General features: G+C 44.3%; 1 protein-coding gene across 2 annotated transcripts; it reads left to right on the forward strand.

Annotated features, from left to right (window-relative positions):
* The first annotated feature begins 11,237 nt into the window (after positions 1-11,237).
* On the forward strand, positions 11,238-36,397 carry LOC146808967 (putative G protein-coupled receptor 33). 2 transcript variants are annotated; one of them, XM_085615770.1, is made up of 2 exons: positions 11,238-11,288; positions 32,184-36,397. In XM_085615770.1, exon 2 carries the CDS (start codon positions 32,237-32,239, stop codon positions 33,314-33,316), a length of 1,080 nt encoding a protein of 359 aa, XP_085471896.1. In that variant the 5' UTR covers positions 11,238-11,288; positions 32,184-32,236; the 3' UTR covers positions 33,317-36,397. The 2 variants fall into 2 exon arrangements, with proteins under 2 accessions (XP_085471896.1, XP_085471895.1); XM_085615769.1 differs by lacking the exon at positions 11,238-11,288 and adding an exon at positions 12,313-12,431.
* Positions 36,398-72,089: the final 35,692 nt, after the last annotated feature.

A 72,089-nucleotide genomic window follows, 5' to 3' on the forward strand; every position in this document is an offset into this window, starting at 1 on the left:
TACGGTGCTTACAGGTACGGGGCTGGGGTACGCGCCTGGGGTGCGGCGCGTACAGGTGCGGGGCTGGGGTACGGTCCTGGGGTACGGTGCGTACAGGTACGGGGCTGGGGTACGCGCCTGGGGTGCGGCGCGTACAGGTGCGGGGCTGGGGTACGGGCCTGGGGTATGGTGCGTACAGGTACGGGGCTGGGGCTGGGGTACGGGCCTGGGGTACGGTGCGTACAGGTGCGGGGCTGGGGTACGGTCCTGGGGTACGGTGCGTACAGGTACGGGGCTGGGAGACGGGCCTGTGGTGCAGCGCGTACAGGTGCAGGGCTGGGGTACGGTCCTGGGGTACGGTGCGTACAGGTACGGGGCTGGGATACGCGCCTGGGGTGCGGCGCGTACAGGTGGGGGGCTGGGGTATGGGCCTGGGGTACGGTGCGTACAGGCACGGGGCTGGGAGACGGGCCTGGGGTGCGGCGCGTACAGGTGCGGGGCTGGGGTACGGTCCTGGGGTACGGTCCTGGGGCACGGTGCGTACAGGTACAGTGCTTTGGTACGCGCCTGGGGTGCGGCGCGTACAGGTGCGGGGCTGGGTTACGGGCCAGGGGTACGGTGCGTACAGGCACGGGGCTGGGGTACGCGCCTGGGGTGCAGTGCGTACAGGTGTGGGCCTGGGGTACGGGCCTGGGTACGGTGCGTACCGGTATGGGGCTGGGGTACAGTGCAGACGGGGGGGACGGTGCTGACATACGGGGGTACGGTGCTGACATATGCGGGTGGAGGGGGGGCTGTACGACTCGTATCCAGGCACAAGTTTACCCGTGTACATGTGTGCTACTGCGTTCGCTCCGTACGGGGCCTTTTACATGCGGTTGTGTATTCGGACGGGCCGTGCGGATCGTACTTGCACGCTCGGACTTCTGTTTTACGATTTGCACGTAAAAATGTCCGGCTCCCTCTCGTACACTTTTCCCGACGCTATTCGTATGTATTTTTAACGTACGAATTGTACTTCGCCGGTTGTAGGGCACTTGTACGAATCGTACGTAAAAATATACGGATACGAGTCGTACGCAAATTTTTTTTAACAGATCGGAATCGGCACCATAATTTTAAAAACAACTTCAGGGCATGACCTACCTTTTACATACAATGCACCCTGCCCTAGGGCCTAATTTAGGGGTGTCTGATATGTAGAAAAGGGAAGGTTTTTTTAGGGACTGGCAAGTGGGTTCACTTGCCAAATCGACATGGCAGTCACAGACCGCACACAGGCTCTGCAATGGCAGGCCTGAGACACACTTTACAAGAGGCTTCTGTGGGTGGCACAACCAGTGCTGCAAACCCACCAGCAGCATTTGATTTACAGGCCCTGGGCACACATGGTGACTATACTAAGGTCTGACAAGTAAATCATATAAGCCTATCATAGATTCACTAATCAATACATGCATTTACAATGGGGTGCACTTGCACTGTGGCAGTGAATAGCAGAAGCACAGTGCCCAAAGCATCTAAACCAGCAAAACATATAAAAAACAGAGGAGGCAATCAGTGAAAAATGGAAGGGAGACTCACACCAATGGTACCAGGTCTAACACGTGTCCCCTCCAGCTGAAATGTGGGGAGAAGTAACCTTCCCCTTGGGAGTTCTCTTCACTCAGGCGGAAAAATCTGGACAGACCATCAGCATTGGCGTATTCTGTACCAGGGGAGTGCTCCACCGTGAAGTCCATCCCCCATAGGGAAATGGACCACCTCAACATCTGCATCAACCATGTGAGGGGCCTATGGTCTGTCCCAAACAAGTATGGTCTCAACTTCTTCAGTGCCCAGACCACAGCGAATTCCTCACGCTCAATTGCACTCCACCTCTGTTCCCGTGGAAGTAAACTCCTACTGATGAAGGCTACAGGTTGGTCTAGGCCCTCCTCATTTATCTGTGAAAGAACAGCCCCCACACCATGCTCTGAAGCGTCTGTTTAGACAATGAATTCCATTGAGAAGTTGGGCACCTGAAGCACGGGTGCAGTGCACATGGCAGTCTTCATGGCGTCAAAAGCTTTCTGACAGATGTAAGCCCAGTTCACTTTCTTGGGCTCAGTCAAAGGTGCAACAATGTTGCCATACCCCTTGACGAACCTCCTGTAATACCCTGTGAGTCCTAAAAAGGCTCTCACCTGTGTCTGGGTTTTGGGGGGTTCCCATGTATCAATCTTGGGTTGTAGGGGCACCACCTGACTGCTTCCTACCTGGTGCCCCAAATACACCACAGAACCCTGCCCGATCTGGCACTTACTCGCCTTGAATACTTCCCAGAGGTGGCGCAGATGTTCTTCCCATCTGGCACTGAACCCTGCAATGTCATCCAGCTAGGTGGCACTGAAATCCTCCAGCCCAGCGAACACCTGGTTGACCAACCTCTGAAAGGTGGCAGGGGCATTCTTCATTCCAAAGGGCATAACCTGGAATTGGTAGTGCCCATCTGGTGTGGAGAATGCTGACCTCTCTTTGGCCCCATTAGTTAAGGCGATCTGCCAGTACCCAGACATCAGAGCAAACGTACTGAGGTACCGTGCAGCCCCTAGCTGATCAATTAGCTCATCAGCTCTGGGGATGGGGTGCACGTCAGTCTTGGTGACTGAATTAGATCCTCGGTAGTCCACACAGAACCGAAGTTCGGGTGTGGCACCAGGCACAGCAGGTTTTGGGACCAAGACCACTGGGCTGGCCCAAGGGCTGTTAGAGGACTCAATCACCCCTAAGGCAAACATCTTGGAGACCTCCTCCTTGATGTGAGCTCTGACCCTGTCAGTCACTCTGTAAGTCTTGTGCTTCACAGGAGGCTGTCCCCAGTGTCCACTTTATGGACGCACCACTCCGTGGCACCAGGAACCAGGGAGAACAAGTCAGAGAATTGTCCCAACAGTTGGCGACAATTTTGCTGCTGTTCAGGGGTCAGTGTGGCAGAGTGGCTGACACCATCCACTGACCCATCTTGCTCTGTTGCAGACAAGAGGTCAGGAAGAGGCTCGGTCTCCTCCTCCATTCCATCATCTGTCGCTAGGAGCATTCCCACTTCGGACCTTTCTAAGTGGGGCTTCAGGCGGTTAACATGCAGGACCCACAAAGTGTTCCTAGGAGACCTCAAGTTCACCAGGTAGGTGACATCACTCCTGCACTCTACCACCTCAAATGGTCCGGTCCACCTGTCCTGGAGCACACCTGGCTCTACAGGGGCCATGACCTAAACTTTCTGACCACTCAATCAGAGTGGCATTCTGATCGTACCACCGCTTCATCTCTTCCTGGATGGCTTCCGGATTTGCCTGAGCGAGCTGTCTGAATCGCTGAATCTGGTTCCTGAAGGCCAGCATGTAACTGTGTACATCCTGGGGAGGTTTCCTGGGAGATTGCTCCCAGCTCTTCTTGACCAGACTCAAAGGTCCTCTTACCGGGTGACCATACTGCAGCAGTTCAAAGCGGCTGAACCCTAAGGACTTCTGTGGCACCTCACGGTAAGCAAAAAGAAGGCATGGTAAGAGGACGTCCCACTTATGCCTCATGGGCTCCTCAAGGCCCATAATCATGCATTTAGGGGTCCGGTTGAAACTCTCAACCAGCCCATTACCTTGGGGGAGCTAAGGAGTGGTAAACTTGTATGTAACATCGCACTCCTGCCACAGGAACTTCATATAATTAGTTATAGAGTTGGTGCCGCGGTCTTACTCCACCTCTCTGGCGAATCCCATATGGGAGAAAATCCCCATCAGTGCCCGTAACACCACGGGGCCATCACTGTCCTGAGAGTGATGGCTACCGGGTACCAGGTAACACGGTCCACCAAGTCCAGGATAAACCTGTTGCCCAGGGCTGTCTTGGGGTCCAGTGACCCCTCAATGTCAATGCCCACCCGTTCAAAGGGGGTACTGACTACAGGAAAAGGTTGGAGAGGAGCCTTGTGCTTCCTTCCACTTTTCCCACTTGCCTGGCAAGTTTGACAAGTCCTACAATGAGTGTCTGAACTTTTCCGCATTTGGGGCCAATAAAAGTGGGTGATAAGCCTTTCAAAGTTCTTGTCCTGCCCCAGATGTCCAGCCAAACGCACATCATGAGACAAACCCAGTAGGAGGGCTCCGAAGCGCTGTGGTACCACCAGCACACGGGCTGACCCAGGCTCAGCAACCTTAGACTCGCTATATAGGAGGTCGTTCTTCCAATAGATCCTATGTGATCCATACTGATCACCTGCTACCTGGTTTGTGGCCTGTTGCCGCAAACCCACAAGAGAAGGGCACTTCTTCTGCTCCTCACAAAATTCCTCCCTGGAAGGTCCACCTTCATGCTGCCAATGGGTCAGCTCATTTGTTATAATGGAATGGGTGAGCTCAGGCAGGGCCCCAGTTCAGCCAGTTCAGCCACTTGTTCCCTTGTAGGTTCCAGGGCAACCCCCTCAAGGTCTGCCTCCTCCTGGACTGTAGGAACTATGGGGGTGGGTTTCCCGCACCCCCCCATGGCCCCTTCTCTTAAAGGCAGGGGCCATGGCCATATTTTCAGGCTACAGAACGTCTTGAACACCCTTACTGGCTGCCATAGACCGAGTGGTCACACAAGCCCACTCAGGCAAACCCAACATCTCCAAATGAGGCCTTCTCTCCACCTTAGCCCAAGAGGAGGTCTTTAAATCATTGCCCAACAGACAATCAACAGGCATGGCTGGCCTCACAGCTACTTGAAGAGTACCTGAGACTCCCCCCACTCAAAGGGTACTTGAGCCACCTCACACTGGCTCTGCGAGTTGTCCGCGGCAACTACAGGAAATAATGCATGGGGGATAACCTGCTCTTTGGACACCAGCCGGCAACTGACAGCTGTCATACTAGCCCCGGTGTCACTTAGAGCCTCTATCCTATGGCCATTGATGGTCACCCACAGCCTGTACGTCAGGCAGCTGGGTCTTAGGGACCATCTCAAAGTCTCCTAAAGAGACAAGGGACATTTCTGCGGAACCCCACCCATCTTGGTCACCCATCTCCTCCCCCCGGGCTACACTCGCCATCTGACGGGGTGGTGCACGAGGTGGTGCTTTGGAATCCTCATGGGACACTGTACATCATACCAAAGGTGGCCCACTTGACCACATGTAAAGCACTTAGAGGGGCCCCTCTGAACAGGTTTACCTGATGGGGCTTCTTGCTTTTTCTCAGGGGAAGGCTGGGAACCCTTCCCTTGGTTCCCTTGGGAATTACTTTGGGACCCTTTCTGGAACTCCCTCTGTTTACCCTTGTCCCCCCCACACTACTGCTGGGGACCTTGCCCACCTTTGGGGAAGTCTCCCACGTGACCCTTGATGACCCGGGTGCTGACCCAGCGGTCCGCCTTCTCAGCAAGCTTCCTACGGTTAGTTAACTTGCTTTCAATAAGGTGCTGGCATAGCTCTGGAAAACTATTAGCAGACAAGTGCTCCCATGCAAACAAATCATAGAGCGCTTCAAAAGTATCCACTTTGCTACCCTTCACCCAACCATCCATAGCTCTGCAAAAGAAAGACACATACTCCACCCAGGTAGTTGCCTCCAGTTTCTTGCAAATCCTGAACCTATGTCTATAGAGTTCTGGGGTCAAACCATACCTTGTCATCAGGGCTTCCTTCATCTGGGCATAAGACATCCTATTCTCACTGGGTAGGTCTAACAATGTATCCCTCCCATCACTCACAAAGCGGCCCCACAACCCCGCTCCCCAATCCTTCTCAGGGACCCGGTGGGCCAACATTGCTATCTCATAGGCTGCAAACCACTGCCCAATATCTTCCTGTCTATGAAATTCTCTGATGACGTCCTTGGGAATATAGACTCTGTCTTCTGCAGGCACAGATGGTGCGCTGCCACCAGAGGGATTGATTTCTAAGCTTTTTGCTTTGAGCTCTATTTGCCTCAACATTCTCTCATGTTCCAATCTCATGCTCTCTCTCTCCAAGGACAACTTGCTATTCTCTAGGTCTCTTTGATCTTCCATCTTGAGCATGGCCATCTCCAGCTTGTGCAACCTATTTCTCTCCCTGTCTTCCAGCTATCTTGTGGACAGTTCCTTGGAAGAGCTACTACTGCAAGGCGGGGACGGTACCCCTTCCCTGGCTGGAAACAATGGCATATCCGGCTGCCCAGCTGTATCCCCTACTGGCTCCACCACCAGTTCAGGGATATTTCTTGCTTCCACCCAGGCCCTCAGCGGATTTTTGTATTCATCCTTTTTGGAAATGCCTTGGGTAGCAACTTAACATTTTTTGCAGAAGTGCTTTAGCTGTTTCACATTGTAGGTTTCCAACCTCTCTTCCTCAAAATCTAGATCCATAGATGCAACAGAGGCTGGTTTGCTCATGGCAGTAAGAATTGGCAGCTCTCAGAAAAAACATAACAGTCCAAGGAAATAAAAATTCTACCAAAAAGGTATGTGGTTGCGTTTGGTCTGCACGCACTAGTAGTGTACACCAATTACTGTATATGAGTCACAAATGCAAGTCCAGAATCCTCACCATTGACCACCAATGTTAGAACTGGGGGTCTCTAGTTGGCAGAGGTAGGTACCTTCAACCAAATAGGGACCCTTGCTTCTAGTCAGGGAAAGGGGATTACACTCCTGGATAACTCCTGCTCACCCCCTTGGTAGCTTGGCACGAGCAGACAGGCCTATCTCAGAGGCAGTGTGTAAAGTATTTGTGAACACATACAGTAATACAGTGAAAACACTACAGATAGACACCACACAGGTTTTATGAAAATAAGTATTCTCTATATAGACTTAACACAAGACCAAAACAACAAAAATCCACAATACTGTAATCAAAAATAATACTTCAAGATAGTAGAAATAGCTCAAAAATAGGTTATTCACTTAAAAGCAGTAGGTAGCAACAGATAACCCCATCTGGAGTTATCATGACATCGAGGTCAAAGAAATCCCAAAGTACGGCGCCGACCGCGAGTTGCGCGGCATCGGGCCCGGAGTCAAAACAGACCCACACAAAACAGTGCCTTGGAAAAGCAAAAACAAAGACAGCTCACTGTGTCGGGGAGATGCGGTGTCGTTGGCGCTGTGCGACATCGGTTCCTTGCTTCGGGGGGCAATGCATTGGGTCCTCGATGCTTGCACAAAGCAGGGGAGGTGTCGGTTCCTTACCGGAGAGGAGGTGACGTCAAGATGGTGCCAAAACCACAGTTCCGTACGATGTCACGATGTCGATGGATTCTTGACCACCCACGTCGAGGATCGGCTCCACGTTGATGTCCGCTTCGGAGTCAATGCGGCACAGCAGTAGGCGTCGGGCCTACATCGCAAGTTGGAGCAGCGCTCACGGCTTATGACATGTTACGATGTTGTTCGCTGCCGTCGATGGGGCACGGCGGCAGGCATCGGGTCTACGTTGTAAGTCAGAGCAGCGCTCATGGCTTCGATGCAGAGTACGATGTCGCTCGCCGGCGTCGGTGTTGCATTTCCTTCCTGACCGTCCACCTCTCTCTGAGTGTTTTTCGCAGGATTCCTGAAAGGAATGTGTATCATTATCCTGACACCTGTAAGGAGTTTTAATATTTTCCCGGTTTCGCAAGTTAGAGCGCTTTTTAGTGGTTTCCTGTTGAGGAGACCCACCCCATGTTTTGGTCTTTTCTTTATTTTTCTGATTATCCCACTTCTTTACAGAAAAAACGGGTGCTTACTTTGAGTTATCCTTTTGAGACTTTCTATTAATCTGTGGTTTACAATGTCTAGCTCCCAAATTATCTCTACCTACTCCTGCGTTAGTTTCTTCCATCATTTTTGGTAATTCGTGCTCCTGTTGTCCCGGAGGCAAATCCCTTAGGCACTAGCATATAGCCAGTGCTGCTGCTTCCCCTCCAATGTTACTTAACATTATGGCAGACACTGCATCAAAATTGCCCATCAGTTTTATCCCCAAGTCCAGGGCAGGGGCTGCCCCATACTCATTCTGAATCTGTTTTAGCCCCACTGGCAAAACAACCAATAAGGGTGTACCATGGGTTCTGGTATATAATGGAGCAAATACTGTACCACAAGTGGTACAATCCTCCACCGGGGGAGCCATGCCCATTGGCAAGCATATTGTAAGAATCCTGTGCTTTTCCTGGGATCCCGTCTGGGTAAACACAGCTTCAAGCTGACTTGTTTTTGTGCAATCCAGAACGGGATTTCCTCTCTCCTGATGGGGATTTTACTCATGATTGCGTAATGGTTTCCGGGCAGATGCCTGTTGTAGACAACTGTGGTTGTTCAGCTTGAACAGCTCTCTCAGTACTTATGGTCGTCATTCACATTCACATAACAAACTGGGTCAGACCTCTGTATATGCTGACTAAACTGTTATATAATGTTCGCATTTGTACTGCTATTAAAAGAGCTATATTTGGATGTGGTGTGTAGCCAGGTAAGACTGGCCATGCTAATCCCTCATTGCTAAGTGGACCTAGTCTACCTTCTTCTCTAAAGTTTGGTAGGGCACCATTAAAGCAATTTTGATGTTCTTGGTATGTTAGTGGCTTTTAAAGATCTTCGTAAGCTGTGTAGTTACATGGAATGTTACTTGCAGTGTATTTGTGAAACAATCTTCTTCAATCATCTGCTGCTGGGACTTTAACTCATGAATAGTATACCTCTGTCATACATGACTCGTTGGCCTCAACCACGAAGGTAACGTCTCTACCAGTGAGTGCGATATCATGTTGTTGCAGCATCTGAGTAATTGCGCGTCTGCAGTTTTCAGGTATGTATACAGTTGCTTTTTCGGCCATTAGAGCATGTGGAAGTCAGAGAGGCTAACTCTATGGGACTAACCTTTCAAAGGTCCAAGCTTGAACAACCTACCACCAATATATAGAGGGGTTCCTACTCAGCTGAGGGGGATTTTCCTTAACACCTCGGATATCTCTGTTTAGTAGGTGAGTAGGGTTCTTTGGGTATACAAAAGACAACTACTTAGCCGATCCATATAATAAGAACCCAAGCTAAAATATTGGCGCCACCATGTCTTATCTGTATACCATTGGTAAAACTGAGCATTTGTGGGACAACATAAACATTGGGATAGTGTAAGTCTGATTCCCCACATGCTACTTGAACTAAGACTGCATTTAAAAAAAGGCACCCAGTTAATTCTAGACGAAGGCTCCTTCGATTGGATCACAGATTAGATTAAAAGACAGTAGTAAATTATTTGGTTTTAACATCATACTAAAGGAAAAGGACAAATCACATAACATGATCATAAAAAACCTGCTGGCAGTTCCACTAACATTGCTGCTCTATTTCTAGAAAAAAGTGGCTTAACGCTGCTTTGTAAATAAGGCGAGGCCCCTATCGCCACTACAACGTCACTAAAAGTGACGTTGTGGTGGCGATAGGGGCTTGTGAATATGCCCCTGAGTTTTTTTTAATTCAAGCATCCCTGTGCAAGATTATAGTTATTAACTTGCTGGCTCTCCCACTGGGTAAATCTCTTTGCCGCTCTTGTGACAAACTTGGTGAACGGGATGTTGAGCATCGGAGTCTCTGGGCTCATGGATGCGAGGATGGCTTGTCGACAGGAGCGAACACCAGGTTTTCTTTACATGATACATGTCATTTGTTTTTTGATATTCAGCTGCTCATAACACTGAAAATACATACAATGAATCACCAAAACATATACATAGTGAGAATTAGATGATCCCAGTGTACACACAAAACTTGAAATAATGAAAACATATAGGGGCATATTATCAAGAAACGACGTTAAAATTATCGCCGCTTTAGAGGCAGAAAACTGCCGCTAAAGCGGCAATAATGGGCTTGATAATATCCCGCAGAGAATTCCAATAGAAGCCCATGTTGACACCAGAACATGGGTTTCTATTGGAATTCTCTGCGGCATATTATCAAGCGCATTATCGCCGCTTTAGCAGCAGTTTTCTGCCGCTATAGCGGCAATAATTTTAACGCTGTGCTTGATAATATGCCCCATAGTGCGTGATGTCCAAAGTTTAAAGTTCAGGATATCCTTATTTCTTCATTTTATATATCATAGGATAGCTGACATAGAACATTAAGCAATGCCATTGACGTGTCAACCCTATGATCAGTATGTTAGTAAGTAAGCATCACACCGGGTCTTCCTCAGGATTAAAATGGTAACAAACCAGAGGACAGTCTGTAAGGAAATGATACCTTACATCAGTGTTGTGCAAATTATGTACAGTCGTTTTAAAAAGAATGAGGGGACCCATATATGGTCACTCACCTTTAATATCTTGTAATTGTCTGTACAACATTAATACTTAAGTGAGTACCGTAAATGAGCCCCAGGTAACCTCTGGCAGCAAGTGGTAGCTACTAGACTCCGCAGAAAGAAAAGAGGGGTGAAGCAAGAGGAGGGACAGGGAAGCAGGGGAGCAGCCATAAGTGGAGGGAAGAATACCAAGCAAAAAAAAACCCTTGATGGGTTGGGGGAAGAAATGGCCAGGCTGGATGTTGTTAGCAATATGACACATACAGGGGCGAGGGAACATGAATTTGTAGGGGAAGCAGCACATGAGGAAGAGAGAAAGAAGGCTTGTGCATCCTCATAGGGTGCTGGAAGATAGAGCAGGTCCCAAATCTGATCAGTGTGAGGACAGTAGTCATCCCTGTGAAAGGAGGGTAAAGATGCAATGCAGCAGGGGAGAGCACACTAAGGAAGCCATGATGGCAGGCAAATACAATAGAATCAAATTGGTGAGAAAGGCAACCAATGGCAGGCAATATGCTGGCCCAAAGCCCACTGTATGTTTTGGTGTTGTCCACATTAGGTCTTTTTGACACCTAAAATCTCTCTTGAAAACGCTGAGGAAAAGGAAGTTATTCTACAAAACCTTTTTGTCTGAAAATATTCCTTCGAACAGTAAGTTATTGTATTTTTATCTCTGTCATAACCTTGTTTTGGTTCATTTTTCACCTGCTTTTTAACCTTCATTCCATTTATAAAATTTGCACTCTCTTAAGAAAACAAGTAGGTTTGCCAAAGCAAAGTCCCTCCCCTTTCTGCAGAAACAAGTGTGTTTGAGTTCGTCTTTGGCTTGTAAGCTGAAAGTTTTTTAAGACAGCTAAAGCAATGAGAGTTAGTAGAGCACCGCCATTCACAGAAGTGCCAACAAGTGCTGATATAAATATGGGCAGGGGGAAGTTACTTGAGGAAATGATTCAGAGAAGTAGTTTGAACACGAAGAAGGGGTAGCACTCAGTGCCTCGACTGAAACCTGGCAGCTGACCAGCAAGACGTAAGTCATGCAAAATGATATATATGCAAGAACTCTCCGTGCATGCTTCATTATCAATGATGCCCGCTTCTATAATGTATTTAAAGCAGTTTGTTTGTCACTGTCTATGTCCAATAGCCTATATATCTCCCATCGGAGGCTTACAATAGAAATATTATTAACTGCATGCAGGCACCACACATTTGTCAAAATTAGTCTTTCACAAAACAAGATTTTTCTGCAAAAACATTTTACCATGACATTTCTCGTTTATAAAGCTTTGGGTATGTCTTCTACCTTATTTATATTCCCTTTCCTTTTGCTATCATAACTTTCACTCCTGGAGTCGGTGTCACAGAAAAAGAATGGGTGTCAAATAGAATCTCGAAAAATGATGGAAATGTAAGCAATGTGGGAATGTAAGAGAAGAAGGCTTAGGTAGAGAAAAAGGTGGGACAGGGCAGTATCGGATTGTATTGGAGAATAGAGGTAACGTGGTAGCACAAAGAGAGGCGGAAACAAGCTTTGGCAAAGCCAATAGAACTTGCTAATTTTAAAGACTCTGCGGTATTAACACCTATAATCGTCAGACTAGTTGGAGATAACATATATATACCAAGAAGCCACGGGGGAAAGTTAATCTCCCAGATCACCCCATTGTCGAGGGTTGCACCCCCTACCCCCGAGTGTGATCTTTGTTTTTGAGTGACTGAGATCTTTGGCACCTCCTGGCTGTCAGCTGCCTCCTTGTCATTGAACATTGCTGACAAGTAGCCCCATGTCAGGTATGACATCTTGGGCCAGGTCTGAGCTTTTAGGCCACTGACCGTGGTATGTTCTGATGATTCTTTAGACCTTCCTAGAATGTTAAACACTCCAGAGGACTCTTGCCAGGGCATGCCTCGCCAGGGTTACTCAAAGGAACCGAGGAAGCGTGCAAGCTGTACCACTGTTTCTCGCTGACAGCCTCCGAATAGGGCGCATCACTGTTGGTTTACTCAGCCTGGACCAAGGTGCACCCTTTTGTGTCGAATTATATTTTTCTGTTTGCAGATTGTGCCTTGAAAAGAAGGAGGAAATGAATGTGGGACTCGGTGCTGAACCCAGAGCAGGGGCTTGTATCCGCCGTTGACTGGGTGCGACCAGAAAGCATCTTGTTTACAGGTAAGTCATTGCTGCTTGTCAGAAATAACATCACCAGCTATTTAGAAGATACCAGCATCACTACACACAAGGGACGAGGCCCCAGACTTGCAAAGATGTTGTGTCTGGTTTGCATCACTCATTGACTCGACAGAAAATACATGTTGGTATTTAGGCTTTGTTAAAAATCGAAACAAGAGGTGCCTTTGCGGCCCCCTTACCGAAACTAAAGCCCAAAGCCTTCCACAGAGCTTCCTTCAGGGTCAGGATGGCCAACAGCCTCTTGAGGGTTGCCCTCAGGCGACTTTCAAAAAATATAAAAACTAAAGAGTTTGTGCCTCAGTCTGTGCTCTTCAACTGTCCCCACGGGGCGGAAGTGTGATCAAGGGTCTCAGGATCATTGGGGACCGGTGGAAGCAGCGCATTGTGGGGGAGACACAACCTGGCTGACCTGACCAAGGAGATGGCGTCCGTTTAAATCCCCCGGAAGCAGGCCCGTCTCACAGGCTGCGCCCTCTGAAGGAGTGTCTCAGTCTGATGGTTGCATCGCACCAACTGTCCAAGGACCAGGCTGTCAAAACTCATCGAGTTATGTTGCATCCATCGCACACCTCTCTGGGTGATTGCATAGGCCAGCTGAGTGAATGATCTCATCCAGGACCAGCAGGGCAGCCTAGATTCCCTGTCCAAGCCCCCCAAGTTCAGTCCCAGGGCCATCTGTCCAATCTCTCCTTCTAAGCCTTTTTGAATGGATGCAGAAGTGCACAATCCCCTGCTGTCGAATCCATCCGAGGAGGCAGACATTTCGGAAGGTGATGGCCCTTCGCAAAAAACATAAAAAACGATTCAGCTCGCCTATTGTTTCTAATTATGGGATCAGCAGGAATTTGAAGTACCAGAAAGTTAATACAATGTTACACATTTTCTGTAAATCACATGAGACAGCCAGCAAAAGAATGTGTGGCCATAGTGGCACCGCACATTGATACCAGCAACCGTGGATACCCAGACCTCAAAGGAGGAATTTTATTTCAGCAGCTGAACAAGGATACTTCACCCTGGAAAATGAAGAGAGGACGGTATTCATTTACGATGCCTCCTGACAGGTGAACAAAGGAATGAGCCGAGCTCAGGGCTCTGTGAGATGTGGTGCCCTGACCAGACAGAGGCTGTGGCAGGCACCGGGAACAATGGCGCTGGGAGAACAAGGGATATGAGCCAAGCTCAGGCCCCTGTGGGTTCTGGCGCCCTGACCAGACCAGGGATGTGGCAGGCCCCTGGGAACAATGGCGCTGGGAGAACAACATATATGAAACAAGCTCAGGCCCCTGTGGGTTCTGGTGCCCTGACCAGACAGAGGCTGTGGCATGCACCCGGCAGCAATGGTGCTGGGAGAACAAGGGATATGAGTCAAGCTCAGGCCCCTGTGGGTTCTGGAGCCCTGACCAGACCAGGGATGTGGCAGACCCCTGGGAACAATGGCGCTGGGAGAACAACATATATGAAACAAGCTCAGGCCCCTGTGGGTTCTGGTGCCCTGACCAGACCAGGGATGTGGCATGCACCCGGCAGCAATGGTGCTGGGAGAACAAGGGATATGAGCCAAGCTCAGGCCCCTGTGGGTTCTGGTGCCCTGACCAGACAGAGGCTGTGGCATGCACCCGGCAGCAATGGTGCTGGGAGAACAAGGGATATGAGTCAAGCTCAGGCCCCTGTGGGTTCTGGAGCCCTGACCAAACCAGGGATGTGGCAGGCACCCAGCAGCAATGGTGCTGGGAGAACAAGGGATATGAGCCAAGCTCAGGCCCCTGTGTGTTCTGGCGCCCTGACCAGACCAGGAATGTGGCAGGCACCTGGGAACAATGGTGCTAAGAGAACAAAATACAAGAACCAGACAGAGGCCTCTCTGTGTTGTGGTGCCTTGGCCAGACAGAGGCCTCTCTGTGTTGTGGTGCCTTGGCCAGACAGAGGCTGTGGCAGGCACCTGGGAACAATGGTGCTAAGAGAACAAAATACATGAACCAGACAGAGGCCTCTGTGTGTTGTGGTGCCTTGGCCAGACAGAGGCTGTGGCAGGCACCCGGCAGCAATGACCCGAGCTCAGGTCCCAGTGGGTTGTGGTGCCTTGGCCAGACAGAGGCGGTGGCAGGCACTGGGGAACAATGGTGCTGGGAGATTAATGGTAACTGTGGAGACTTTTCAGGGCCGCTTTATCCACAAACTGAGCAGACCTGGTGATTCTCATCTTCCACCCCAAGAGTCCACTAGCCTGCGGCAAAGCTTCATTTCACAGTACTCACATTTTCTGACTGTTATTTATTTATTTATGAACATGGGTTGCGACTCCATGAAACTGTGTGTTGTGCAGGGTTATTCCATACTATCGTCTGTTACATTACCATATCCTGGGCTGTGTTGTTATATGATATGCGAAATTACTCTATGCTGTAATATGTTATTTTCTTATGTTCCACTGCGATGATCCATACAAGACCATGATACACTAAGCCACCCTATGTTAAAAATTGCTTTGCTATGTTATGCATCCTATTCAAAGCCATGTTTCACTATGCTATCTTATGCTACTCTGCAATTGCCTGCATTGGAATGTTATTCCATCCTAATGCAAGCGTTATTGTTATGCTACCATAGGTCGTGCTGGGATTTGTTATATTGCGTGACTCTAAATGGTCTTGATATGCGTTGGTATGCTATTTTATGCACTGTTACCATGTGTTATGCAATGTTATGTTCTGCTACGTCAAATCACTCACATTACACATCTATGCTACAGCTATGCTACGCCATGCTGTTATCATGCTATGCTTGTTTTAATATGATAAGCTGCAAGGGAGTAACCAGAAAAATAAAATACCCCCCACTTAGAGCTACATGAAATGAATAACCTACCAAAGTGGGAGATCTCTACACTTTGTATAAGGGGCCCCTGGGAATTGTTACCCTAAGGAAAATGCTTCAAAATTGCCATTTTCCAGCATGTGTATAATAGAACTTGGCCAAAAAGTGCACATTTACCAATGTTGACTTCTTTCTTTCATTCTTTCCTATTCACTTCATCTTTTCAATTTCTTTCTTTTCTTATTTTCCATTCTCATGTCATTCCTTCTTTTCATCTTTATGTCCTTCTGTCCATTCTTCTTTCATTTCATGTGTCCTTTGTAGCATTCTGTCCTTTTTTAATTTCCTGTTTATATTTTTGCTGCTTTCCATCTTCCATTCTTAGGATTCTTCTATTATTTCTTGTTCCTTCATTCAATCTTGTCATCCTGCTGTACTTTCTTCACAAATTCTTTCCATTATTGTTTTTTTGTATTCCATCCATATATATATGTGCTGCTTTCAATTTTTCTTTGTCTCATTTCATTTTTATTTCAATTTTCCTTCTTTTTCTTCTTGTTAATCTTCTTCCCAAGCTTTGTTTTTTCATTCCTTTCTTTTCCGTTCCTTTTTCCTTTCCATCCTTCTTTGTGTTTTCCTTTTGTACCTATGTTCCATCTTGCTTCATTTTAATTGTCCTTGTTTCCTCACTTATTTGCATCTTTATTTTCTTCTCTCTCATTTAATGTGCCTCTAGCTTATATTTTCTTTGCAATTTGAAAGTGTTCTTTAAAGAGGTGCGCCTTCAACTATTTCCTAAATTGAGGCAGGGTTGAGGTTCAAAGGTATGTGGTTCCAGATCCTTGGGGTAATGATGGAGAAGACCAGTTGCCTTGTGTTTACATATTTGCACTTTTTTATCTCCTGCTTGATTGTGCTGGCAGTGCTCATCCTTTCAGTAAGTTAGGAGAACATACCAGTCCTGATCGCTTTGCTGATGATCCGGCTGGGCTTGAAAATAGTGTGGTCCAGCATAGAGAGCCAGTAGAGCACATCGGGGTCATTGTGATGTGTTAATATTTCTTCAGGACCTTGATAAGACATGCAGTGGCATGGAGGATGATCTTGAAAAGGGACAGCATGGAATCAGTGAGACTGTAGAACAGGACATTGCCACCATTAAGAAACAGGATCAAACAGTAGTTCTGAAGTGGCTTTCTAGGATGTTTGGTTTCGCTTCCTTTAGTTGAGGGAACTTGTACAAGGCCATCTTGATTTTATTAACAATGTGCTCTTTGAGGAAGTACTTCTTGGGGGTGAGGTCGGTGAATACAAGTGTCTTTGTGTTGAGTGAAAGTTGTGGTGCTGTCAGATCTGTCCAGGTCTACGTCTGAGCCAGATTAGTCTATTTGTTGTTTGCTGTTCTAAGCAAACAGTAGGACGTGTGCCTTGTACAGGGTGAGCTTCAGGTAGATGCTGGACATCCAGTTCTGGATGAGATGCAAAAAGTATTTGAGGAGCTAGATTTTTGAAGCAGAGTAGACTTTAATATCATAAATGTTACTCTTGTCAAAGTTAGTTATCTTCATCAGCTACTTGTGATACCCGAGCGAAAACAGATGCAATGCAGCCTATTCTCTCACGTACAATGGGGTGGCAAAACACACCAACAGCTAACTCATGAATCTGTCAGCAAAACCTGTACTGCATGCAAGGCTCTGGTAGGTGCCACACTGCCACATGATAATGACTACACACTGCCAAACCCCAAGCTGAAGGGGTTAAATTCAGAGGGGTGTCAAATGAGACTGAATAAAAGCGCCTTTCAGCCCTATACATATGCTCTGAATGTAAACCAAAATGACCACAACCGTGAAAACAAACTCAGCGATGTGCTTAGTTTTACCTTGGCTTTGTATAAACAATCTCCCACTAATCTTTCACAATTTGGATTCTATGGGTCTGAGTCTCAAGCGTTTTCAATGAGGCGTATTTACTTCAGACTGAGATGAGAGTGTGGAAATATCCATGCCTTGGATCCAAAGCCTTTTCAATGAGAGCACAGCAATATCCATGCCTTGGATCCAAAGCCTTTTCAATGAGAGCACAGCAATATCCATGCCTTGGATCCAAAGCTTTTTCAATGAGAGCACAGCAATGTCCATGCCTTGGATCCAAAGCCTTTTCAATGAGAGCACAGCAAAGTCCATGCGTTGGATCCAAAGCCTTTTCAATGGGAGCATAGCAATATCCATGCCTTGGATCCAAAGCCTTTTCAATGAGAGCACAGCAGTATCCATGCCTTGGATCCAAAACCTTTTCAATGAGAGCATAGCAATATCCATGCCTTGGATTCAAAGCCTTTTCAATGAGAGCATAGCAGTATCCATGCCTTGGATCCAAAGCCTTTTCAATGAGAGCACAGCAATATCCATGCCTTGGATTCAAAGCCTTTTCAATGAGAGCATAGCAGTATCCATGCCTTGGATCCAAAGCCTTTTCAATGAGCTGTGCTTTACTATAGGCTTGCGTATGAGCTAAAAAGTGTCCATGCCTCGGTCACGCAACATTTCCAATGAGCCGTGCTTTACTCCAGGCTTGGGTGTGAGTTAAACAGTATCCATGCCTTGGTCACAGAGCCTTTTCAATGAGCTGTGCTTTACTTCAGGCTAAGGTTTGAGTTAAACTTGATCACAAAGCCTATTTAGTGAGGTGAACCTTACTCCAGGCTTGGGTGTGAGTTAAACAGTATCCATGCCGTGATTACGAGGCCTTTTCAATGAGCCGTGCTTTATTCCAGGCTTGGGTATGAGTTACACTCTCCATGCTATGGTCACAAAGCCTATTTAGTGAGGTGTGCTTCACTCCAGGCTTGGGTTTGATTTAAACAGTATCCATGCCTTGGTCATGAAGCCTTTTTCAATGAGCCGTGCTTTACTCCATGCTTGGGTTCGAGTTAAAAATGAACCATGCCTTGTTCACAAAGACTTTTTTATGAATATGACAAGTTTATTTGTGGCTTTTGTGACGAAGCCTGTCTTACCCTCAAAAACTACTTAGGGGAATCAGTCTTTTTTTAATCTAAACTCAGTCCTTGCCACGCATGACAGTAATAATTTGTATTCCTACGTTGAAATTGTACACTCTGCACATTCTTCTAACAATTTTGAAACAGACATTATGTTTCAGATTTAGAAAGATTTTGCATCCGGTTTGCGACACAGTCTCCAAGTTGGTATTTACAAACCAACACAAATGATGGTTTGCATGTGGAACTAAACGCAATGCAACACAGCGCAATGCGAGGCCTGCAATACTTTGCATCGAAGAGGCAATCCATTGTTGCAGCATGGACGTTCCCGTGCACCCACCCATGGGTTGTGATGCAAATCCATATCTACAAAGAATTGTAAACAGCATTTTCCATCAAAGTCCTGCACCCCCACACCCGCTGAGGCTGGTCTAATGAGTTGAAAAATTATTATCTCTCCTCGTTTTTTCCTCTTTGCATGTGTGCTGCAGAATCTCCTTTCTATCCACCTATGGATATCCATGTATGTATCTGTCTTTCTATATATCTATGTACCTAATTCTGTCTCAATTGGTCTGTATCTACCTCTATTTATCTCTGTCTCTATATGTATCTGTCTGTGTCTACATATATATGTACCTGTCAACCCACCTCTGTGTTTCTTGTAAGTATATAATATATATCTATCTCTTATCCATTGTAATAACCTCCACAATTTACGAACTCCAATTCAGACGATAGGATAAATCCAGTATAGATTTATTATCATATGCCTATCCAATACAGCATAAATAACAGGTAACAGGAGATGTCAGAGGAACGTCTGGTAAGGATCCTGGTCAAAACATAACTGCCTCACACAACCCTACAAGCCCATGACCTAGACAGGATTCTAACATGGAATGGTCCAATTAAAGAAACAGCATATAACCCTATACAATGAATACCACATACCCCCCCCATAAACAAAACAACAAAACCCAACACGATAATAGTGATCAATACAGTACATAGTCATTGAACTTTTGTGGCATCTTACAAACACGATGATTACGTGTAGATACCTCACCCATGGAAAAGGTGGTTTGATCTGAATTGTCTATAGTAAAATCCAAATCGGGATTGGGAGTGATGTTATCCAGATTAGAGTTGTCATTCAAATCAGGACCAAAATTAAACCCATCATCTTCTTCATTATATACATCTGAATAAACTTTGTTGAAAATCTTAACTTGATCATCAGAAACCTTCACCACACTGTTTTTATTCCACCACCCTCTATTCCCTAAGAACACAGAGGATTCAGTAACTTTTACTACTTTAACCGGCAAAGTAAACTTAGATTGACCTTTACACACTTTGAAAGGTTTCTTTATGATAACCCAATCATTTACTTTGATAAAAGGAACATGATGAGTAGAGGTGCCATCATAGTTTCTCTTTTGTAGCAATTGCTTGTGAACAACCCTAGATTTCACCTCTTGCAGATTCGTCATGATGTTCCTTTTCTCAAACAACAAAGAGCCAGCTTCCAAATTCTTGAACCATTGTGGCACCAGTTTAGATCTAGCTTCCCTTCCCCTGAGTGCTTTGAAGGGTGTAATACCAGTAGTGGAATGAGGCGTCGTTAAATAAGCCCATACTTTCTTTTGTAAGAAAGCACCTACCTCAACATTTGTTGCAATGGCTGTTTGTACCCCTTCCTTAATGAACCTGTTGGCCCTCTCAACTAATCCATTAGATGATGGACTATAAAGCGCAACACAACAGTGTTTTATGTCAGCACTCTCAAGAAAATTGGTAAACTGCTGCGAGGTAAAATGTTGGCCATTGTCAGTAATGATAAAACTGGGAGTGCCTTCACTTTTGAAAATGTTTTGAAGGAATGAAATAGCATTGATAGAATTGGCTGCTTCAACGAATGAATAATACACCCATTTAGAATGATAATCTATCGCCACTATACAGTATTTTTTATCAGTGGGCAATATGTTGAACGGTCCTGAGAAATCTAATGCAATTTTATCCCAAGGTAGTTCTGGAAAAGGAACAGTGATCAAGGGTTTTACATGAACTTTCCAATGTTTATCTGATACCACACAACTTGGACAATTGTCTACAAACAATGCTACTTGCTTGTCCATGGATGGCCACCAGAATATGTTCTTAAGAATCGTACATGTTGCAGAAATCCCTAAATGACCTTCGTGCGCAATCTCTATGATCTTGTCTCTTAACGATATAGGAGGGACAAACAACCCATTCCTTACACAAACCCCGTTATCAAACGAAATTTGTTCACTGATTTGAGCAAAACTCCTTAATTCATTACTCAACCCCTTTCCAGCTGGCCATTTGCTTTTGTTGAAAATTTCCACCTTCTTAAGTGTTTCATCAAGTTCCATTGCGGCAACCCACTCCCCTTGAGAAATGCTTCCATTACATTTATCAACAGCATCTATAAGACCTACTACACAGTCTTTGTGGAAGTCATCTTCACCTTCACTACAATCAGGCAGAGGTATACGAGACAAACAGTCAGCCCGAATATTTTTACCTCCTTGAATGTACACAATGTTAAGGTTATATTCTTGCAATTTGGATAGTAATCTAACTAGTCTCGCTGAAGATTTCCCCAAACCATTGCCACACAGTAAATAGACTAGAGGTTTATGGTCTGCGAAAATCTCACAACAAGTACCCCAAATGTACGTTTTAAATTTCTGTACCGCCCAAACAATAGCAAGTGCCTCCCGCTCAATTGTGCTATAGTTGCACTCGGTAGAAGTCAAAGTGCGAGAAGCAAACGCAATAGTTTGTTCTTTCCCATTTATCCATTGACCAAAAACTGCACCAAGACCTTTCTGGCTGGCATCCACTGAAATGAAAGATTTCGCATCTGAAACAAATGGGTGTAAAGCTGGGGCATTAATAACCAACAACTTCACTTTACCAAAAACTTCATGCAAAGTGTCACTCCATTCAAATCTCATCCCTTTTTTGAGAAGATGTCTTAATGGTTGAATTAGTTGTGCATACCCTGGCACAAATCTAGCGTAGTATTCGCACAGGCCTAAAAATAATCGCAGAGCATCCTTATCTGTGGGAGGTGGTGCATCCCGTATTGCTTCCACATTGCAAAATATAGGTTTTATGCCTTCACATGAAATGTTGTGACCTAAATATTCAACATTATTAACTAATAATTTGCATTTATTAGCCTTGACTGTCATGCCTCTGTCTTGTAATATGGACAAGACTTTCTTTAGGGTTTCTATGTGTTCCTCTTCAGTCTCAGTATGTATTAATACATCATCCTGATATGCCTGTACTTGTGGGATGTCCCCAAAAAGACCATCCATCAGTTTTTGGAAGACACTTGCTGCCGATGCTAAACCAAACGGCAATCTTAGATATTTGTAGGCTCCAAAGGGAGTCACAAACGCAGTAAGAGCTTGACAGTCTGGAGTGAGTTTACTTTGATGGTAAGCAGAGTGCAAATCTATAGTGGAAAAAACCTTAGATTTCCCTATCTTTGCTAGCATCTCATGTATAAGGGGTAATGGATGACAGTCTACTAGGATATTCTGATTTAAAGACCTTAAGTCTACACATAACCTGAGATCCCCACTCTTTTTCTTCCGTAAAACCACCGGAGAAATCCATTCTGATGAATCAATCGGCGATATTATCCCTTCAGTTTCTAAATTATTGAGCAGAGCTTTTAACTCCTTCCTGACAGTAAGGGGCACTGGTCTAACCTTGTGTATTATTGGTACAGGGTTCCTTTTTAGCTTTATATTATGTTCATACCCTTTTACCTCACCTACTGTATTACTGAACACAGTGGGAAAAGACTTTGTGATGTTTTCCACATTCATATCAGTTTGAATACTTGCCACCATGCTCGAAGGAAGATCACCAAGGACAATTGGAGGGTCCTGACCAGGCCGTAATATGATGCCTAATAAAGCAAGATCCTTCCAACCTATGATGTCTCTTCCCTTGACGGCTACATATATCTTCGTCCTAACAGCCCTTCCTAAACACTCTAGCTTGTCTAGGAAATAACCCAAAAGGTCTATGTCTTGCTCTCCAAATGCTTTGGGGTTAATATCAGGGGCAGTAAGTGACATATCACTGGGCCAAAACTGATAGAATGTACAGTCTGCAAGAATAGTAATAGGTGCTCCTGAATCAGCCATTGCTGGAATTGTTTTCCCACCTATATTCATATCAACTAATGGTCCTTTGATAGGTTTACCAAGTGACTCCGGTACCTCAATAGTGACTACTATATTTTTAAATTTTGTCATACACTCTTGAACTTCTTGTTCATCCAATGCAATATTGGATACTCTGACTCTATTTAAATTAGGATTTATATTACTCCTGCAAGATCCTTGGAAGTGACCAATCTTTTGACATTTAGTGCACCTTTTACCCAAAGCAGGGCAACTGGGGTTGTTCCCGATGTGAGTCCTTGAGCCACATCGAAAGCAAACCAATTGGCCTCTCGGAGACTGATTCTTGTAGCCTCTATTTCTGCTATATGACTGTCTGTTATTGATAGCACCCACCATATTCTCAGCGGAAACCAAACTTACATTAGAGGCACACACCGGTTGTACCGATGTTTGTAAATTAGTACCTAACGTCTGATTTGACTGCCCAGACAACACTTTGGATGTAACAATCGACCTCTCTATGCTTTTCGCTATATCAATTGTTTCAGCCAAATTAGGATTATGTGAAGTAAGTAATCGTTCTTGAACTTTCTTTGAAAAGCAATGGAACACAAATTGGTCCCTAATGTAAGTGTCAGTCTCAGATCCAAATTCACACTTTTCAGCTAATACTCGCAAAGTCGCTATGTAGTCTTCAACTGATTCTTCACTGGATTGCTTGCACATTGCGAAGTTATACCTCTCGAGGAGAACGCTCGGAGTATCAGAATATTGTTTAGCCATACGTAGTTTCCCTTCAGTGTAGACGTTCCAAACTGTGTCTTCAGCCGAGGGAGCAGGATGCCCAGGTAAATTGTCAAAAACACTGCGGCCTGCTGTTCCTAGATGATTAACCAACAAATCTAACTTCCTTTTCGGCGAGTAATTATCTGCATCTATGGCTGTGAGATAATTCTCAAAGTCTCTGAGCCATTCTGCCCATTTTAAGTCAGGCTTGCCTGCTTTTGGTAAGAATGCCGCAGGTTGGATAACACCCTGACTGGATGCAATTGTAAACCAATGTCTAATATTGATATTAGCAACAGTTAAATAATGTAATTAATTTTTTTTTTTTTTTTTTTTTTTACCGAAATTCTTCAAAACTCACTGTATATCAATCCTTGGATATTGGTGTGTGAATCACCGTCACGCTGGTAAACGTAGCTCATCCGTGAGGTTTCTCTCCTGTTTACCTCTTATGTAAATTGAAATCCCTCTCGTTACGCTTAAATACGAAAAAAAAAATACTTCCCAATTCAAAATGGCCGCCGACGTGCGTATGACGTCAGCGCACCCACGTGTCTCCCAGGATGCACCGCAGCTAGGCAGAAGGAGGAAGAGCGCTGGATACGGGAGAGCGCTGGAACATGGAATCCTGAATTCTGCTTGCGATCGCCTTCCTCCGAACGGTGTCACAAGGTAAGTGCTGGTGTACTTTTGAAATTTTCCTGCTCCAACGGTTCTTTGCAGCAAGATGCGCTCGGATGCGCTCTAGGGGCCAAAAGTCCCCCAAAAAAATTGTGCCACACAGCACTCTCAACGCAGATCGTCGACACTGAAATTGGGATCCCTCGCAATGCAAGTTGCCGCAATGACAAATCCACAGGGAGTTGAACAGAAAACAGTTTCCCCAAACGTAGGCACATCCACCAGACAAAGGATGAAACACAACGAATCTGTTCGCAACTCTGTTCAAACGCACCGTGCAATGAAACTTGAGCAGTCCAGCGAAGTCCAATGAAATCCTATGGGTCAGTTCGCTGTGCGATGACTCAACCCCACTTCTGGTACCAAATTGTGATAACCTCCACAATTTACGAACTCCAATTCAGACGATAGGATAAATCCAGTATAGATTTATCATATGCATATCCAGTACAGCATAAATAACAGGTAACAGGAGATGTCAGAGGAACGTCTGGTAAGGATCCTGGTCAAAACATAACTGCCTCACAGAACCCTACAAGCCCATGACCTAGACAGGATTCTAACATGGAATGGTCCAATTAAAGAAACAGCATCTAACCCTATACAATGAATACCACATCCATCTTCATAAGTCCCTCCCTTTCTCTCTGTCCCAGTCTGAATATCTTTATGCATCTTCGTTCGTGTACATCTCCCTTTCTTGCTGTGTATGCCTCTCCTGCCTCCTTGCTCTGTCTCTCTAAATCTAAATCAGTTTAAATCATAATCTCTTCCACCTGCAGGGCCCATAATGCATCCTGGCCACAATCTTACCATGCATCTGCTTGGCTACTAGTGTATACAATGCACAGTCTCACTACATCAGCGGGGACATGTTTTCAATATAGTTTTAAGGTTGGGTCTTATATTCTCATACTGTCGAAATCCAATGAACTGACCACATACAAAGAGGAAATTGCCTTAAAGCACATTTCTGTGCAGGAAAAAAACCCTTTCAGCACAAAAAATTTGCTGACTACAACGCTGACACTCTTTCAATATGACGCAATGGCTACTGAGTTGGTGCATGGCTGCTGGAAGGGCGCCAGTGCAGGGAGAGAGCCGACCTCTTTGTATATGTGGCACCACTTCATTAAAGATATGGCACAGTTTTGCTCCTTTCCGTTAATCCAACACAGTGCTGCAACCATACATTCTGTGCTGCATTATGTAATATTTTTGCAAATCTGGCACTACATTTCAAACATATGGAAAGCAATCTTTACAGCTTGATTACAAACAGCATTCGTTGGTAGCTGCTCTTTATTTGGTATGATGTCAGTGGTACATCATTCAGTAGTACATGTTATCAGATTATCCCTGGATGCCAGAAACCCCACCATGCTCGTCTTCCTGGACCTCTCGGCAGCTTTTGATATCATCTCCCATTCCATCTTGAACAGTTTGGCATTCTGGGCCCCATCGACTGGTTCAGGGATTTCCTTAAGGACAGGACCCAAACAGTCTCTATCGGCACCTACCAATGCAACACCATCTCCATGGACAAGGGGGTCCCACAGGAATCTTCCGTGAGCTCTATGCTCTTCAATATCTATGCTGGGCCCCTAACTCAACTAGTTAAGTCCTATGGGTTTGAAACTTTCTTTTATGCAGACAAACCTCAGCTGGTTCACTCATTGGGGCAGGACATGGGGAGTGTCACAGCGTTTTGTTATCTGCATGAGAAAAATTGCCATCTGTATGTCACACAACTGTCTCCAATTGAATGGGGACAAAACAGAGATCCATCTGTTTGGAAAGGCTCAGCTCTACTGGGTGGATGACTGGTGGCTGTCCGAACTTGGCCCAGCCCCAGTGCCCAGGAGAACAGGTATACTTTTAGATGACAAGCTTTCCATGAAAGATCAAGTTACCTTCGGATGGCCGACAATCATATCTTGTCCTCGTTACTAGCAGGGTTTTGCCCAAAAATGGGAACAATTGACCAGGTCTTCCATTTCCTTCTTCCTTATTGGAAGGTGGTGATACTGGGCAAGGGAAGTGTATATATAGCGTCTATAGACCTAAAGTCAGCATTCCACCTCGTGCCCAGGAACAAGCTTTGGTTGGTGCTGAAGGAGATGGGGATGCCCCTAGAAATCTTGTTACTACTTGCATGCCTTCATGTAGACAACTACGTTGGGGTGAGATGGAGTGGCCAGGGCCAAGTCACTGATCTTGTAAAGATTAGCCAGGGGGTCTGACACGGGTGTGTTTTGACCCCAACATTATTTTCTCTATACATCAACCAAGTGGTTGATTTCTTAACCGTAATACCAGATGATGTGCCATCCCTAGGAAATGAGAAGATTGCAACCCTCCTTTTCACAGACAACACTCTCCTCGTCTCAAAAAAACACCTATGGGACTCCACACTTTATTAAACTGATTTAAGTTCTTTTGTGATGAGAGGGGCCTCGAAATAAATACCTCCAATATGAAACTGATGATGCTGAATCTACACACATCATTCAAAGGGCGCTTATCTCTAAACAACATCTCCTTATAGAGAGTGAGTTGCTTTGAATATTTGGGCATCAAATGTTCAAAGGCTTGGCCTGGCAACAACATCGAAACAAGGCCTACCTCAAGTTCAAAGAGGGAGCCAGGGCCCTAATGAAGGAACGTTGTTGCTCCTATAATAAACTGGTTGCACCAGCCCTAGATAATATATACATAAGCAATGCTGTAAGTAGCACACTTTGTGGGCCTGAGCTGTTGGGCTTTGAAAAAGCAAACGATCTAACAGCGATTGGGAATAAGTGCCTTAGGAACTTAGTGTCTCTTCCACCAAGTACACCACTCGGCCCTCTTTAATAGAATAAGGGCATTACACCTGTTAAAGATCTAGTAAAGATGCGCCCGCTGCTATTTTGGCAGAGGTTAGCATCCACCCCTGAATTGTCCCTGTACGCACCTGCTATCGAAGAAGCTTGTTCATTGGACACATCAAACAATATAGGCTGGATTAGAAATATCAGAAACCTCCTCAACAACATTGGAGTAAAGGGGAGTAGCATTAATTGCCTAGAATTTCCTACTAAGAAACAAATTAAAGCAATGCACTGGGATTGGGTAGCACAGCATGAAATCAGTGGTAGTGGGCGGGGTAGATTAATCAAGGAATTTATGGACTTCAAACTATCACGTATCCTGGAAGGATAACTTGATCTTCTCCAGGTGCCAGCTGATAGAAAGCTTTACACACAATTTAGGCACGGCGCTCTACCTCTGAATTCAATGACAAACACTTGGTTAGGTAACGCTGCCCCAACCAATGGCTGCCCTTGTTGCTCTGCTCTGATCAAATCAATTGGCCATGCTCTTTTTGGCCCTCCTGCATATTCTAGACTTAGGAAAGAATGGCTACTCCCTATTTGCAAACAGCTTGGAATTAATATATGACATTACAATGCATGTAATTACAACACATGCTTTTACAACGGAGTCTTTACATCGCAACTACCATTACAACTACCATTACATTACATGATTTTACAATGCATGCCATTACAACGCATTTTTAAAAGCTACCATTACAACGCATTCCATTACAAAACATACTATTACAATGCATACCATTACAGCGCATAATACTTTTAGGGCAAACAGTAGGGTAAGTAGTCGGAGTTCCAGCCCTCTTTCTCCACCACTCTGCATATGCCACTCCTGGTGCTTTTCTTGCTTGGGGAATGAAGTCCCCTTCAATGCTGAGGGTTGTTGAGGGCCAATAATCACTCCTGTTACCACCAGTAAATCGCACACCGTGGGGTTGCTGAGAGGTCATTGAAAGCCCCACCCCATTTCTCAAAGACTTTGTAAACATGCCTCCCTGGTGCAATATTTGTGAAGGTATGAAGTCCCCTTGGATGCTGAGAGTCACTGGTGGCCAAGAACGCCCTCCTGTTACCACAGTAAGTCCCTCACAGCAGGATTGCTGGGAGCTTTTTGGAGGCTCACCCCCTTTCTCAACCACTCTGCAAATGCCTCGCCTGGTGCACTACTGGTTGTTAGATGAAGTCCCCTTGGCTGCTGAGGGTCATTGGGGGCCAAGAACCACTCCTGGTACCACTAGTGAGTCCCACATTGCTGAGAGCTTATCAGAGTCCCTGTCTCCTTTCTCCAACACCACGCAAATGCTCCTCCTAGTGCACTACTCATTGGGGGATAAAGTCTAGGGGTGAGCATGTTGATAAAATTCATGGCACGGGCATTTAACCACGTTTTTGCGGACTCTGCTCTGCTTGGAGGGCAGATTGGCAGACTCCACAAATTTCGCAGATGGAGCGGAGTTTACTGGATGAAGCGACACAAAACCCTGTCTCTGATTCTTGGTAGATAGGGTTTTGTGTTAAAAAACAATGGTGGTTGCATGGGAACATCCAAGTAAAGTCCCCGTTAAGCTAAGTAATGCAAGGCAGCGCTTTGCGCAACTTTGCGCTACTTTTAGGCAACAAACAGCACAAAAGAAGTTTGGCGCTGGAAGCTAAATATTTGTAAAAACATTTTGTGCTGCTTTGCATTAGTTTTGTGATATAAACACTCACTATAAAGTGGTTCAGTTGCCAAAGATATATTAAAGCTTCTAAAGTTGCCCAGGCCCTTCTATTCTTTAGTATAGGCTCCTATCGATTTTAGAAGTTTATTTTCAAACATGGCGATGAATTACAGTTCAATATAATTTCATGCTGCAGCATAATGGTGAAAATTATAGGACAGCTCACATTTCAATATTTTGTACTCTGGCAGTGGTGTTGCATGTTAATTTTCCTTGTTGAGCACACTCAAAGATTGTGATGTCTCCTGGTACAGTACCAAAAAACACAGTGGACGGACCCACTAACAACTGCGACTCACTGTTATTTGTATTTTTATGAGTGCCAGAAACCCATTAAGTTTATTAAAAGACCCCTCACCCACCAACCTACAGTACCAGCAACTATTATTCAAAGGTAAATACACCAATATTTTATAAGAACAAAGATAGTTTATCTGCCTAGAGTTAAGTTTGTGGCATCATTTCAGGAACTGACACTAATTTCCTGATAGTAAGCTTGGCTATCACATGGTATGTGATAATGACTACACTCTAGGAATTGAGGGGAGTGTAATGGCATGCATTGTAGTGACATGCGTTGTAATGACATGCATTGTAATGGCGTGCGATGTAAAGGCAGTTGCGTTGTAATAGTTGCGCTGTAAAGGTAGGTTTTTGTAATGACTGCATTGTGATTGAAGTCTGTCCTCAATGTAGGAGGCTGGCTTAGTATATGGCACTCACTTATGTAATTGTAGCGCACTGCACTAATCCATGCAACCCTTATGGTGATTTTAGTGGTCTTAGACAACCTTAGAAAGCTCTCTTAGTGGTAGCTGTAAACAGCAGCCTTCAGGCTTAGTCCAGAAGGAATGTAAAGCAGCTTGTTTTACCAGAACACAATCTTATTGGTATATGTTAAGTGAAAAAGAACCACACATTGTATTTATTAAAATATGTCTTTATTATAAGACACTCACTAACATCTAAAAATATATCCTACCCGGAAATATAAACACAATGCACACAATGCTTTCCAAATAGAACAGGTAAGTAGCCCAAATACACAGTGGTTGCCAAGGGGAGACTAAACCATATACTAACCATATACTAAAGCAGTGGGATGCGAACCACAACTCAAGTCAAGACTGTACCCAGAAGACGGAAATGTGCTGGGGACCCAAGGAACCACCCGAGTTAAGTACCCAGGGACCCCAATGAGGCCGTGTGCAGAGTGGAAACATGACTGCATGCTCAATTCAAGTCAATGGGTAAGTCGCTGTTGCAATTTTAAAGAAGAAAGACCCTTCCCACTGTACCCTGAAGAAATCCCGTGGAAGACAGAAGGTTGGAGAGCCACCCCACCCATAGATATACTAGGAACCAGGATACCTACACCAGGGAAGCCGGGTGCATAGCAAGCTTGGGCATAGTTTGCTGTGTTTCACTACGCGGAACTCCGCAAAGTGACAAAAAAACTCTGCAGAGCTCTGCAAGTGGCGGAGTGCAGTACGAACTGCCGTTCACGCTGGTCTTTCTGCTGCTCGGGTAGAAATTCTGCAAGAGCGGGGTAAAAACTCTGCTGCACTACTTGGAGCGGAGTTTTCTGCACTCTATGAGCTCTGTGGAGCGCGGAGTGCAGAAAACTCTGCAAACTCCACAAATGGAGCGGAGTTCAACGCCCAGGCCTAGTGCATAGGTGCGAAGTGGCATCGGATACCACCTTCAAACTCAATGGAGGACTTCAGGAAGATGCCACTGACTGACGAAGAAGGTGAAAGTGTCCAGTGGAACCCAAAGGTGGATTCAAGATGAAACGTACCTGCAAGCATAGGAGACAGAGTCCTTGCCACTCAGGAGTGATCAGGAGGCACGGAAGACAAATGTCCACCGATGTCGGGTGATCCAGGAGAGTTGACAATGACCTTGGAGCTGCAGCTGTCTGGACTAGGCAATGCTGTGAAATACCAGGAGCCATTCATGAGCTGTCCCACTTTGGATGTCGAGAATTGAGGGGTTGTGTCCGTTGGGAGCACCAACAAGTCTTGGCAACTGTAAACAACATGGCAAGCGAAAAAAGTGCAGTGTCGGGACCAGCAAGGTCCAAGTGACTCACCTCAAGCAGGAAAGTCGGAGTAGGACCTGAGCAATCAGGGGAGCCCACTGGAGTAAAAGAAGATCCTCTAGGGGACCCAAAGGCCAGAAGCACAGGAGTCGCAAGAGGACCTCAAGCAGTTCACCAATGTTGCAGGCCCACGGTGCAGGGGATGTGGTGAGGATTATGATCTTGGCTGCAGGAGATGCTTGAGGTTGGAGCTTGTTGGAGCCCAAAGATCTCTGAGGAAGAGAGACAACAAGTCTTGGAAAGGGCAAGTCGACACTGCCCACAGAGGTTCTGTTCCAGCAGTTCCGACGAGGGATACTTGCATCAAACTCAGTGAGAAGACAGTGCAGGCCTCGAGGGAGTTGCAGACCCACCACCTGTGTTGCTGAGCCTTTTTGGAATCTGTGGGAGCGCAGGATCAGCAAACCAATCAGCTGCGTTGCGGTGCCTGCAAATGCAGGGAAGTGACTCATTCACTTCAAGGGAGATTCCTTCAGGTGGCTTGCATGTCCACAGGCCTTGTGAGGATCCTGAATGGAGCACAGGCACAGATGTTGCCGCAGACTAGCAGGAGGACGAGACCAGGAGCAGCAGGAGTCTTCTAAGTTGCAATCTCGGTGCCCAGAGCAAAGTCCAGCAAAGTCCAGAGGGTCGAAGATGAAGCGGGGTCTGATCTGAATTTCGTCCCACGATGAATCTAGGGACCCACCCACAGGTAAGCCCTTAAGTACCCTAAGGAAAGGGTTGGGACGATTCAGGGGTCCCTGCCAGAGAAGGGGCTGGACAGTGGGGAGGATACTCTCATGTCTTTGGTCCAGTTTCACGCCGCAGAGGGAGCCTACGGCTCCCTGAACTGGTTTGAACTGGAGTATGCAAGGAGGGCACCAAGTATGCCATTTAAGCAGTCTCAGCGGTGCTGTCAAGTGCCCCTACCCTGCCCCAATACACTAAACCCTGTACTTCCCTATGCACTACACATAATTCCCATCACAAATATAAGTGCTCCCGGGTCTACATAGATCGTATCACGCCCTGCCCCGTAGAGTGACGGGAAGACCCCAATGATGAAGCATGACACTGAATCACGTTTCAGTGTGTGAGGGGTATTTTACAATTTCAATTGGATTGCCCTTCTAACATCAACAAGAAGGAGCTTTGAATTTTTCCACACCATCGTTATAATCAGAACCAGTAAGGTCCTAGAGGTATCAAGAAATATAACGGTAGAATCTTTGTGTTGTAAACAGCATTGAGAGGAGGACGATTCTACAATTTTCCTCTTCATTCCCTTTTTGATTTCTAATGGAAAAAGTGGATGTAACCATAAAAGCAGACTCTACACTCCTGCACCCAAGATAAGCTATATAGATCTCAATTTAAATGAAAAAAATCACAAAAACGTATAATACACCCAATAAAATTATAAAAATAAGAAGAAATTGGCAAAACACAATTTGAAAAAATGTAAGATAAAGCCAAATGAAGAGAAGCATTTCAATATAAAACTATCTTCAAAAGACAGCATGAAATAAAACTACCAATAACTTGTTTTCCTTATTATCTTTTGTAGGCCTGCATCAGTAGATGTCTGTGATGAGCTGATTGGAAAAACACATTTCAGCCATGGAAGAGGTCAGACTACCACAATTACTGGCCGCCCTCTTTTTCATGTTCATCTTCATCATCGCATTAGTGGTAAATAGTCTGTACATCTGGACACTTGGGTTCAAGATGAAGAAGACGGTCAGCAGTATTTGGATTCTTCACCTCATCATAGCATCTTGGATATTCACCATTCTTTTGCCATTTTTCTCTGTTTCAGTCCTGATGGGCATGCATTGGGTCTTTGGCAAGGCCCTGTGTAAAATAATCAGCACTCTGGGCTTGCTATGCATGTATGCGTCAGTGATAACTCTGATGATTATCAGCCTGGACCGCTACGTTTTGGTCATACATCCTCTGTCGGTCAGGCATTGCCGAACCACAAAGCGGTCTACGGCTATCTGTGGTGTAGTGTGGATACTGGCCTTCCTCCTCAGCATACCTGAACTTGTTTTCATGGATACCAAGCCTGGTGAGAAAAATAGGACTCTCTGTCTTAGGAATTATGCTCTTTCAGAGGACTGGGACAGCCCCAAGGCCCATATAATCAGGCAGAAGAACCATTGGGCAATGTTTATTTTCCAATTCATCTTTGGCTTTATTCTTCCCTTTACTGTCATCTGTTACTGCTACATTGCTATTGCCATGAAGATGAGGATGAAGAAATTGAACAAGTCAAAGAAGCCCTTCCAGGTCATTATGGCAGCCATTGGGTCTTTCTTTGTCTGCTGGATTCCCTATCACTTGTATCATGTCTTGACCATCTACAAAGGAGAAATTTCACAGATTGTGGTCGATTCAATGTATATGGTTTCTGCCATACTGTGCTGTGTCAATGTCTGCTGCACTCCCATTCTTTATCTCTTTGTTGGGGAAAATTTTAAGGAAGTGTTCAAAAAGTCCATTCTGACATTGATCGAGAAAGCTTTCCATGAAGATCTTGACTCAATTGGTGGCAGTAAAGAGAGAACAAAGGAGCAGTCTGTATCTGCTGTCTATGAGAGAAGAGTGTCATTGGATGATGTAGGAAAAATGACTCCAGCAACATTTGAAGGGCCTCCTAACATGTTTACTGTCCCTTGCTATACTGTGTCAAGATAATACTACAATAGCATCTCTGAAGTCATGGTGAACCAACCACTACTCCTAGACTTGGCTTTCCACATTTATGCAAAGGTTGTATGGTTTATGTTTGAAAGGAGATAGAATTGTACATTCAGAAGATAAGATGAGACCTATCATCTAGAACTGGTGTTGAAAAGGGCAGTGAGGAAAAGTTGTTGTCAAGACTGTTGGCAGAGTTTGACTATGAAGTGAGGTAGGGTCCTTTGAGGATGGATGCTGTAAAATAGAGGTATGATCGGGCATGGAAAGTAATGCAATCTCATTTTGGAAAGGAATTTGGAAAGGTAAGTAAAGCATGAATTCTCAGCTGGAGACAGAGTTTGACAATGAAGTAGGACAGAAGTGTCTCTGGCTAGGGTAGAATATTAAGAGAAAACATTGCAGGACCTCTCAACTGTTGAGATGAGAGTTAGAAAGGGCAGTGATGGGAGTCATGTAAGCTGAATGCACAGTTGGAATATAAAGTGGCACAGTCCTTCCTTGGGACAAAGATATGGAATATAAAGTAAAGCAGGACCTCTTGGTGCATAGATGTTGAATATAAAGTGAAGTAGTACCTCCTTGGAGCACAGATGATGTGCATGAGCTGAAGCGGGACCTCTTTGTAGCCTAGATGTTGGATATGAAGTGAAGCAGGACTTCTGTAGGAAGTAGATGTTGACCAAGAAGTTATGCTGGACCTTTCTGGGGCATGGATGTTGAATATGAAGTGAAGCAACAATACGTTGGGGCATAGATTTTGAATTTGAAGAGAGGCAGGTACACTTGGGGCATGGATGTTGAATATGAAGGCAAACAGGCTCTTTTTGGGACATATACCGTGATTATGAAGTAGATCAGGTACTATTTGGACAATAGGTGATGAATATGAAGTGAAGCAGCACCTCTTTGGAAAGTAGATGATGAATTTGAAGTGAATCAACAACGCTTTGGGATATAGTTGTTGAATTTGAAGAGAAGAAGGACCTTCTTAGTGAATAGATGCTGAACATGAAGTGAAGCAGTTCTTCTTTGAGGGTTTAGATGTTGAATGTGAAGTGAAGAAGGACAGCTTTGGGGTGTTGATGTTGACTATGAAGTGAAGCAGGACCTCTGTGGTGAGTGAATGTTGACTGAGATGTTATGGAGGACAATGTTGGGGCATAGCTTTTAAATATGAGGTCAAGCAACATCTCTTTGGGGCATGGATGCTGAATTTGAAGAGAATCAGGACATTTTTGTGGTGTAGTTGTTGAATATTAGGTGAAGCAGGATCCCCTTGAGTTCCTAATGTTGAATGTGAAGTGAAGGCGGAACTCATTTGGCCATAGTGTGATGTAATTGTAACTATTACCTGCAGAATTTCACCCGAATATGGTTCCAGGAGCTGACCGATGAATACTACAAAGAGAGGACAGCAGAAGGCAACAGCAATTGCTACACAGGGGGCTACAGCCATGTCTGTAGTAGTTTTTGAAAGGCCCACAAAGAGGTTTCTTCTCTTAAGTTGACAGGCATTTAGCCGTTCAAGTTAAAATGGTCGAAACATGCCATTTCTTTCAACTAATTGTGGACACAATTAAAACTCACTTTTAATTATGAGATTTATTCACCTTTTTTTCACATTACGGGGCTTAGACGTTTGATAGATGACACCATCATTTACACGTTAATATTTTCTCACCAGTTCACAAGAACCTAAAAGTTAGGTCACACGTCTTTCTTTTCTGTCAAGAAAGTTGCCAATGATGACAGAACTAGCAAAATAGTGAGTACCAAGCAGTAGCTCCTAGGATGGTGCCTACGTGAGGCACTTTCTGAGTTCTCTCACATTTTTTCTTTGGTGTGTGTGAGATTAGCTGTGCATGGTTGATACGTTTTAAATGAGGAACACATAGAGGTAGGCATGACTAGATAATTCAGCATAGCCATATCAAGGAGTACATAATGCCCGCTTAATATAAGTTATAATGACTACAAAGTGTTTTGTTTAACCAGGTTATTTTTGTATGTCTACTGTTCTTCCTCCCGGAGTTGTATATTGCCATCTAGGGATACTAAGAAGAGAATTTCCCTTTGATTTTTATCTGCAGCATGTTTATAAATTGAGAATTTTTTAGATCGAGTATTTACCCTTTGAGTGGCTTAAACGCAACCCTCCTTGCTACCAGCAGCCAATGCAGCTATCCTAGAACAACCAACATCGATGTGCATGTTTTATGATAACTATGAATTTTGCCGATATGTTTTGTATCGAATTAAGGGCCAAATTATCAAGAAACTGCTTTACAATTATCGGCGCTTTAGAGGTAGAAAACTGCCGCTAAAGCAGCGATAATGGGCTTGATAATATGCTCTTGAGAATTCCAATAGAAGTCCATGTTCTGGTGTGAACCTGGGCTTCTATGGGAGTTCACAAGGGCATATTATCAAGCCCATTATCACCGCTTTAGCGGCAGTTTCCTGCCGCTAAAGCGGCGATAATGTTCTCGCCGTTCCTTGATAATATGGCCCATAGTGTCTTTGTTAGTTCTTCTGGGAGGTCGAGAAACAGCACATGACAATGATCCTGTCTCAATAATGTAAATATAGTCATAATCTGGATTTGTTTTTTCCAGGAAAACAGATTAATTATCTGCTTTAAATTTCATATTTGATACAAGCATGACTTTGTCACTGTGTTCATTACCATTGCAAGTGATTCAAATTTGACCCCTAGATTCTTGAAAACCTCTACTGGACAAGCTTCTGATCCTAGAGAAGGCTAGAACCGATAGTTCCAAACTAATATATCATAGAATTTTGCAAAGATCTCCCTTTAATCCCCTTCAATTGATATTAGGTCAGCCATTGCCTTATCTTTGTCATGCAGATACTCATGTTATCCTGCTTTTATGTCTGGTTCCCTATCAATCACAAAAAGTATTTTGGTATCGTTCACATACATTAGCAGAGTAAGACCAAAAGATTACATTATATATAGCAAAGGGACCATGTATAGGTTGAAGAGCAAATCTGAAAGGACGATCCATGTGTTACTCCATAATTCAGTGTTGTTTCCCTCAGAGTCGTAGGAATAACCAGTGAGACAAAAAACACTTAATGGATGCATAGACTGTGCTACTGATGCCAAAGCCATCAAGATGATCAAGCAGCAGATGATGGTCAATGATATCAAATGCTGCTGATAGGTGAGGTATACCTAGTGGTACTGGAATTTTTTTGTCTAAGTATATTCTCAAATTGTCTAGCAGTGCTGTGACTACAGCCTCAATGCGGCCCCCAGCAGGAAACCCTGGCTCCCAATGATGAAACAGGTTTTGTGATGTCACAAAGGGTAATCTGTTGTTAAAAACTGCCTGATCCAGTAAATGTCATTTGGAGTACTGGCCTATAAAGTTCCATACTGTCTGATTTTAAAGATGACTTTTTTAGTAAGAGATGAATCAGTGCTATTATTACGATTTCGGTCAGAAAGCCATCCGACAGCTCGTCGGTTGCATTTCACCCGACATCTGAGGCATCGGTCCGACCGCCGTATTATGATACAGGGGAATCCCCACTGCCTCTGACAGGCTCAATGAGCCCCCGGGGGCGGATGCAGATCATAATCCCCAATATGGAGTTGGTGCCAACTCAGGCATCACCGAGCGGATGACGATGCACGTTTCCAACAGTCTTTTCATGTTGGTTCTTTCACCATGAAATGGCTTACAGATAGAGTATTTTGGGGCCCCTAGCAGGGCCCTTGTCCCCCATTGCCGTTAGCAATGGGACCTGGGGGGCACCTGGGGTGCCCCCCCTTTACATCCATACATTATGTGGCAGGCACCACATGTGCCTGCCACATGGTGCATGGATGTTAAAAGGTTCATATTTCCTATTGCTGCTTGTGCTGTGGCCTGCAGCACAAGCCACAATAGGACATATACACTTTCTGACCGCTATGAAGGCAGCTGCATCGGAATTTGGGAAGTGGGACCGCTGACTCGTCAGGCGGTCCCGTTTCGGACATGATGTCGGTCGAACACTCGTCCAACTGGCATCGTAATGAGGCCCACAGTGTTTAGCAATAAATTAATGATTGCCCTGCTGTGATGATGTGGGTTCATAATCAGTTCATTATGTTACATGGCAGGAATAATATCTGTGGCAGAACTTGATAGATTGCTACTTTTATTAGGGCCATGAATACTTTCAGTTCCCATAAATAGAAATGGCTCAGACTTTCTATGATTTAGGGCTAGATTTCTAATCAATATCTGTTCTCAGAAAGAGCGTGACATTGGTCTTCAACTGAGATTTTACTTTATTTGCAAAAAGTTCTGCAAACTTATTACACATCATCTCTGAGTGGGGATCTAGTTCTTGGCTAGGAACTTCTTTCGGCTCTTTGATTTTTGTAAAGATTGCGTTGGATATATTTGGCAAATTTAAAATTGTGATAGCCTGATAGCTAGTTCTTCAACTCTTATCTCTAAATATTGATTATTTCGAGTTTGCATTCAGTTGGGATCAATCACTTTAGGATTTTAACTGTCACAGGATTTAGGGGCATATTAACAATGGTTTATCTCCGCTTTTTTGGCTTTAAATATCGCCCTATCAACAACAGGGTGCTACCATGCAAAATCGCATGTTAGCACCCTTTTTCACTACGCTTCCCTTTGCATCTCTAATGAGATGCAAAGTGGGCGTTCCAGAGCAAAATAATAGGAGAAATGTCGCTAAGCGACATTTCTCCTATTATCAAGCTTCACGCTAACCCTGTTAGGGAATAAAAAAAGCAGCGCTAATGATGCAGCGTGGAATCCGAAATCTCTCCCTCCGTCACAGACCAGAGATTTCACTAACACACTCAATCAATACATTCACTGGTGGGGCCCATAACATCAACATTCACTCATCATCAGTCTGTCTTTCTCGGGAGATGATTGTTCCAAACGCTGACATGAAAGGAATACCTTTTACCTAAAGAACAACAAATGTACTAAACCTTCTGATATCCCTTCCATGTAACGCGATGGATCTGTGTTAGTTGTGGTTTGCTAACCTTCTAATTCTCTAGCTTACCTTTAAGTTTTAACATTTCCCATCAATAAACAACACTACTCATTTGTCAATGATCAATATCAAGCTTTATCTCAATTAATGCAAATCTGAAAGAAAAATGTTATTCAAAGCCGCAAATTACCATATTTACCTATTCTGGCTAATTGTCGTCCTCTAAGTCAATCAGATTGTCCTGCAGCACGCTACAGTCCCATAGAATGAACTGAGACCATGAGCGCGTACCCGTCAATCTTTGCCCATTTAATTAGTTCGGTTCAGTTCATCAGGAAATTGGGCAGTAATTAAGTCCGTCAAAGATTCAGGGAAACAGCTGTCCTGCAGTGTCACCGTCCTCTCCATCAACATAAAGTCAGGAAACCAAAAGAGCTCGGGGTGGTCGACCTAAACCTCACTATTCTACCATAATTTATAGTGAAATCACTGTCAAAAAGTATCAAATATTGGTTTTCGGCTCTTCTGATTGGATAATCAGAGATCGTCCTACAGAGTTCTCATGAGTCTTTGGTTCATGTTGTCATCACACTTGCTGGTTCCGGTTTTAAAAGACATTCCATTGTTCCCAGGAAAACTGGCTGGCTTCCCAGGGTGACCTTGGTGGGTACAGTCTGGTTAGGTTCAAGACGAGGCCACTGTTGCTGGCGTGGTGTCTGTCACGTCGAGTGCAAGAGGCGGCCATTTTGTGGTAGGCCGGAATGGGCAACTTAAGCAAAAGAAACACAAAAACGTAATTAAACATAGAAATTACTAATAAAATGTTAATCCCTCACTAATACCCATGTGTGTGTATTTATCTAGCGAAAGCAACACTCAAGCAGTTTATACTTACTAAATAAAGCACAAATCACAAATACATCACCAAAGCAACGTATATCATGCAATATCCTAATTTCTCTACTATTAGTATGCGTACATAATTTAGGTCACGTATTAATTAAGCCATGCAAATGCAAATCCCACGCGTAATTCATTTATTAATAAGGTTGATGAGTATTCACTGCAAACCAATTAGTAAGATTACTATTAGTTAATTAATCAAATTAATATAAACATGCAGAATGGGGGGTATACAAAATTTTGCATTACCCGCTCCAGCAGTCCCACCTTTGGTGATTTTATCACCACACCAACAAAAAATTTGTTTTTTCCCTTACGGAAATTTCCAAATGTGTTCTTGCTCTTATTCATAATTCATTTTCCCCTAATTCTTCTCTTGTTGCTGTTTTATACATACTCTCCTTCCAGTCTTCCAATTCTATCTCTCCAAATTCTCTTTCCTGTTCCTTGTCTTTTCTTTTCAATTTTTCTCTTTTTACTCTGTTCTTAGTTTTCTTGTTTTTACAACACATACAACCTAATCTTATCACTAATATTATAAAGATCACACATGTTAAAGGAAACAATATTTTACCTCTAAAGGTACTACCTAAGTTAACTAAGAAATTTTTAATAGCTGATATCTTCTTTCCGATCTTTTCCCAAACACCTTCAACCTCCAGTGGTGTAATTTCGTCATGCAATTATGTAATGTTTTTAATGTAAATTTTCAGATCTTTACTTTCATCAGGAATGTAAGTACAACAATGTTGAACTTTCAGCATTCCACAGACTCCATCCTCTTTTGCCAATAGTATATCAAGGGCAAGTCGATTTTGCATTACCATAGCACGCATGGCAACCATTTCAGTATTTACCAATAAGAATCCTCCAGCGGTGCTTGTTGACAAGCGATCCACTACTGCTGATAATTTTCTAATCTTGTTAGCATTCAGAGATATTCCCACTGCTGGTATCAATGTTCCAAAAATGTCACCCACAATTTCTGTCCAAGACTCTCTCCTACTACGTACTAAATGATTACCTAAGCTATGTACACCATGTTTTCCTCTATCCATGTGAAAGATTTTTGGAAAAACCAGGCCTACGTAACATGTGCCATACCAATGGTCTGGCAAACGATAATATGCCCTGTTCCCACAGATAAAATATAGTCCAGGGAAAACTGGATCTCTTCCACCTTTAAATCTCCATCCACCCATTATTTGGTATGTATCATGGCACTCACTGTTACCTAAAAAGTAATTATCATATACAGTTTGATTTATTCTAATACACAATTTCCCTTTCTGAGGCCAATCTAAAGCCAGAGTTGGATTAGTTTCCCCCTTCAAATGTTTTTCCATTTCTACATCCCAGACAGTTTTCTCCACCTTTCCTTCAGATGCCTTTATTTGCATTTTCAGTCTCCTTTCCTCGACCATGTCTAAGAATGTCTTTTCCTCTTTCTTCAAACTGCAAGTTAAATTGTTTTTGAATATATATTCTAATGTTAATTCTTTAGTTTCTAAGAATAATTCACCTAACACCTTAGCAGGTTTTACCTTGTTTATAGGGGTGGGCGGAATTTGCAAAGTCGCGCCACGCAAAACTCCGCGAAACGGTAAAAAATCTCCGCGAGCATGCAGAAATTCCGCAAACACGCGGAATTGCTTGTTCGCGATACTTTTTTCCTGTTCGCAAACGCCATTTGCGTGCTCGGGGGAAATATCTCGCGAACACGCATTTTGAGAACGCGAACACGCAAAAAATTCCGCGAAGCCGCGGAACGCAGAATTTGAGCAATTCCGCGTTCTCCGCGGAACGCGAAATTACTCAAATTCCGCAAATTCCGCGAACGTAATGGGATTTGCCGCCCAGGCCTACGTTGTTTAGTTTATAATTAGCAGGTACTTGTGCGAAAATGTTATCTACATCTGAGAAATAATATTCTAATTTTCCCATCTGATAAAATAAACTAGCTATTACACTACATGTCATTCCACATGTTGCTGGAAGGTGATGGTATGTCACTCCTTCTGATACAGATGCAGGTAACTGCATGCAAACGTAGCAGTCCCTTACGTCCATTGTCTTTACATATTCATACAATAATTTTGAAAACACATTATTAGACAAATCTGTTATAGACCTATCTTTATGTAAATAATTGTTATCTATTCTAGTCGGTACTACCCTTTGAATCTTCCCTATATTAGTTATGTTTTCACTATGTCCTTCTAGTGTGTCTATAGTAACTTTAAAAGAAATCAGAAGAGCAAGTATGCTCCATAGAAGCATTAATAATCCTTTACAACAACAACACATTTTACACCATCTTTTCATGAATGTACATTTACCTTTGCTACTATCTATGTTAGCCATCTTTGCTAAAATGAACCGTGTCTTTTGACTTAGCCTCCTCTACTTCACAACTATTTTTCTAGCCCCAAGTCTCTAAGCACCTACTTGATTCTACCAGTTTCTATCATTTACTTATTTTATTATTTCTTCATCAACAGCTTCCTGGATCTATTCAGTTTGGCATCTCATCGTTTTTCACTTTCCTTTCGTCATCCAAATACAGAATTTCCTGAACTTCCGTTTCTTCTTCCCCAATGTCGGACAAGAGAACTCTCAGGATTTCTGATTCTTCTTCTTCTTCAACCTCTTTCAGTACAGTCTCCTCTGGATTTCCTTGACTATCTGCCTCTTCTCCCTTTTCAGGCAGAGCCACATACGTCCATTCTGGTGACTTATACTTCTGGTTAGGCTTCCTTGTCCTTCTACCTTCTTTATTCACAATCGTTTCTTCTCCTTTCGATTTTTCCTGACTGGTCATTTCATTCACCTGTTCAGCCCTTGGTGAATTCACTCGTGTCAGCCGATATCTCAATTTCTTTATTTTGTTGGGCCACACATCGTCCTTTGCAGCTCTTTTCAGTTTACTTCCTTTGTCGTTCTTTTCATTTCTCCAAGCTCTCTTTCTTAGAACTCGACCTTCAGGTATTACTTTTTCGCTTTCTTCAGACTCTGTCTCAACTTGCTTTTTCTTTTCAACAATTTCTTTTTCCACCACTTGTTTTGTTTTCCCTACTTCTGTCCCTCCTCGGGTCTCCGACACGCAATCTTCCTGCTGACTACTTGTCCCTTCACCTAACTGAATGTTGCTGTTCCCTACACCTCCTCGGGGGTCTTCCGCAGAAGTCTGTCCCTCTCTCTCTCTACCTGTCCCTTGTTCACTTAAATTGGTTATTTCAGGTGGAATTTCTCTCAGTCTTTCATCTGGTACTTCCTTTTCCCGAATTTATTTTATTGTTTCTTCATTATCTTTTTCTTTCTTCTTTCTATGTTCTTTTCTAAGGCCTTGTGTCCCTTGTTCGTTTTCAGAATCTGAACTGGTATCAGAAATCTGCAACCTTCTTCTCAGAGAGCTACTTCTGAATAAAGTTAGACTTGGTTCTGTTTCCCCCTTTCAAAGTTTTTTCAGTTTTTTGACTCTTTGTCATCCGTCTCAGTACTTGATTCTGATTCTTCGAAATATTATTTTTCTGTGCTGTCCACTGGATTTGGTATCCTCAAGGTATGACTTGCATGGATCCAGTTTTTCAGTCAAGCACACTTCACAGCTGTTGTCGTGGTCAGAATGACTTGTCTTGGTTTTCCCCAACTTGGAGCAAAACAATTTCTTCTTCTGTGGACTTTTATCCTTACCCAGTCTTCTGGGCTCAGATCATGGGATGGCTTCTTTTCCAGAGTGGTGGCATCCGCTCCAACCTGATGAAACACAGAATGAACTGCGTCAGCCAGGCTTTTACAGTATGCCAACACCATGTCATCAGTTATAGTCATCAACTTGTTGACCGGTATAAACACGTGTCTCATAGCGCGTCCCATGATTGTTTCATGAGGGCTTAACCCTGTTGTTCTATCTGGAATTGATCTAATAGTCACGAGTACCAGAGTCGAGACATCAGGCCATTTCATACCTGTGGCCAAACACATTTTCCCTATTCTATTTTTGACAGTACCATTCATCTGTTCAACCACACCAGAAGCCTCTGGTCTGTAGGCACAATGTCATTTTTGTTGTACATTCAATGCTTCACAAATTAATTTTACAATCTCGTTATGGAAATGTCCTCCTCGGTCTGATTCAATTGTCACTGGGAACCCAAATCTAGGGATGCATTCTCTCAAAAGTAGCTTTGCCACTGTCATCCCATCATTTCTTCTTGTCGGAAATGCTTCCACCCACCTGGAGAATAAGCAGACCATAACCAAAACATACCTCAATCTGTTACAGGGAGGCATTTCAATGAAATCCAGTTGCATTTTGGTAAAAGGCCCTCCTTCTCGGCCTATTGTTCCTAGACTCACTACTGTCTTTCTCCCAGGATTGTATTGCTGACATATTAGACATCTCTGACAAAGACTCTCTGCTACAAGTCTGAACATTGGATTGTACCAGGTCTGCTTAAATGACCTGATCATGGCGTCTCTCCCTATGTGTCCCTGGCCATGATACATCCGTGCCATGGTAGACATCATGCTATCAGGCATAACTGGTCTTCCGTCTCCGTAGACCCACACATGATCCTTCTCTCTTGGTGCACATCCTGCTTTTACCCACTGTTTCATTTCCTCATCTCCTGCCTCTTCTTGTAACTGTCTTACTTCTTCCCATGTTCCCACACTGTTCGTAAATATTAAGGAGCAAGAAAACATTTCCCTTTCCTTAGCCCGATTGATAGAATTCTGATTACGTGCGCAATATTGTGCCATGTCATTTGCGTATCTGTTTCCTGTGGTGATGTAATCACCACCTTGACTATGGGCAGCACATTTAACCACAGCCAATTGTCTAGGCAGCTGTATCGCCTCAAGCAACTTTCCAACCACTTCAGCATTCTTAATAGGGGTTCCACTTGAGGTTAGGAAACCTCTTTGTAGCCATAGTTGGCCAAAATCATGGACAACCCCGAAGCCATACTGGCTGTCCGATCTTACATGCTCTAGTTAGGGCCACTAGTTCCGCTACTTGGGCTGATTTTACTCCTTTCAGATAGGATGCTTCCTTTACTGCTGCGACTGTGCATACTGCATATGCTGCACTCAGCACTCCTTCATCTGTTCTCAAACATGACCCATCAACAAACATCACAAAATCACTTTCTGGCAAGGGTACATCTTTTATATCTGGTCGTGGTTTTGTGCAGAAATCAAGCACATCCAAACAATCATGATCCGCTTCATCTCTTACTTCCACATTCTCAGCATCAGGCAACAATGTTGCAGGATTCACATTCAAACACCTCGCAAGGCTTACATTAGTTGCACCTAATATGACTTTTTCATACTTAGTCAACCGAGTGTGTGTCATGTATTGAGTACGACTCCTCGTTAAAAGGATCGCCACATCATGAGGTACAAACACTTTCAATGGATATCCCATCACAATTCCTTCACTCTGCTCCAAACTTCGGCATGTTGCAGCTACTGGTTTCAAACACCCAGGTAAGGCTACAGCTACTGGGGCGAGCATTGATGAAAAATATGCAATTGGTCTCCTCATCTTTCCATGCTTCTGTATCAACTCAGAGAGTGCACATCCATTTCTCTCACTGCAGTACAACTCAACTCAAACTCTTTCTCATAGTCAGGCATACCTAATGCAGGTGCTTCACACAAACCATCTCTCAATCGTTTAAATGCTGCCAATTCTTCCTTGTTCAATTCAATGGGATCTTTCAGCTCACTTCTTGTCAGTCATACCAAAGGTTTTGCAATCAAGGAGAAATTGCTAATCCACTGACGACAGTATCCCACCATTCCCAGAAACATTCTCACCTCTCTTTGGGTCATGGGGGCTCTCATTCCTTTTATGATTCTGATCCTGTCTATTGTTATTTTCCTCAGTCCTTTCTCAATGTTATGCCCTAAGTACTGTACTTCCTTTTTGCAAAACTGTAATTTCGATGGTGACACCTTCAGTCCTCCATCTGCCAAATGATTCAACAATGCTATAGTGTCTACTTCACAAGCTTCACGTGTTTTCGATGCCACCAGAAGGTCGTCGATGTATTGAACTAACACTGAGTTTTCGGGCATTTCTAGACTTTCCAAAGACTTCTTCAATAGCTAAGTCTAATTGGTCGCACACTGCTCCACCTACCAAGCGTGTTACCCCAATGAAAAATGGTCCCTGAGGTCAGCGTCGGCGAGTACGCCTATGCCCGTGTAATGCATGCAAGTATGAGTAGCGTTAGCCATCCCTGGACACGTGTTTCTAGGTAGTTGCCTCTCGTCAGCAGGGAGTAAGAAAGTGTGTAGGGTTGCTGTGTAAGCTGCTAAAATCGTTATCAGGTCAAGTACCTCTCGTAGCGCGCAGGTGCGTAACCATGAGCCCGTCGGCTACAATGGCTCAAGGGAGCCTGAAATAAAGTTAAGTCTAATTGGTCGCACACTGCTCCACCTACCAAGTGTGTTACCCCAATGAAAAATGGTCCCTGAGGTCAGCGTCGGCGAGTACGCCTATGCCCGTGTAATGCATGCAAGTATGAGTAGCGTTAGCCATCCCTGGACACGTGTTTCGAGGTAGTTGCCTCTCGTCAGCAGGGAGTAGGAAAGTGTGTAGGGTTGCTGTGTAAGCTGCTAAAATCGTTATCAGGTCAAGTACCTATCGTAGCGCGCAGGTGCGTAACCATGAGCCCGTCGGCTCCAACGGCTCAAGGGAGCCTGAAATAAAGTTACGTCTCATTGGTCGCACACTGCTCCACCTACCAAGCGTGTTACCCCAATGAAAAATGGTCCCTGAGGTCAGCGTCGGCGAGTACGCCTATGCCCGTGTAATGCATGCAAGTATGAGTAGCGTTAGCCATCCCTGGACACGTGTTTCAAGGTAGTTGCCTCTCGTCAGCAGGGAGTAGGAAAGTGTGTAGGGTTGCTGTGTAAGCTGCTAAAATCGTTATCAGGTCAAGTACCTCTCGTAGCACGCAGGTGCGTAACCATGAGCCCGTCGGCTCCAACGGCTCAAGGGAGCCTGAAATAAAGTTAAGTCTAATTGGTCGCACACTGCTCCACCTACCAAGCGTGTTACCCCAATGAAAAATGGTCCCTGAGGTCAGCGTCGGCGAGTACGCCTATGCCCGTGTAATGCATGCAAGTATGAGTAGCGTTAGCCATCCCTGGACACGTGTTTCGAGGTAGTTGCCTCTTGTCAGCAGGGAGTAGGAAAGTGTGTAGGGTTGCTGTGTAAGCTGCTCAAATCGTTATCAGGTCAAGTACCTCTCGTAGCGCGCAGGTGCGTAACCATGAGCCCGTCGGCTCCAACGGCTCAAGGGAGCCTGAAATAAAGTTAAGTCTAATTGGTCACACACTGCTCCACCTACCAAGCGTGTTACCCCAATGAAAAATAGTCCCTGAGGTCAGCGTCGGAGAGTACGCCTATGCCCGTGTAATGCATGCAAGTATGAGTAGCGTTAGCCATCCCTGGACACGTGTTTCGAGGTAGTTGCCTCTCATCAGCAGGGAGTAGGAAAGTGTGTAGGGTTGCTGTGTAAGCTGCTAAAATCGTTATCAGGTCAAGTACCTCTCGTAGCGCGCAGGTGCGTAACCATGAGCCCGTCGGCTCCAACGGCTCAAGGGAGACTGAAATAAAGTTAAGTCTAATTGGTCGCACACTGCTCCACCTACCAAGCATGTTACCCCAATGAAAAATGGTCCCTGAGGTCAGCGTCGGCGAGTACGCCTATGCTCGTGTAATGCATGCAAGTATGAGTAGCGTTAGCCATCCCTGGACACGTGTTTCGAGGTAGTTGCCTCTCGTCAGCAGGGAGTAGGAAAGTGTGTAGGGTTGCTGTGTAAGCTGCTAAAATCGTTATCAGGTCAAGTACCTCTCGTAGCGCGCAGGTGCGTAACCATGAGCCCGTCAGTTCCAACGGCTCAAGGGAGCCTGAAATAAAGTTAAGTCTAATTGGTCGCACACTGCTCCACCTACCAAGCGTGTTACCCCAATGAAAAATGGTCCCTGAGGTCAGCATCGGCGAGTACGCCTATGCCTGTGTAATGCATGCAAGTATGAGTAGCGTTAGCCATCCCTGGACACGTGTTTCGAGGTAGTTGCCTCTCGTCAGCAGGGAGTAGGAAAGTGTGTAGGGTTGCTGTGTAAGCTGCTAAAATCTTTATCAGGTCAAGTACCTCTCGTAGCGCGCAGGTGCGTAACCATGAGCCCATCGGCTCCAACGGCTCAAGGGAGCCTGAAATAAAGTTAAGTCTAATTGGTTGCACACTGCTCCACCTACCAAGCGTGTTACCCCAATAAAAAATGGTCCCTGAGGTCAGCATCGGCGAGTACGCCTATGCCCGTGTAATGCATGCAAGTATGAGTAGCGTTAGCCATCCCTGGACACGTGTTTCAAGGTAGTTGCCTCTCGTCAGCAGGGAGTAGGAAAGTGTGTAGGGTTGCTGTGTAAGCTGCTAAAATCGTTATCAGGTCAAGTACCTCTCGTAGCGCGCAGGTGCGTAACCATGAGCCCGTCGGCTCCAACGGCTCAAGGGAGCCTGAAATAAAGTTAAGTCTAATTGGTCGCACACTGCTCCACCTACCAAGCGTGTTACTCCAATGAAAAATGGTCCCTGAGGTCAGCGCCGGCGAGTACGCCTATGCCCGTGTAATGCATGCAAGTATGAGTAGCGTTAGCCATCCCTGGACACGTGTTTCGAGGTAGTTGCCTCTCGTCAGCAGGGAGTAGGAAAGTGTGTAGGGTTGCTGTGTAAGCTGCTAAAATCGTTATCAGGTCAAGTACCTCTCGTAGCGCGCAGGTGCGTAACCATGAGCCCGTCGGCTCCAACGGCTCAAGGGAGCCTGAAATAAAGTTAAGTCTAATTGGTTGCACACTGCTCCACCTACCAAGCATGTTACTCCAATGAAAAATGGTCCCTGAGGTCAGCGCCGGCGAGTACGCCTATGCCCGTGTAATGCATGCAAGTATGAGTAGCGTTAGCCATCCCTGGACACGTGTTTCGAGGTAGTTGCCTCTCGTCAGCAGAGAGTTGGAAAGTGTGTAGGGTTGCTGTGTAAGCTGCTAAAATCGTTATCAGGTCAAGTACCTCTCGTAGCGCGCAGGTGCGTAACCATGAGCCCGTCGGCTTCAACGGCTCAAGGGAGCCTGAAATAAAGTTAAGTCCAATTGGTCGCACACTGCTCCACCTACCAAGCGTGTTACCCCAATGAAAAATGGTCCCTGAGGTCAGCGTCGGCGAGTACGCCTATGCCAGTGTAAAGCATGCAAGTATGAGTAGCCTTAGCCATCCCTGGACACGTGTTTCGAGGTAGTTGCCTCTCGTCAGCAGGGAGTAGGAAAGTGTGTAGGGTTGCTGTGTAAGCTGCTAAAATCGTTATCAGGTCAAGTACCTCTCGTAGCGCGCAGGTGCGTAACCATGAGCCCGTCGGCACCAACGGCTCAAGGGAGCCTGAAATAAAGTTAAGTCTAATTGGTCGCACACTGCTCCACCTACCAAGCGTGTTACCCCAATAAAAAATGGTCCCTGAGATCAGCGTCGGCGAGTACGCCTATGCCCGTGTAATGCATGCAAGTAGGAGTAGCGTTAGCCATCCCTGGACACGTGTTTCGAGGTAGTTGCCTCTCGTCAGCAGGGAGTAGGAAAGTGTGTAGGGTTGCTGTGTAAGCTGCTAAAATCGTTATCAGGTCAAGTACATCTCGTAGCGCGCAGGTGCGTAACCATGAGCCTGTCGGCTCCAACGGCTCAAGGGAGCCTGAAATAAAGTTAAGTCTAATTGGTCGCACACTGCTCCACCTACCAAGCATGTTACCCCAATGAAAAATATTCCCTGAGGTCAGCGTCGGCGAGTACGCCTATGCCCGTGTAATGCATGCAAGTATGAGTAGCGTTAGCCATCCCTGGACACGTGTTTCGAGGTAGTTGCCTCTCGTCAGCAGGGAGTAGGAAAGTGTGTAGGGTTGCTGTCTAAGCTGCTAAAATCGTTATCAGGTCAAGTACCTCTCGTAGCGCGCAGGTGCGTAACCATGAGCCCATCGGCTCCAACGGCTCAAGGGAGCCTGAAATAAAGTTAAGTCTAATTGGTCGCACACTGCTCCACCTACCAAGCGTGTTACCCCAATGAAAAATGGTCCCTGAGGTCAGCGTCGGCGAGTACGCCTATGCCCGTGTAATGCATGCAAGTATGAGTAGCGTTAGCCATCCCTGGACACGTGTTTCGAGGTAGTTGCCTCTCGTCAGCAGGGAGTAGGAAAGTGTGTAGGGTTGCTGTGTAAGCTGCTAAAATCGTTATCAGGTCAAGTACCTCTCGTAGCGCGCAGGTGCGTAACCATGAGCCCATCGGCTCCAACGGCTCAAGAGAGCCTGAAATAAAGTTAAGTCTAACTGGACGTAAACACTGCTCCACCTACCAAGCGTGTTACCCCAATGAAAAATGGTCCCTGAGGTCAGCGTCGGCGAGTACGCCTATGCCCGTGTAATGCATGCAAGTATGAGTAGCGTTAGCCATCCCTGGACACGTGTTTCGAGGTAGTTGCCTCTCGTCAGCAGGGAGTAGGAAAGTGTGTAGGGTTGCTGTTTAAGCTGCTAAAATCGTTATCAGGTCAAGTACCTCTCGTAGCGCGCAGGTGCGTAACCATGAGCCCGTCGGCTCCAACGGCTCAAGGGAGCCTGAAATAAAGTTAAGTCTAATTGGTCGCACACTGCTCCACCTACCAAGCGTGTTACCCCAATGAAAAATGGTCCCTGAGGTCAGCGTCGGCGAGTACGCCTATGCCCGTGTAATGCATGCAAGTATGAGTAGCGTTAGCCATCCCTGGACACGTGTTTCGAGGTAGTTGCCTCTCGTCAGCAGGGAGTAGGAAAGTGTGTAGGGTTGCTGTGTAAGCTGCTAAAATCGTTATCAGGTCAAGTACCTCTCGTAGCGCGCAGGTGCGTAACCATGAGCCCGTTGGCTCCAACGGCTCAAGGGAGCCTGAAATAAAGTTAAGTCTAATTGGTCGCACACTGCTCCACCTACCAAGCATGTTACCCCAATGAAAAATGGTCCCTGAGGTCAGCGTCGGCGAGTACGCCTATGCCCGTGTAATGCATGCAAGTATGAGTAGCGTTAGCCATCCCTGGACACGTGTTTCGAGGTAGTTGCCTCTCGTCAGCAGGGAGTAGGAAAGTGTGTAGGGTTGCTGTGTAAGCTGCTAAAATCGTTATCAGGTCAAGTACCTCTCGTAGCGCGCAGGTGCGTAACCATGAGCCCGTCGGCTCCAACGGCTCAAGGGAGCCTGAAATAAAGTTAAGTCTAATTGGTCGCACACTGCTCCACCTACCAAGCGTGTTACCCCAATGAAAAATGGTCCCTGAGGTCAGCGTCGGCGAGTACGCCTATACCCGTGTAATGCATGCAAGTATGAGTAGCGTTAGCCATGCCTGGACACGTGTTTCGAGGTAGTTGCCTCTCATCAGCAGGGAGTAGGAAAGTGTGTAGGGTTGCTGTGTAAGCTGCTAAAATCGTTATCAGGTCAAGTACCTCTCGTAGCGCGCAGGTGCGTAACCATGAGCCCGTCGGCTCCAACGGCTCAAGGGAGCCTGAAATAAAGTTAAGTCTAATTGGTCGCACACTGCTCCAGTTTTCGGGCATTTCTAGACTTTCGAAAGACTTCTTCAATAGCTGATTAAATATCGAGGGGCTTTCTGTATACCCGTTTGGGATTCGGCACCAAGCCAAAATACGCTCGCCGAAACAAAATGCAAAAATTTGCTGACTGTCATGGTGCAATGGAATGGAAAAGAAAGCATGGCATAGATCAATCACTGTACCCCATTCTGCATCATGGGGAATCTGATATAAAATCACTGATGGATTTGGTACAATGGGACAACATGACACAACAATTTTATTCACTTTTCTCATGTCTTGCACTATTCTGAATTTCCCATTAGGCTTTTTCAGTCCCATTATTGGTGAATTACATGGACTACTCATTATTTCTCTCAAAGTTCCTTGCTTGATCATTTTCTCTATTATTGGAGTTACTCCTTCGATTATCTCAGGTGTCAATTTATATTGAGGGACATTTGGATAGCTTACCCCTTCCTTTACCATTATTTTTATTGGATCTACATTTCTCATTAGTCCTACATCTTCTTCAGTGAAATCCCAAACTTCTGCTTTTACGGATTGTTTCAATTCTTTAGGTAATTCATCAGGATTTAATACAGCATAGGTTTCAGTAACCTCATTCTCTCGATTAGCTATTGTCATTTTGTACAGTACATCATCATCTGGTGTTTCAAATGCTATTCCATCCGGGGTACAAAATATAGTGCAATTCATTTTGCACAACAGATCCCTACCTAAGAAATTCACTGGACTGGTGTCGCACACAACAAAGCGGTGCATCTCTGAAAATTTCCCTATGCAAACTTTCACTGGTTCTGTAAGGTACGTTTTTATCTGTTTGTTGGATACACCAACTACTTGGATTGTTTCATCCGAGAGAGGAAGATTCTTAACATCAGCTGATCTAACAGTTGATCGACTAGCACCAGTATCCACTAGGAAAGTAATATTTTCATCATTAACCTTCCCATCTATAAATGGTCCTGTCTGGTCTACTTCTAGAGTTGCGCCAAGTACGCACTCTTCTTTCTCCCTTCGGCACCATCATTAGCTGTCTTCTGAGTCACATTAATTGCGTTGTAGCCAAAACTGCGAGACAGCGCAAGCACTTGGCAGCTTATTTACCTTTTCTTCATTGTAGAATCCCGATTCACTAATATACTTCTGAGAGTTTCTGCTCTGCGGAAAAGGTGGGTTTGGCACCTGATTCTGTGGGGTAACAACCTGCTGCTGTTGCTGCAGTTGACCACTCACCTCATTCTGCACCTGTGGATTCAATTATGGATTTTCATTGTTAGTACTCGGGGGACATTTACACTCGGATTTCCAATGCCCTATCCTACCGCAATTATGGCATGGGAACTTCTTTTTAGCATCCTCTATTTTGCCTTTCCCTTTCCCAGGACCAAATCTCGGTCTCGTACCTGTGTTATTTGCTTGTTCTACTAATTGAGCTTCCTGCCTTTCCGCTCCTTTCACCTGTGCCCACATAGCCTTTTCTTTCAATTTTCGCTGTTTTGCCTCAATCTCATCACTGAAATATTTAGCATGTCTCAATACTTCATCTATTTTCTTATTTTGCCAATCTACAGTATGTTGTTTTATCATTTCACTAATTTCTGGGCGTAAGCCATATACAAATCTGTATACAAAATGACTCAAATCCTTTTCACTCAGATTTTCATCCCAGCTAAACTGTTTAAAACCTAGTACTAGCCTTTCATAATATGCATGTACTGACTTTTTACTTTCTTGATGGGATTGGTCAATTTTTACCCAGTCTGTCTCTTTAGGAGGTACCTTGTTTTTCAAAAATGCCATAACCTGTTCATATTTCTTCATTACCTCATGGTCTGGAGCCCCTGTTTTTGGATCTCTAGGGTATTCCTGAGTTGGCCAATTTATCATGAGTTTGTATTCTGTCCATAAATCTGCTGGTACTATTATGTCAAATAGACTATTCAAATCTATCCATAGTACTTTAGACAATTTTACAAATCTGTCTACCTGCCTGTACCACTCGACGGGCTTTTCGCGCAGTCGAGGGAAATCATTCGTAAAAGACAAAATGTCCTGTTTTGTGCATGGGACATGTACATATCCTCCTCCTGGAATCTCCCTCATAGGGCACTCTGTCACTACTTTTTCTTTTTCTCTTATAGGGAATGCTGAAAATGTCTTATCTGAGGCATCGTCACGCTTTCTATACCACCTGCTTCTCCATTTATCCACATCTCCCCATTTTCTCAATAAGGTAATTATTTCCTTAATCTGACCTATCCGTCCTGTGGTATTCATATTATCAATGTCTTTTTCAGTCAAATCTACTCGATAGGGTTTCTGCAACGCTTTTACCTTTTGAATGTCTATTCCCATTTCATTTGCTACTTCTTCTAACCTTTCATGTAAGTTTTTCGCTCTCCAAGTCACACTTTTACACAAAAATAGAAATTCCTCATCCTGCTAAGTTTTCATTTTCTCAGTAGGGATATTTCCTACTATTAACTCTTCTAATACCAATCGTAATTTGGCCACATCAATTGATTGGGATTCTTTGTCTTTTCTCTGCAAACTTCTTAACCATTCACTTAGTTCTGCTGTAGATGGTCCTACTGGTTTCTCTACGCCATCTTGTTCTGAATTCTTTTGTGGTTCTAATAATGATTCTACTTTCATTCTACTCTTTTCAGTGTAATTCTGATTTATGAATGGATTATTCGAAACATTTGGTTCAATCATACTTATTGTCTGTCTCCATGGATTCTCATTTTGGCTCAGTTCTGGATTTTCAACCGATTTATGGCTTTTATAAGGAACCATTAAACAATGTTCGCTATCTATTTGTTTATCGAATATAGGCATTACTGGACCTATCGTTACTGGAACTGTTACAACGTCTAGATTTTTTGTCAATTCTCTTATTTTCTCTGTTATTTCTAAGGTTGTTTTAGCAAATTCTGCTGAATTTTCACCATTTATTCTATTCTCTGACTTCTTTTCTACCTCTCTAATGGAGTTACTCTTTCCTAAGTCTGGTGACATAGTTTCGTTTTTGATAATTCGTAACGTTTCTTTCATTGGGGCGCTTGGTGTTAACATTTCTGGTTCTGGTTGATATGGTGGTGGATTTTTATAAAACACATCATCAAGAAAATCATCTTCCGATTCGTTCACTCCATACCCTCTCGATTCCACATTATGCCTCTTTTCTACACACTTTCTTCCTTCATTCTCTCCTGTAGTTCTTACGGGAAACAAACCCTCAGTCATACTAGCATTCCGCCACCTCCTCATTCGATCATCATGAGTCTCATGTCCATATGACCTGCCAAACATGTACCTATATCTTCCGCCACTTCTCTGTCTCTCTCGTTCATGCATCTCATCTTCCCACTCCGTCAAAGCCTCCAATTGAGTCGGTCTAGGTCTCGGTTCTAAATTCATCATTTTCTCTCTCAAGTTTCTAAAAATTGCCAGATTAAATGAACCATGTTCTGGGAAAGCCATGACTCCATCGTCCTTTGTATATTTTATCCAATTGTCTAACCAAATACAAGTATGATATCCATATTTCGAAACCATAAAGGATGCAGGAGTTTTAGGTGGAGGAAGTAACTGTCCTTCCCTTGTCACAATCGGCTTGTCCTTTTTAAACCACCTTTTAATTTTCCCAAACCAAGACTTTTTCTCTTTTTCCGGTGGATCGTAATACATTTTCCTGTCTTCCGTGTATCGCTAGTCTCTCCTTACAACTGTACTGTTATTCTGTCCAATCGTAGTGCGACTTCACACTAACACACCAATCAGGGGGCGTCTACATCACTATCACAGTTCTCAAATCCCAGCGCGACTCACACTAATGTACCAATAGGAAGCGTTTACCTCACCCTGTATTTCTCCACTCCTAGCGCGGCACACACTAATGCACCAATCCGGGGCGTTTTACGTTTCTGACCGACTGTCCAATCCCAGCGTGGTCGTTCTGACGTCAGCAACCGCTGCGGCAGCTCCTGCTCCTGTCTACCACTCCTTCACAAAACCTGCTCAGTAAGTTTTGTTTCAACTTCTGCAATTCTGTTAGTAACATCATAAAAACAGCTCCATTGTCCGCTTCGCTAACTAAAGAATAGTAATAGACCCTTCTCACGAGAATTCCGTCTTTCCCGAGAGCAGCGCTTACATCTGCCCTACTACGGAATCGTTACTTCCGTTGATAAAGTAGCACATCCCTCTACTTCACCCTTTTAACAAGCATTAGCTAACCGCTTCTCTAGAATTAAGACAACTAGGGGCCGATTCCGATCCTGGAAAAACCGGGTACGAACCGTCGGTCGGAGCGTTTTCTCTGTCTGACTCGTACCCGGGAAAAAAACCCTACAAACTTGCAAGTACGATTCGTATGGAAACACCATTTCCGTACGAGTCGGAAAAAACACCGACCGACAGCAAAATACATACGAATGTGATCCGGGACACCGCGGACGTGACGTCCGGACGGAGTTAGGCATGTTTTCACGTACCAGCAAGTACGATTCGTACCGACAGCAGTCCGGACGGCAATATTTTTACGGCACCCAAAAAGTGCCGGAAAAGCAAAGTACGCCGCGATGCGAGCGGAATAGGGGGCCCGGTACGCGCCTCCCCCCCAGCCCCCCGTATGTACGCGCCGTCCCCCCCAGCCCCCCGTATGTACACGCCGTACCCCCCCACCCCCGTATGTACGGCGCGTACCCCATCCCGTGTATGTACGGCGCGTACCCCCACCCCCATAGGTACGCCGCGTACCCCCACCCCCGTAGGTAGGGTGCGTACCCCCATCCCCGTAGGTACGGTGCGTACCCCCACTCCCATATGTATGGCGCATACCCCCACCCGTGTATGTACGGCGCATACCCCCACCCCCGTAGGCACGGCGCGTACCCCCACCCCCGTATGTACGGCGTGTACCCCCACCCCCGTAGGTATGGCACGTACCCCCACCCCCGTATGTACGGCGCATACCCCCACCCGTGTATGTATGGCGCATACCCGCACCCCCGTTGGTACGGCGCGTACCCCCACCCCTGTATGTACGGCAAGTACCCCAACCCGTGTATGTACGGCACGTACCCCCACCCCCACCCCCATATGTACGGCGCATACCCCCACCCGTGTATGTACGGCGCATACCCGCACCCCCGTTGGTACGGCGCGTACCCCCACCCCTGTATGTACGGCACGTACCCCCACCCGTGTATGTACGGCATGTAGCCCCACCCCCGTAGGTACGGTGCGGACCCCCAGCGCTATGCGCTGGGGGTCTGCACCGTACCTACAGGGGTGGGGGTACACGCCGTACATACACGTGTGGGGGTACGCGCCGTACATATGGGGGTGGGGGTATGCGCCGTACATACACGGGTGGGGGTACGCTCCGTACATACGGGGGTGGAGGTACGTGCCGTACATACGGGGTGGGGGTACTCGCCGTACATACGGGGGTGGGGGAACGCACCGTGCCTACGGGGGTGGGGGTATGCGCCATACATACACAGGTGGGGGTACACGCCATACCTATGGGGGGGTACGCGCCGTACATACATGGGTGAGGGTACGGCACGTCCATCCACGGGGGGGGGTACGGCGCGTCCATCCGCGGGGGGTGGGGGCACGGCGCGTACATACGGGGGCGGGGGGGTGTTCGGCACGTACCGGGCACCTGTTTGGACGTCTCCATGGTTGCTATAGGAGTTCGCTCTGGACGGTCTTTTTACCATACGGTTGTACAATCGGTCGGACGGTACGAATCGTACTTGCGCGCTCGGACTTCAGTTTTCTGATTCGTACGTAAAACTGTCCAGGGACGTGTCAGACACCTTTTCCGACCCGAGGACGTGTCGGGGAATTTACCCAATGCGATTCGTATGGACTTTTTCACATACGAATCGTACTTGCCAGTTTCTACGGGACTTGTACGATTCGTACGGAAAAAAATCCAGATACGATTCGTACGGGGAATATTTTTCCAGGATCGTAATCGGCCCCCTAGTTGGAGACCCAATGCTCCTGAGAAATAAAACCAGAGTTTCGCAATTAACCGGAATGCCTTTTCATCCACGCACTTTCACACAAGAAAAGGTAGTACAATTACCCAGAATTCTTTCTTTCTTGAGAGCAGCGCTTACCTCTGCCCTACTACAGAATTATAACACTCGTTAACAAAGCAGCGCTTCCCTCTACTTTGTCCTTCTAGCAAGCTCAGAGAACACCTGCTACCTTTTCAGTGAGAAGCGTTATCGGAATGCCATTTGGATTCCTGGTACCTAAGACCAAATTTTCACAGGTAAACTTCGCTATCATACACACTTCTCTCATACAGGGAATATCTCTAATGGCGACACACGACGATGCTACTGAATCGAACCCAGACAATGCGTTGTGCAACTTCAATCGTTACACATTTCTCCCGTGTACCTACGGGCAACAACAATTCCGTCTTTCCCGAGAGCAGCGCTTACCTCTGCTCTACTACGGAACCATTACAAACTTCCGACTTTCTATATCCCAGAAGCCGTGCAAACAACATAAAACTCAACGTAACTCAACATAGAGTGTTAGTACATAAATCAATACCAATCAATAATCAATAAGCAATATACAAGCAATATTCACCAAACTCAAACAATAACAAACCATAACTCTGCTACCAGAAAAACTGATGCAGCGTGGAATCCAAAATCTCTCCCTCCGTCACAGACCAGAGATTTCACTAACACACTCAATCAATACATTCACTGGTGGGGCCCATAACACCAACATTCACTCATCATCAGTCTGTCTTTCTCGGGAGATGATTGTTCCAAACACTGACATGAAAGGAATACCTTTTACCTAAAGAACAACAAATTTACTAAACCTTCTGATATCCCTTCCATGTAACGCGATGGATCTGTGTTAGTTGTGGTTTGGTAGCCTTCTAATTCTCTATCTTACCTTTAAGTTTTAACATTTCCCATCAATAAACAACACTACTCATTTGTCAATGATCAATATCAAGCTTTATCTAAATTAATGCCAATCTGAAAGAAAAATGTTATTCAAAGCCGCAAATTACCATATTTACCTATTCTGGCTAATTGTCATCCTCTAAGTCAATCTGATTGTCCTGCAGCACACTACAGTCCCATAGAATGAACTGAGACCATGAGCGCGTACCCGTCAATCTTTGCCCATTTAATTAGTTCGGTTCAGTTCATCAGGAAATTGGGCAGTAATTCAGTCCGTCAAAGATTCAGGGAAACAGCTGTCCTGCAGTGTCATTGTCCTCTCCGTTAGCATAACGTCCGGAAACCTAAAGAGCTCGGGGTGGTCGACCTAAACCTCACTATTCTACCATAATTTATAGTGAAATCACTGTCAAACAGTATCAAATATTGGTTTTCGGCTCTTCTGAATGGATAATCAGAGATCGTCCTACAGAGTTCTCATGAGTCTTTGGTTCATGTTGTCATCTCACTTGCTGGTTCCGGTTTTAAAAGACATTCCATTGTTCCCAGGAAAACTGTCTGGCTTCCCAGTGCGACCTTGGTGGGTACAGTCTGGTTAGGGTCAAGACGAGGCCACTGTTGCTGGCGTTAGCGCAGGCGCACTTCACCCAAAACCTCGTGGAGTGGTGTCTGTCACGTCGAGTGCAAGAGGTGGCCATTTTGTGGTAGGCCGGAATGGGCAACTTAAGCATAAGAAACACAAAAACGCAATTAAACATAGAAATGACTAATAAAATGTTAATCCCTCACTAATACCCATATGTGTGTGTATTTATCTAGCGAAAGCAACACTCAAGCAGTTTATACTCACCTAATAAAGCACAAATCACAAATACATCACCAAAGCAACGTATATCATGCAATATCCTAATTTCTCTACTATTAGTATGCGTACATAATTTAGTTCACGTATTAATTAAGCCATGCAAATGCAAATCCCACGTGTAATTCATTTATGAATAAGATTGATGAGTATTCACTGCAAACCAATTAGTAAGATTACTATTAGTTAATTAATCAAATTAATTTAAAAATGCAGAATGGTGGGTATACAAAATTTTGCATTACCCGCTCCAGCACTAACCACGGTTAACGCTGCTTTTTTACGTCTGCTAATTTTCAGACTTAGCCATGTAATCCAATGGGAGGTGGATTACATGGCTAAGTCCACCATGGGCTTTCAACAAGGCTATCCCTATCCTTGTAGTTTTATTGCTGCATTACCAGCGATAACCTCCCAAAATGCAGCTTTCACTGGATTTTTTATCGCCTAGGCGGTTAGTGTTGTTAATAACGTGATAACCAGGCGATATTATCTAGCGATAGCGGGCGTTAAAAAAATTAACGCAAAGCGCCCTTAGCGTTAATTTTCCCTGTTCCTTGTTAATATGCCCCCTTGTACTTGGCGTAGTGGAAAGGCCAGTGACATTCATAGCATAGCATACCATAACAAAACATAGCATAGCATAGCAAAACACAACAAAACATAGCATAGCATAAGACAACACAACAAATCACAGCATAGCATAACAAAGCATAGCATAACAAAACATAGCATAGCAAAACAAAACATAGCATAACAAAACAAAACAAAGCATAGCATAACAAAACACAACAAAACGTAGCATAACTAAACACAGACACAGGGCAAAATGCAAAGTACTGTGGTGGGGGAGGGAGGGGAGCGCGCACAAGCCCAAAGACGTGCAAGCCCGCTCCATTCATCAGCTTTTGGATGTTATAAAATCCACAGTAGTTTAATAGACCATAACATAGCATAACATAACAAAACATAGCCTAGCCTAACATAAAATAACAGCATTACATAACAGAACATAGCCTAACATAACAAAACATACCATTACATAACATAATAAAACATAGCCTAGCGTTGCATACCATTGCATAGCATACCATAACTTAACAAAACATAACATAACATAACAAAACATAGCCTCGCCTAACATAACATAACAAATCATAACATAGCATAACAAAACATAACATAGTATAGCATAACATAACATAGTATAGCATAACAAAACAAAGCATAGCATAACAAAACATAACAAAACATAGCATAGCATCACAAAACATAGCATAGCATAACAAAACAAAGCCTAGCATAGCAAAACACAACCATTGCATAGCATACGATAACTTAACAAAACATAACATAACATAAAAAAACATAGCCTCGCCTAACATAACATAACACAACAAATCACAGCATAGCATAACAAAGCCTAGCATAGCAAAACACAACAAAACAGTATAGCATAAAAAAACACAACAAAAAATAGCATAACATAACAAAAGTATCAAACCAAAACATAGCATAGCATAACAAAGCATAGCATAACAAAACAAAGCATAGCATAGCATAACAAAACATAGCATAGCATAACAAAACATAGCATAGCATAAGAAAAAATAGCATAGCATAACAAAACTCAACAACACATAGCATAACAAAACATAGCAAAACAAAGCAAAGCATTGCATAACAAAACACAACAAAATTTAGCATAGCATAACAAAATATAGCATAACAAAACATAGCATAACATAACAAAACACAACAAAACGTAGCATAACTAAACACAAAATAGCATGGCATAACAAAACAGAACAAACCAGCATTGCATAACAAAAAATGGCATAACAAAACAAAACATAGCATAGCATAACAAAGCATAGCATAGCATAACAAAACAAAACATAACATAGCATAACTAAACATAGCATAACAAAATACAACAAAACATAGCATAGCATAACTAAACAAAACATAGCATAGCATAAAACATAGCATAACAAAACAAAACATAGCATAACAACGCAAAGCATAACAAAACATAGCATAGCATAGCAAAGCAAAACATAGCATAACAAAACACAACAAAACATAGCATAGCATAACAAAACACAACAAAACAGCATAGCATAACAAAACATAGCATAGCATAACAAAACACAACATAGCATAGCATAACAAAATATAGCATAACAAAACATAGCATAACATAACAAAACAAAACGTAGCATAACTAAACACAAAATAGCATAGCATAACAAAACACAACAAAACAGTATAGCATAACAAAAAATGGCATAACAAAACAATACATAGCATAGCATAACAACGCATAGCATAAGAAAACATAACATAGCATAACAACACATAGCATAGCATAACAAAAAACAACAAAACACAACAAAACATAACATAGCATGACTAAACAAAACACAGCATAGCATAAAAAAACATAGAATAGCATAGCATATCAAAACAAAACATAGCATAACAAAGCATAGCATAGCATAACAAAACATAGCATAGCATAACAAAGCATAGCATAGCAAAACACAACAAAGCATAGCATAACACAACACAACAAATCACAGCATAGCATAACAAAACATAGCAAAACAAAACATAGCATAACAAAACAAAGCATAGTATAACAAAACACAACAAAACATAGCATAGCATCGCAAAACATAGCATAGCATAACAAAACAAAGCATAGCATAGCAAAACACAACAAAACATAGCATAGCATAACAAAACATAGCATAGCATAACAAAGCATAGCATAGCAAAACAAAACAAAGCATAGCATAACACAACACAACAAATCACAGCATAGCATAACAAAACATAGCAAAACAAAACATAGCATAACAAAACAAAGCATAGTATAACAAAACACAACAAAACATAGCATAGCATCGCAAAACATAGCATAGCATAACAAAACAAAGCATAGCATAGCAAAACACAACAAAACATAGCATAGCATAACAAAGCATAGCATAGCATAACAAAACAAAACATAACATAGCATAACTAAACATAGCATAACAAAATACAACAAAACATAGCATAGCATAACTAAACAAAACATAGCATAGCATAAAACATAGCATAACAAAACAAAACATAGCATAACAACGCAAAGCATAACAAAACATAGCATAGCATAGCAAAGCAAAACATAGCATAACAAAACACAACAAAACATAGCATAGCATAACAAAACACAACAAAACAGCATAGCATAACAAAACATAGCATAGCATAACAAAACACAACATAGCATAGCATAACAAAATATAGCATAACAAAACATAGCATAACATAACAAAACAAAACGTAGCATAACTAAACACAAAATAGCATAGCATAACAAAACACAACAAAACAGTATAGCATAACAAAAAATGGCATAACAAAACAATACATAGCATAGCATAACAACGCATAGCATAAGAAAACATAACATAGCATAACAACACATAGCATAGCATAACAAAAAACAACAAAACACAACAAAACATAACATAGCATGACTAAACAAAACACAGCATAGCATAAAAAAACATAGAATAGCATAGCATATCAAAACAAAACATAGCATAACAAAGCATAGCATAGCATAACAAAACATAGCATAGCATAACAAAGCATAGCATAGCAAAACACAACAAAGCATAGCATAACACAACACAACAAATCACAGCATAGCATAACAAAACATAGCAAAACAAAACATAGCATAACAAAACAAAGCATAGTATAACAAAACACAACAAAACATAGCATAGCATCGCAAAACATAGCATAGCATAACAAAACAAAGCATAGCATAGCAAAACACAACAAAACATAGCATAGAATAACAAAACATAGCATAGCATAACAAAACATAGCATAGCATAAAAAAACACAACAAAACATAGCATAGCATAACAAAACACAACAAAACATAGCATAGCATAGCTAAACAAAACATAGCTTAGCATAAAAAACATAGAATAGCATAGCATATAAAAACAAAACATAGCATAAAAAAGCATAGCATAGCATAGCATAACAAAACATAGCATAGCATAGCAAAACACAACAAAACATAGCATAGCATAAGACAACACAACAAATCACAGCATAGCATAACAAAGCATAGCATAACAAAACATAGCATAGCAAAACAAAACATAGCATAACAAAACAAAGCATAGCATAACAAAAACATAACATAGCATAACAACACATAGCATAGCAGAACAAAAAACAACAAAACACAACAAAAAATAACATAGCATGACTAAACAAAACACAACATAGCATACAAAAACATAGAATAGCATAGCATATCAAAACAAAACATAGCATAACAAAGCATAGCATAGCATAACAAAACCTAGCATAGCATAACAAAGCATAGCATAGCAAAACACAACAAAGCATAGCATAACACAACACAACAAATCACAGCATAGCATAACAAAGCATAGCATAACAAAACATAGCATAGCAAAACAAAACATAGCATAACAAAACAAAGCATAACATAGCATAGCATCGCAAAACATAGCATAGCATAACAAAACAAAGCATAGCATAGCAAAACACAACAAAACATAGCATAGCATAACAAAACATAGCATAGCATAACAAAACATAGCATAGCAAATCATAGCATAGCATAACAAAACACAACAAAACATAGCATAGCATAACAAAACACAACAAAACATAGCATAGCATAGCTAAACAAAACATAGCTTAGCATAAAAAACATAGAATAGCATAGCATATAAAAACAAAACATAGCATAAAAAAGCATAGCATAGCATAGCATAACAAAACATAGCATAGCATAGCAAAACACAACAAAACATAGCATAGCATAAGACAACACAACAAATCACAGCATAGCATAACAAAGCATAGCATAACAAAACATAGCATAGCAAAACAAAACATAGCATAACAAAACAAAGCATAGCATAACAAAAACAACAAAACATAGCATAGCATCGCAAAACATAGCATAGCATAACAAAACATAGCATAGCATAGCAAAACATAGCATAGCATAACAAAACACAACAAAACATAGCATAGCATAGCATAACAAAACACAACAAAACATAGCATAGCATAACTAAACAAAACATAGCATAGCATAAAAAACATGGAATAGCATAGCATATCAAAACAAAACATAGCATAAAAAAGCATAGCATAACAAAACATAGCATAGCATAAAAAACATGGAATAGCATAGCATATCAAAACAAAACATAGCATAAAAAAGCATAGCATAACAAAACATAGCATAGCATAACAAAACATAGCATAGCAAAACACAACACAACATAGCATAGCTTAACACAACACAACAAATCACAGCATAGCATAACAAAGCATAGCATAACAAAACACAACAAAACATAGCATAGCACAACAAAACATAGTATAACAAAACAAAGCATAGCATAACAAAACACAACAAAACATAGCATAGCATCACAAAACATAGCATAGCATAGCATAACAAAACATAACATAGCATAGCATAACAAAAAATAACATAACAAAACAAAACATAGCATAACAAAGCATAGCATAACAAAACACAACAAAATGTAGCATAGCATAACTAAACAAAACATAGCATAGCATAACAAAACAAAACATAGCATAGCATAACAAAACATAGCATAACGACGCATAGCATAACAAAACATAGCATAACAAAACATAGCATAAAAAACACAACAAAACATAGCATAGCATAACAAAACATAGCATAGCATAACAAAGCATAGCTAAACAAAACATAGCATAACAAAACAGAGCATAACAAAACACAACAAAACATAGCATAGCATAACAGAACATAACAAAACTTAGCAAAGCATAGCATAGCAAAACAAAACATAGCATAACAAAGCATAGCATAACAAAACACAACAAAACATAGCATAGCATAACAGAACATAACAAAACATAGCAAAGCATAGCATAGCAAATCAAAACATAGCATAACAAAGCATAGCATAACAAAACACAACAAAACATAGCATAGCATAACAAAACATAGCATAGCCTAACAAAACATAGCATAGCCTAACAAAACAACACTTAGCATAGCAAAACACAACAAAACATAGCATAACAAAACAAAACATAGCATAACAAAACAAAGCATAGCATAACAAAACATAGCATAGCATAGCATAACATAACATAAGAAAACATAGCATTAAGTTTGATAAACTCATAGTAGCGGGCTAGCTAGCTTTAACGGGCAGTGAGTGTAAGCAACTCCGTAAACCCAGAAGCAGTCACTCGGTCACCTTTGCTCTTGTATTGCAGTGGCTTCGTTTATTAAACAGTGCCCATATTTATACTGTTAGCACTTTACTTGTGCAAATTTCAGGGCTCACAAAACTTTGATGAATCAAAATTCACTACAGAGGCTGTTAAGTTCGTGCTATATAGAACCCTAAGGATAAATAAAAAACATTGCCATTTACAATGTGAATAGCTCCAACAAACACAAGACCTTTTTCAAAGTACAAAACATTGCCATTTACAATACCAATAGCTCCAGCTCCAACAAATGCGAGACCTATTGCATTTCCAATGCTTGTTTTTCTTTCCACTTGGTTGATCAGTACGCTTATCGTGCAAAGTCCTACAGGCGGGAGCTCGGGCGGGATTGCCTCTCAGTTCCTAGCGGGAGAGGAGCCCCTCCCCGGAACTCGGCCAGCTGGTGTCGCCAACGGTCCTGATTGTCTTTGCAAATCAAGGGAGACCACAGTGGATTCCTGGGCGGTCTTTATCGATCTTCCTTGGTCATTACTTGACAGGGTGCTCAGGGACTCTGCCCATGAATACTCATTGTCTGCCACCCCTACGTCCAACTCCTCTTCTTCACCTGTGATTTCATCTACTTTCTTGAACCACAATATATTTCTAGTCACTTCCTCTTTGTCCTTCTCTACGGTGATCATGGTTCCCTTGACAGCTATCACGGTCCAGTACCCTTGTTCATATGGGGTCCGGAACTTACCTCCTTGCCTCCAGTCTCGCACCATCACTCGATCCCCTTGAGTTAGATTACGGGGCCGGGCCCTCCTCCAGTGACTGGCCTTTTGATTCTGATGTTCTCCTCTCACTAGGGCTTCACTTTCATTGTACGGAGGTGGGGTCCAACCGGGACAAGTAGGGAAGGTATCCTGGCGGGGTCCATTAAACATTAGTTCCCACGGGGCTTGGCGCGTGGTGCTGTATCGTGTGCTTCTGTACTACCGGAGGAACATTCAGGATAGGCATTCTCCATCACGGCAACGCGCAGGGCTTTGTTAATAGTCCTCAGAAATCTTTCAATCTCTCCATTGGCCTGCAGCCATTGGGGGTGACGCAGCGGTGTTGTATCCCATGATGCTGCATGAATTCTCGGAATTGTCCTCCCTGGAGTAAAGGGAGTCCATTGTTACTTTTGATTTCGTTTGGGCACCCGAACATCGTGAATATTTTCTCCAGTTTTGAGGCAATCCCTGCAAACGCCGTGAAGCTCACCACCTCAACAACCGGATACTTCGAGAAGCTGTCCATTAAGACCAGGGTCACCCGTCCATCTGGGAAGCTTCCCAAGTCGATGCTTATTTTCTCCCATGGCGCCCTTCTATGTTCCTCTGTCTGGATAGGTGTGGGTCGTTCTGGTGCACTGGTCAACTGGCACGCCAGGCATTTTCTTACCATCTCCTCAAACCGGCTTTCAAGTCCTGGGAACCAGAGATTCTCCCGCATCCTGGCCGTCATCTTCTCCATCCCTTGGTGTCCTCCGTGGGCTAACTGGGTTGCTTGATGTTGTAGCGTAGTGGGAACGACTATGCAGGACCCTCACAGCAGGAGCCCATCCTGGGTCACACTCAGGTCATGTCGGATTCTCCACATTTTTGTGAGGTACTCTCTGTCCGGCCCGACCAGTCATTGGCCGTCTGAAGGAACCAATTCCAGCTGCCCCCCTTGACTGTGCAGCGTACTTTGGTGAGGACTGGGTCTAGTTCGACAGCTGCCATGATTTCTACCAGGGTCAGTGCCTTTCAACAGGTGATTGTCAAGATCATGTTCAGATGGGCCTCGAGAGCTTTGAGGTCCTTTTCCTCTCCCTGAGGAGAAAATCGTCTGGGTTTTAGGCACTGGGCCTTTATACTACTTCCATCTTGTACTGTTGGAGTCCTGTGGCCCACCTTTCGATCCACGGGGGTGGGTGGGGTGCTGAGCCCTTGAACAGGGGCACCAACAGCTGCTGGTTTGTGATGACCTTGAACGGTTGGCCGCAGACATATGGATGGAAGTACCAGCACATCCACAGGATGGCCAGGGCTTCCCGCTCAATTTGTGCATAATGTTTTTCCATGGGCGAGAGGGACTTGTAGGCATAGGCGAACGCGGCCCACCTTCCCGGCTCCTGCTCCTGGGTGAGCACCGCCCCAAGGCCTACCGGGCTTGCATCCATGAGGAGTTCTGTGCATTTGGTGAGGTCAAAGTATGCCAACCTGGTGTGGTCGAGGAGGGTGCTCTTGACCTGCTGGAATGCCTCTTCTTCCTGATGTTCCCCCTTCCACATGGCATCGGCCCATTAGAGGTTCTGGAGGGGTTCTGCTATAGTGGCCAGATGCAGGATGAACCGGCCGCTGTATGTGGCCATTCCAAGGAAACTGTGGAGCTCTGATACTGTTGAAGGGGGTGGTGCATCCTTAATGGCTTAAGACTTTTGGGGGTCCACCTGTAGTCCTGCCTGATTGAAGAGGTAGCCAAACAAATCTATCTCTCTCTGGAAGAAGAGACATTTCTCTCTGTGCAGGGTGACACCGTGCTCCTGAAGTTGTTTTAGCTTGGCTCTCAGGTGCTGATAGTGTTCATCTGATTTGGCTAAGTGGATGAGAATATTATCACTTACATTCAGCACTCCAGGTAGGCCCTCCAGGATCTCTTTTACTGCATCCTGGAATTCCTCCGCTGCCGAGGATATCCCAAAGTCGAGGCTCTTATACGACTGCAGCCCCAGGTGGGTGCTGAATGAAGTGATGAATGGGCTTGCTTTATCCAGAACCAAATGGGGGTACACCGCATTTAAGTTCAACTTTGAAAACCATTGCGACCCATTCACGTCTGCCACTATGTCATCCATTATTGGCGTGATGTGGCGTACTCGTCGGATTGCCGTGTTGGGGAGGCGCATATCGCTACAAAATCACATTTTTCCTGCTTGTTGTGGCTTCTCTGCTATGGCCTAGGTTGATACCCACAAGGTTGGTCCGGACACCTTCTCGATGACCCTTTGGTCTTCAAGATTTGGAGTTCTTGCTCAACAAGAGGTCGTAGATGGAATGGGATTTGTCTGTGATGTAACACTGTCGGGGCAATTGTCTGGTCAATATGGAGCTTCACAGGGGCTCTCTTAATGCATCCTAGGCCTTTGGAGACGTTTGCGAACTGGTCCAGCAGCTATTCAGTCTGGTTTGCTCTCACACTCCTCGCAAATGTCACTAGTCCTAGGTCTTCAGCTGTATGGCTACTGTTCAGTGTATCGGCCTCTTGGGCAATGACATGGACCACTGTGAGGATATCATTATCTTTTGACCCGATTGGTATGGTCATCTTACCTTGCAATGTTAGGGGTGAGTCACTTCCATATGTGAAGATCTTTGTTTTGGACCGTGTCAATTCGGGTTTGGGTCATAGTTTATGGTATCGCTGTACCCCCATAACATTTACGGAAGCCCCTATGTCAACGACCGCCTTCACCTCCGATCCAGCTATCTTTATGGTGCACATGGCCTGTGGTCTTCTCCGTCTTTTCAGCTCTTTGTTGAAATATACCAGGTACGTCTCTGCTTCATCATCCTTGGTTGATGTGTCTTTCACATGGTAGGTTGCCTGTTCAGTTTCTTAGGCACCACTCGATGACACCAGTGGGGCGCTCGATAGTTGGCACACTAACTTTCGCACTGGCTTCTCTCCCTTATTGTCCTTGCAGTGGCTTTTCTTCCGAAAGACTGATGCAAAATGTCCATCCCTGGGTGGGGCATGCGTGGGGTGGATGTTCCTCACGTCCACAATACCCACATTGAACCTTCGAGGTTGGGGTTTGCCAGCTTTGTGGCCTGTTCCCTAGGTCTCGTGTTACTATGGCGTCGACTTTTTCCGTCTTGACTGTTGTGTGTTTCTCCGACGGCCATGTCAATGTAAGATCCATCTTATCAACTCGGGCTGCCGAGAGGTCATTTGTCCTGACCAGGACCAGTGTGTCATTGAGGGGCATGTTCGGCTGCCTTAGTATCAGCCCACGCAGTGTTTTTCTGCAGACGCCTTGGATGATTTGGGCGTGAATTTCTTTAGTGACTCGGTCGTCCATGACATAAGTGCCAGCCAGTTCCCTTAATTGAACGTAGAACGCATCGATCGACTCCCCTTCCCTCTGTTGGGCATGACACAGCATGAACCTCTCGAAATCGGGGTTTAGCTGTGGGTCAAAGTGCGCGTTGAGCACTGCTACGGCGGCATTTTAGTCCGTCGGTGCGCCAGTGTTCGGGAGGTGTTTAAACAGGAGGTACACCTCTTCCCCCACATAATGGAGTGATAGGGAACTCCTTACCACCCCGTACATCTCCCTTGTGACAATGAAGTAATTTTCAAGCCACACTCTCCACGTCTTCCATCATGGGGATGCAGTGGTGGGGCCAGCTGCTTTGCTGAACGGGGGTAGGACTCCTGTTGGAGCGTGTTGTGTGATCACCCGTGTGGGTTGTTCGTCTACATTTGGCTCAGGGTCTCCCATGGCCTCGACGTGGGTTGGTTTTCCTGGCACGTGGTGGTGACTTGTGTGCTGCTGTGGGTGCTGGCTGGTGGCGTGGGTATGTGACTCTGGTGGGGCAGGCACTTTCTTTGTTCCCCCAAGCAAGCGTGTGTCTGTGAATGTGGGGAGCTGTGCAAGGATCCTTACGCATGCCTCCTTTTATAAATGCACCCGTACCACTCCTGGTCCTGGTCCGAGCGTTTGGGTGTGGCATATCCGGCCCACGCTGAGGCCAAACACTGCAATGCGGACTCATCATAGTAACATTATGAGTGCGGAGTCTCCGTGGGGGTGGAGTCTCTTGACTCTTGGAACAATCTCCGTACGTCGCAATCTCTGCAGAGACTCCCCACTTGTAACTTTATTACATGTGAGTCCTTTGTGAATCGAGCCCACACTATGTTGACTATGTAGTGTAACCGTGCCCCGCAGGCTGAGTATGAAAATGAGATGCATGCTAAATTTATACTCGCTAACAGACTCTGGACACTCCTGATTTTTGAGGCAAAAGTGGCTTTATTTTAGCTCTCTCCCGCACAAAATTGTCTTTGCTTCAGTAGAAGTTAGTGCTTCAGCAGTTCTCAGCTGGTGGTGAAACTGTAGTATATGAAGTGCTGTGAAGCAGTAAGGTTGAAACATGAAGTGGTAAAAGGTCTCTTACCTGGAAGAAATGGTTCAAACAGAAAGAGGAGCAAAGCCTGTAGGGTATGCAGAGCTTGGCTGTGAAGGGGATCAGGCCACTCAGCTAAGCTTTCACATGAGTGGACAGGTCCTCACAATTGGACCTAGAACAGGAAGTGAAACATCTCAGCTTGTGGTGAAACTCCAATAGCACGTGAGCCTTGATTACTTATCCTGAGACAGAGCCTCTAGTTTATTTTAGCTGGTGATAAAGCTGGAGCCTGACATGCTGTAAGTGACGTTAGAACAGGGCTAAATTTAGAACTGAAAGAATACAAGGCTTCCTAGCTGGAGTTGGTGCTAAAATTGTGCATGCTACATGGCGTCCAAACTGAAGACAGCGATGTAGAACCAAGTGCTGCACGCCCCCTTGGATAGCAATCAGTACACCACAGCTCTCCTGTCATGAGGACGGTCTAAAAATTATAAGGGGCGGATCAGAGCACATCATCTGAAGTATGCTTTCAAGACTGTGAAGAAAGGGGACTTGGATTTGTTGTCAGGAGTAGTATTGCTACAGTAGATTTAAAGTAAAAGGAATTGGCTTGCTCTGTGCATTTCATCATCTCTTTGGGACATATTATCAAGAAACGACGTTAAAATTAAAGCGGCGATAATGGGCTTGATAATATGCCTGTGAGAATTCCCATAGAAGCCCATGTTCTGGTGTCAACATGGGCTTCTATTGGAATTCTCTGCGGAATATTATCAAGCCCATTATCGCCACTTTAGCGGCAGTTTTCTGCCACTAAAGCAGCAATAATTTTAACTCGGTCCTTGATAATATGCCCCTTTATTCTTTCACCACCTAACCAACAACCACATATATGAAGCAAACAAACATGGCAATTTGAAAGACTGAAAAAGGCCCGCTGCGCAGCTGAAACGTGTCTCAGTATTTCTTAAATGCCTGGGGGCAGACTTACAAGCCCCTTGCTCCAGTTTTGCGTAATTTTTAACATGGGAAAAGTGAAGCAAAAGTGGCGCAAGGGGCATGTAAATTTGCCCCCTGATGTATTTGGATCCTGTCCATTGCTGCCTGATGCAACACAGCAGTTGACCTCTGCAGTCTTTGAGTACAGGCTCTCTTTCAGTATGGAGAGGTTGTATAGTAGTTTAGGTGCATGGCGGCAAACCACAGCTTTTCCTGGTTAACACTTAAGCAACATTTGTAATCGAACTGCATATTTAACTCAATTCATTCTGTGGTTTGCGATATACATAAAAAGTCTAGTTTTTTTAACCCCTTCTGTGCCCATGACGAGATGATCTCGTCATGGAGCACAGTCGCGCTGTGCCCATGACAAGACCATCTCGTCATGGGACCCACCCTTGGGGGAAGCGCTGGCGCTCCCCCCGTGATTCGTGGATCTTTTTTTTTTTTACTGGGGAGGCAGGGGAAGACCTTCCCCTGCCTCCCCCCGCCCCCCGCCCGCATCATCAATGACGTCAGCGCGCGAGGCGCGCTGACGTCATCGGAGGCTTCCCCTTTGCTCTCCGAGGCGCAGGAAGCCATTTGCTTCCTGCGCGTCGGAGAGTAAAGGTCAGTTTTGGGGCTGGGGAGGGGGGCTATCTTGTGATCGGTGGGTGCTGGTAGCGTAGGGGGGTGGGGGGTGAAACAAAATAAGTCAGAGGGGTTGCAAAGTGCCCTGATTTTTTATTTTCGTATACAAATACACCAGCATCACAGAGTTTGCCAGTGAAGTGCTACTTTCGTTTACTCGTCTAACGTTGAAGAGCATTGTTGTTCCCAGGGGGGGCAAAATAAAGTGAGACAGAGGGGTTGCAAAGTGGCCAGATTGATTTTATTTGCTTCCAAGTACACCAGCATCAGAGTTTGCCAGTGAAGTGCTACTTTCGTTTACTCGTCTAAC

Source organism: Triturus cristatus, chromosome 7 (genome assembly GCF_964204655.1).
Source record: "Triturus cristatus chromosome 7, aTriCri1.1, whole genome shotgun sequence".
Lineage (NCBI taxonomy): Eukaryota > Metazoa > Chordata > Amphibia > Caudata > Salamandridae > Triturus > Triturus cristatus.

What these genes read in the sequence shown, in the direction of transcription:
- LOC146808967 (XM_085615770.1), top strand. Translation starts at nt 32,237, where the DNA reads ATGGAAGAGGTCAGACTACCACAATTACTGGCCGCCCTCTTTTTCATG.